We start from the raw sequence: 72,089 nt of genomic DNA on the forward strand, positions 1-72,089 counted from the left end.
CTGTACCCCCATTCTCTGTCCCCTTCTATCTCCCCCTCTCGCTCTCTCCCCCTCTCTTTGTCACCTCCTTTCTTTGACACCCCTTCTCTCTGTCATCTCTCTCTGTCCTCTCTGACTTTGTCACCAATCTCTCTCTCTCCCTCTCTCTGTCCCTCCCTCTGCACCGCCCCTCCCTCTGTTCCCCCGTCCCCCTCTGTCTGACCCCTGTCTCTCTCCCCTCTCTCTCTACCTCTCTCTCGCACACCACACTCTTGTCCCCCTCACACTTTGCCCCCTCTCTCTCTGTCACCCCTCACTCTGTCCCCCCTCTTCTCTGTCTCACCCTCTCTCTCTTTCTTCCACTCTGTCGGTCAACCTCTCTCTCTGTCCCTCCCTCTCTCTGTTCCCCCTCTCTCTGTCCCCCTTTCTCTGTCCCCATTCTCTCGCTGTTCCGCCTCTATCTGTCTCCCCTCTCTCTGTCCCACTCTCTCTGTCCCCCTCTCTCTGTCACCCTCCCTCTGACCCCTCTCTCTGTCCCCCTACCTTTTACCACCCATCGATCTGTCACCCCCCTCTCTCTCTGTCACCCATTCTCTATCCCTCTGTCTCTGTCCCCCTCTCTCTCTGTACCCCTCTCTCTGTCCTCCCTCCCTCTGTCCCTCCTCTCTCTCTGTCCCCCTCTCTCTGCCCCCTCTCTCTATCCCACCTCTGTCCCCCTCTCTCTCTGTGCCTCCTCTCTCTGTCCTCCCTTCTCTGTCCACCCCCTCTGTCCCCCTCTCTATCTGTCCCCCCTTTCTCTGTACCCCTCTCTCTGTCCCCCTCCCTCTGTCGTCCCTCTCACTGTCCCCATCACTCTGTCCCACCGACACCCTATCTCTGTCCCCCTCTGTCTGTCCCACCATCCCGATCCTCCTCTCTGTCCCCTCTCTCTCTCTATCCCCCCTCCCTCTGTCGCCCCTCTCTCTGGTCCCCCATCACTCTCTCCCCCTCTCTCTGACCCCTGAACCCCTCTCTCTGTTCCCCCTCTGTCTCCCCTCTTCTCCGACCCATCACTCTGTCCCCCCTCTCTCTGCCCCGCGTCTCTCTGTACTCCCTTTCTCTCTGTCCCGCTCTCTCTGCCCCTCTCTCTTTCGCCCCCTCTCTCTGGCCGCCCTCTCCCTGTCCCCTCGCCGTCTGTCTCCTTCTCTCTTTCCTCCTCACTATGTACCCCCTTTCTCTGTCCCCATTCTCACTCTGTCCCCCCTCCCTGTCCCACCCTCTCCGTCCCACCCTCTCCGTGCCCCAACATTCTGTCCCCCTGTCTCTCTGTCCCCCTGTCACTCTGTCCCCTGTCTCTCTCTGTCGCGGTTCTCTCCCTGTCCCCCCCTCACTGTCCCCCCTCTCTTTGTCCTCCTCTCTCTCGGTCCCACTCTCTCTGACTCCCCGCTCTCTGTCCACTCTCTCTGTCCCCTCTCACTCTGTTCCCCCCTCTTTCAATCCCCTCTCTCGCTCTCTCTGCTCCCGTCCCCCCTCTCTCTGTTCCACCCTCTCCTAACCACCTCTCTCTGTCCCCCACTCTCAGACCCCACCCCCCCCCCCCGCTCGGCACCTTTCTCTGTCGCCCCATTCTCTTTCCCACAATCTGTACCCACACTCTGTACCCCCATTCTCTGTCCCCTTCTATCTCCCCCTCTCGCTCTCTCCCCCTCTCTTTGTCACCTCCTTTCTTTGTCACCCCTTCTCTCTGTCCTCTCTCTCTGTCCTCTCTGACTTTGTCACCAATCTCTCTCTCCCCCTCTCTCTGTCCCTCCCTCTGCACCGCCCCTCCCTCTGTTCCCCGTCCCCCTCTGTCTGACCCCCTCTCTCTTCCCCCTCTCTCTACCCCCGTCTCTCTCCCCTCTCTCTCTACCTCTCTCTCGCACACCACACTCTTGTCCCCCTCACACTTTGCCCCCCCTCTCTCTGTCACCCCTCTTCTCTGTCTCACCCTGTCTCTCTTTCTTCCACTCTGTCGGTCAACCTCTCTCTCTGTCCCTCCCACTCTCTGTTCCCCCTCTCTCTGTCCGCGCTCTCTGTCCCCCTTCTATCTTTCTGCCCTCTCTCTTTTCCCCTCTCTCTCGCCCCGTCTCTGTTCCCCCTCTGTCCCCCCTCTCTAGCCGCCCTCTCTCTGTCTCCCCTCTAACTGTCCCCCTCTCATTGTCTCCCCCTCTACATCCCCTCTCTCTGTCCCCCCACTCTCTGTCCCCTCACTCTCTCCCCCACCTCTGTGTCCACCCCCTCTCTGCCCTCTCTCTTTGTCCACCCCTCTTTGTCCCCCCTCTCTCTGCACCCCCTCTCTGCACCCACTCTCTGTCCCACTCTCTCTGTCCGCCTCTCTCTGTCTGCCCTCCATCTGTCCCGTTTCTCTGCCCCGTCTCTCTGTCCCCCCTCTCTCTCCCCCACTTCTCTGTCCATCCCCTCTCTGCCCCCTCTCTTTGTCACCCCGCTCTCTCCCCCCTCTGCCCCCCCTATCCCTGCCCCCTCTTTGTCCCCTTATCTCTGTTTCCCCTCTATCCGTCCCTGTCTCTCTGTCCCCGTCTCTCTGTACCCCCGTCCCTCCTCGTTGCCCGCCCTCTCTCTCTGTCCCCCCTCTCTCTCTGTCCCCCCTGTCTCTGTCCCCCTCTCTCTGCAACCCCTCTCTCTCTACACCCCTCTCTGTGCACCCCCCTCCTCCGCTGACCTCCACTCTCTCTGTTCCCCTCTCTCTGGGTCCCCCATTCTCTGTCCCCCCACTCTCTGTCTTCTCCCCTCTCTCTATCCCCTCTCTCACTCTCTCTGGCCCCCGTCCCCTCTCTCTGTCCCCCCTCTCTGTCCCCTTCCCAGCACCCATCTGTGCCCCCCTCTCTCTCTCCACCTCTCTCTGTCCTCTCGCTTTCTGTCCCCAATTCTCTTTCTCCCTCATTATGTACCGCGTCTCTCTGTCGCCCTCTCTCCGTCCACACCTCTTTTTGTCCCCCTATCTCTCTGTACCCAGTCTCTCTCTCTCTGTTACCCCCCTGCCCCCCTCTCGGCCGCCCTCTCTCTGCACCCCCCTCTCTGTCCCACCCTCTCCATCCCACACTCTCTGTCACCATCTCTCTGTCGCCCTGTCTTTCTCTGTCGCCCTTCTCTCTCTTTCCCCCTCTCTCTGTACCCCTGTCTCTCTGTCTGACTCTCTCTGTCCTCCAACTTTGTGTCCCCTCTCTCTATCTCTGTCCCCTCTTTCTCTCTGTCCCCTCTCTCTCTCTGTCTCCCCACACTCTCTATCGCTTCTCTCGCTCCTCTCTGCCCCCGTCCCCTCTCTCTGTCCCCCTCTCTGTCCCCGTCTCTCTCTGTCACCGCCCTCTCTCTGTACCCCTCTCTCTCTATCCTGCCTCTCTGAACCCCCTCTCTCTGTCCCCCTCTCTCTGTCCCCACTCTCTCTCCCCCCTCTCTGTCCCCCTCACTCTTTCCCACACACACTGCCCCCTCTCTGCCCCCTTCTCTCTCCCCCTCTCTCTGTCCCACAGTCTCTGCCCCCCTCTCTCTTTGTCGCCACTCTCTGGCCCCCCTCTCTCTTCCCTCTCTCTCTACCCCCTGTCTCTCTCCCCTCTCTCTCTCCCTCTCTTTCTCACACCACACTCTTGTCCCCCTCACTCTCTGCCCCCTCTCTCTGTCTCACCCTCTCTCTCTCTCCCCCTCTGTCTGTCAACCTCTCTCTCTGTCCCTCGCTCTCTCTGTTCCCCCTCTCTCTGTACATGCCCTCTGTCCCCCTTCTCTCTGTCTCCCCTCTCTCTTTTCCCTATTCCCTCTCCCCCTCCCTGTCGCCCTTTCTGTTCCCCCTCTGACACTCCTCTCTCTGTCCCCCTCTCTCTATTCCCCTCTATCTCTGTACCCCTCTCTCTCTGTCCGCCCTCTCTGTGTCTCCCCTCTCACTGCCCCCTCTCTCTGTCCACCCCCTCTCTGCCCCCTCTCTCTATCCCCATCACTCTGTCTCCCCTCTCTCTGCCTCCTGACCCTCTCTCTCTGTCCCGCGTCTCTCTGTACTCCTTCTCTCTGTCCTCATTACTCTGTCCTCCTCTCTCTGTTCTCCCGCTCTCTGTTCCCCCTCTCTGTCCCCTTCTCTGCCCCCTTTCACTGTCCCCTCTCTCTTTCCACCTCACTCTGTCGCCCCTCTCCCTGTCCCCTCGCAGTCTGTCCCAATCTCTATTTCCCCCTCACTATGTACCCCCTCTCTCTGTACCCCTCTCGCCGTCCAAACCTCTCTTTGTCCCTCTCTCTCTGTTCCCCCATCTGCCCCCTCTCTGCCCCGTCTCTCTGCCCCCTCTCTCTGCCCTCCTCTCTGTCCCACCCTCTCCGTCCCCATCTCTCTGTCTCCCTTTCTCTGCCCCCATCTCTCTGTACCCATGTCTCTCTCTGTCACCTTTCTCTCTCTGTCCCCCCTCTCTGTCGCCCTCTCTCTTCCCCCCTCACTCTGTACCCCTCTCTCTTTGTCCCACTCTCTCTGTCCCCCTCTCTCTCACTGTCCCCACACTCTCTCTGTTCCCCCCACTGTCCCCACTCTCTCGTCCCCCTCTCTCTATCCCTCCCTGTGCACCGCCCCTCCCTCTGTTCCCCCATCCCCACTCTCTCTGACCCTCTCTCTCTGTTCCCCCACTGTGTCCCCCCACTCTCTGTCCCCCCACTCTTTGTCCCCTTCTATCTTCCCCTCTCTCTGTCCCCCTCTCTTTGTCTCCCCCTCTCTTTGTCACCACGTCTCTCTGTCCTCTCTCTCCCCAAACTCGCTGTCCACAATCTCTCTGTCCCCCTCACTCTGTCTCCCATCTCCCTGTCCCCTCTCTCTGTACCCCTCTCTGTCCCCTCTTTCTGTCCCTCCCTCTGCGCTGCCCCTCCTTCTGTTCCCCCCGTACCCCTTTCTCAGACCCCCCTCTCTGTAAACCCTCTATGTCCCCAATCTCTGTCCCCCCATCCTCTGGCCCCTTCTAATGCCCTGCGCTCTCTGCCCCCTCTCTCTGCCCCCACTCTGTGTCCCCCTCTCTCTGTCCCCCTCTCACTGTCCACTTCTCTCTGTCTTCCCTTTCTCTGTTATCGCCTCCCTCTCTTCCGCCCTCACTCTGCATCCCCCTCTCTCTTCGCCCTCTGTCTGCCTCCCCCCGCTGTCCCCCTCTCTCTGTCCCCCTCTCTGTCTGTCCCCCTCTCTCTGTCTCCCCACTCTCTGTCCCCTCTCTCTGTCCATCCCTATTTCTCTGTCTCCCCTCTCTGCCCCCTCTCTCAGTTTCACCTCTCTCCCCCCTCTCTGTCCCCCCACTCTCTGGCCCCCTCTCTGCCCCACCCTCTCTCTCCAACCCTCTCTGCCCCTTCTCTCTGTCGCCACTCTCTGTCCCCCTCACTCTCTTCTCCCCTCTCGATCCCCTATCTCTCTCCCCTCTCTCTCCCTCTTTCTCTCAAAACACACTCTTCTCCCCCTCATTCTCTGTCCCCGCTCTCTCTGCGTCCCCCCCTCTCTCTGTCTCCCCTCTCTCTGTTCCCCCCTCTCTCTCCCTGTCTGTCGCCCTCCCTCTCCCCCTCTGACACACCTCACTCTGTTCCCCCCCTTCCCCTCTGTCTCTGTCCCCCCTCTCTCTGTCCCCCTCTCTCTGTCTCCCCTTTTGCACCGCGTCTCTCTGTCCCCCTCTCTCCCCTACCTCTCTGTTCACCCCTCCTTCCCCCCCCCCTCTGTCTCCCCCTCTGTCGCCCCTCTCTCTGTCCCCATCACTCTGTTCCCCTTCTCTCAGACCCCCCGACCTCCTCTCTCAGTCCCACGTCTCTCTGTACTCCCTCTCTCTATCCTCATCTCTCTGTTCTCCTCCCTCTGTACCCCAGCTCTCTGTCCTCCTCTCTCTGTTCCCCCTCTCTGTCACCTTCTCTGCCCCACTCTGTCCCTCTCTCTCTTCACCACTCTCTGGAACCCCTCTCCCTGTCCCCAGTCCCTCTCTGTCCCCCCTCTCTGTCCCACCCTCTCCATGCCCCATCTCTCTGTCCCAGTGTCTCCAAGTCCCCCGTCTCTCTTACCCCTCTCTTTGTCCCCCTTTGTCCTCCCTCTCTGTGCACCCGTCTCTCTCTCTCTGTCCCCCCTCGCTCTGTCTTCCGTCTCTCTCTGTCCCCCACTCTCTCTGACTGCCTCTCTCTGTCCCCGTCTCTCTGTCCCCCTCTCTCTGTCTCCCGTCGCTCTCTGTCCCCTCTCTCTCTGTCCCCCTCTCCCACTGACCCCCTCTCTCTGTCCCCCTCTCCCTGTCTCACGTCTCTCTCTGTCCCCCTCTCTCTCTGACCCCCTCTATCTGTCCCCCTCCCTTTGTCCACCCATCGCTCTGTCACCCCCTCTCTCTGTCACCCACTCTCTGTCCCCATCTTTCTCTGCCCCCTCTGTTTTCCCCCCACTCTCTGACCCCTTCTCTCTCTCTCTGCGCTCTCTATCCCTCTCTCTCCGTCCTCCCTCTCTCTATCCCCTCCCCTCTCTGTCCCCCACTCTCTCTGTCCCTCTCTCTGTCCCTCTCTCTCTGTCCCCCTCCCTCTATCGTCCCTCTCTCTGTCCCCCTCTCTCTGTCCCACTCCCTTTTACCATCCATCGCTCTGTCACCCCCTCTCTCTGTCCCCCTCTCTGCCCCCCGTACCCCCTCATCCCTCTCTCTCTCTGTTCCAACTCTCTCTGTCCTCCCTCTCTCTGTGCCCCCCTTTATCCCTCTCTCTATCTATCCCCCCTCTCTGTCCCCCTCTCTCTGTCCCCCTCCCTCTGTCGTCCCTCTCACTGTCCCCATCACTCTATCCCACCGACACCCTGTCTCTGCCCCCCTCTATCTGTCACCCCATCCCCGATCCGCCTCTCGGTCCCCTCTGTCTGTCCCCGTCTCTCTGTTCCCCTTTCTCTGTCCTCCTCTCTCTGTTCCCCCATCACTCTGTCCCCCCTCTCTCTCTGACCCCCGACTCCCTCTCTCTGTCCCCCTCTGACACCCCTCTCTCTCCCCTTCTCTCTATTCCCCTCTATCTCTGTCCCTCCTCTGTCCGCACTCTCTCTGTCTCCACTCTCTCTGTCCCACCTCTCTGTCTCCCCCTCTACTCTCTCTCTCTCTCTGTCCTCCTCTCTCAGTCCCCCTCTCTGTCCACCCCCTCTCTGCCCGCCTCTCTCTGTCCCCAGCTCTGTCGCCACTCTCTCTGTCCCCATCACTCTGTCGCCCCTCTGTCAACCCTCTCTCTCTATCCCACCTGTCTCTGTCCTCCCTCTCTGTTCCGCCTCTATCTGGCACCCCTTCTCTGTTCCCCCCTCTCTGTCAACCCTTCTCTCGGCCCCATCTTTCTCTATAGCCCTCTCTCTGTCTCACCTCCCTCTGTCCCCTCTCTCTGTCCTCCCACTCCCTGTCCCTCCCTCTCTGTCCCCCCTCTCTGTCCTCCCTCTATCTGTCCACCCCCTCTCTGACCCCCTCTCTCTGTCCCCCTCTGTCGCCCATCTCTCTGTACCACTTCTCCCACTGTCCCCCTCTCTCTGTACTTCCCTCTCTGTCCGTCCTCTCTCTGCCCCCCGCCCCGCCATCCTCGTCCCCTCACCACTTCTCTCGATCCCATCTTACTCTGTACCCCTCTCTCTGTCCCACCTCTCTCTGTCCACTCTCTCTGTCCTCCCTCTCTCTGCACTCCCTCTCTCTGTCCCACTCTCTCTGTCCCCGTCTCTCTGTCCCCCCTCTCTCTGCCTCCGTCTGTCTCTGCACTCTCTCTGTCCTCCTCTCTCTCTCCCCCTCTCTCTCTTCCCCTCTCTCTGTCCCTCCTCTCTCTGTCCCCCTCTCTCTGTACCTTCCTCTCTCTGTACTTCGCTCTCTGGCCACACACTCTCTGCCCCCCTCTCTCTGTTCCCCCATCTGTCGCCCATCTCTCTCTGTCCCACGTCTCTCTGTCCCTCATCTCTCTGCCCCCGTCCCCCCTCTATTTACTGCATCTCTCTGTACCCCCTCTCTCAGTCCCACTCTCTCTGTCCCATCTCACTCTGTCTCCCTCTCTCTGTCCCCCACTCGTTTCTGTACCCCTTCTCTCTCTGTACGCCTCTCTGTGTCTACAGTCTCTCTGTGACCCTCTCACTGCACCCAGTTCTCTGTCCCTTCTCTCTTTGCACCCCTCTCTCTGTCCCGCCTCTCTCTGCCCCCCCTTTGTCCAACCCTCTCTCTGCCTCTCTCTCTGTCCTTCGCTCTCTGTTGCCCCATTCTGTCCCCATCTCTTTGTCCCCCCTCTCTCTTTGTCCCCCTCTCTCTGTCCACCATCTCTTTGTCACCCCTCTCTCTGTCACCCTCTCTCTCTGTCACCCCCTCTCTCTGTCCCCCCTCTCTCTGCCCCACTCGCTCTGTCTCCACTCTCCCTGTCCCTCCTTTCTCTGTCCTCCTCCCTCTGTCTCCCGTCTCTCTGTCCCCTCTCTCTCTCCCTTCCCTCTCTGTCCGACCCCTCTGTCCCGCCCTCTCGGTTCCCCCTCTCTCTCTGTCTTCCCATCTCTCACTATTCCCCCACCCAGTCCCCTCCCTCACTGCCCTCTTCAAACCACACTATTTTCCCCTCTCTCTCAGTCTCCTCTCTCTCTATCCCCTCTCTGGCTCTCTCTGCCCCACCCCCGCCCCGCTCTCTCTGTCCCCCTCTCTGTGTCCCCAAAAGCTCCACCCCTCTGTCTGTCCCGCCTTCTGTCCCCCCTCTCTCTGTCCTCCCACTCTGACCCTCCTCTGCTACACACTCTCTGTCCTCCTCTCTCTGACCCTCCCACTGCTCCACCCCTCTCTCTGTACGCCCTTCCACTCTCTCTGTCTGTCCCCCCACTCTGTCCCCCAACTCTCTGTACCCACATTCTCTGACCCCCTCTCTCTGTCTCCCTCTCTCTGTCCCCCCCTCTGTCCGCCTCTCTATATCGCCCTCTCACTGTCCTTCCTCTCTCTCTCCACTCTCTCTGCCTCCTCTCTCTTTCCCCTCTCTCTCTGTCCACCCTCTCTTCTGTCCACCCTGTCTCTGTCCGCCTCTGTTTGCAAACCCTTCTCTGCCGCCGTCTCTCTCCACCCATCACTCTATCTCCCCCGTCTCTGTCTCCCATCTGTCTGTCCCCCTCTGTCTGTCCCCCTCTCTCTCTGTCACTGCTCTCTATGTGTACCCATCTCTCTGTCCCCCTTCTCTCTCTGTCCCTTCTCTCTCTGCCCTCCCTCTCTCTAGCCCCCACTGTCCACCCCTATCTCTGTCCCCCATCTCTCTGACCTCCCCTCTCTGTATTCCCCCTCTCTCTCTGCCCCACTGTCTCTGTACCCCTCTCTGTTCCCCTCTCTCTGTCACCCCTTCTCTCGACCCCATCTTACTCTGTAATCCTCTCTCTGTCCCACCTCTCTCTGTCCCACTCTCTCTGTCCCCGTCTCTCTGTCCCCTCTCTCTCTGCCCCCGTCACTCTCTCCACTCTCTCTGTCCTCCTCTCTCTCCCCCCCTCGTTCTCTTCCCCTCTCTCTGTCCCTCCTCTCTCTGTCCCCCTCTCTCGGTACCTTCCTCTCTCTGTACCCCGCTCTCTGGCCACCCACTCTCTGCCCCCCTCTCTCTGTTCCCCCCTCTGTCGCCCATCTCTCTCTGTCCCACATCTCTCTGCCCCCGTCCCCCCTCTCTTTCCTGCATCTCTCTGTACCCCCTCTCTCAGTCCCACTCTCTCTGTCCCCTCTCACGCTGTCTCCCTCTCTCTGTCCCACACTCGCGCTCTTTACCCCTTCTCTCTCTGTACGCCTCTCTGTGCCTACACTCTCTCTGTGCCCCCTCTCTCTTCCCCCACTCCTCTGTCCCCTCTCTCTTTGCACCCCTCTATCTGCCACCCTTCTTCAAACCTCTCTCAGCCCCCTGTTTGTCCGCCTCTCTCTGTCCCTCTCTCTGTCCTTCGCTCTCTGTTGCCCCACTCTCTACCCCTCTCTTTGTCCCTCCTCTCTTTGTCCCCCTCTCTCTGTCCCTCCTCTCTTTGTCACCCCCTCTCTCTGTAACCCTCTCTCTTTGTCACCCCTCTCTCTGTCCCCCCTCTCTCTGCCCCACTCGCTCTGTCTCCCCTCTCCCTGCCCCTCCTTTCTCTGTCCCCCTCCCTCTGTCTCCCCTCTCTCTGTCCCCTCTCTCTCTCCCTTCCCTCTCTGGCCGACCCCTCTGTCCCGCCCTCTCGGTTCCCCCTCTCTCTCTGTCTTCCCATCTCTCACTATTCCCCCTCCCAGTCCCCTCCCTCACTGCCCCCCTTCAACCGCCACTATTTTCCCCGCTCTCTCTGTCGCCCTCTCTGTGTCCCCATCTGCTCCACCCCTCTGTCTGTCCCGCCTTCTGTCCCCCCTCTCTCTGTCCTCCCACTCTGACCCCCCCTCTGACCCACACTCTCTGTCCTCCTCTCTCTGACCCTCCCACTGCTCCGCCCCTCTCTCTGCCCCCCGTCCACACTCTCTCTCTGTCCCCCCACTCTGTCCCCCCACTGTCTGTCCCCACATTCTCTGACCCCCTCTCTCTGTCCCCCTCTCTCTGTCCCCCCTCTCTCTGTGTACTCCTCTCTCTGCCCCCCTCTCTTTCCACCCATGTCTCTGTCACCCCCTCTCTCTGTTCCCCCTCTCTCTGTCCCCCCTCTCTGTCACCCCCTCGCTCGGCCCCATCTCCCTGTTCCCCTCTCTCTGTACTCCTCTCTCTGCCCCATTTCTCCACCCATCTCTCTGTTACCCCCTCTCTCTGTTCCCCGTCTCTCTCTGTCCCCTCTCTTTCTGCCCCGCTCTCTGCCCCACCCTTTGTCCACTCCACTCTCAGTCACGCCTCTCTCTGTTTGCCCTCTCTCTTTGCCCTACTCTCTCTACCCCCTCTCTGTCCTCCCCTTTCTTGATCCCATCTCTCTCTGTCCCACTCTCTCTGTCCACCTGCCTCTGTCCTCCCTGTCTCTGTCCTCCCTCTCTCTGTCCCACTCACTCTGTCCCCGTCTCTCTGTCCCCCTCTCTGTAACCCCCTCTCTTTGTCCCCCCTCTCTGTAACATCTCTCTCTGCCCCCTCCCTCTGACCCCCCCCCTCCCCCTCGACCCCCTCTCTCTGTATCACTCCTCTCTCTACCCCCCTTCTCTTTTCCCCCCCCGTCTGTCCCTCCTTTCTCTGTCCCCCTCTCTCTGTACCTTCCCCTCTCTGCCCCCCTCTCTCTGTTCCCCCCTCTGTTGCCCCTCTCGCTATCTTACGTCTCTCTGTCCCTCATCTCTCTGGCCCCCTTCTCGCTGTCCACTGCTCACTCTCCCCCCTCTCTCAATCCCCGCTCTCTCTGCCCGCACGCTCTCTGTCCGCTGTCTCTGCACCATCCTCTCTGTCCCGCTACTCTCTGTCCACCTTCCGGCTGCCCCCCTCTGTCGACCTTCTATCTGTCCCCGTATCTCTTTCTCCCCTCTCTCTGCCACCCCCATCCCCCCTCTCTCTGTCCCACGTGTCTCTGTACCCCCTCTCTCTTTTCCCCCTCTATTTAGCACCTCTCAGTATGTCCCCCCTCCCTCAGTCCTCTCTCTCTGTCCCCACTCTCTCGGCCCCTATTCTACCTCTGTCCCCCTCTCTGTGTCCCTCCTCTCTGTCCCCCGCTCTCTGTCCCCAATCTCTGTCCCCCCTCTCCCTGCCCCCCGTCTCTCTCTATCCCCACTCTGTCTGCCCCCACGCTCTCTGTCCGCGCTCTCTGCACCACCATCTCTGTCCCCCTCCTCTCTGTCCACTTCCTCTCTGTCCCCTCTGTCGACCATCCATCTGTCCCCGTATCTCTTTTCCCCACTTTCTCTGCCACCCCCATCCCCCCTCTCTCTTTTCCACGTGTCTTTGTACCCCCTCTCTCTGTTCCTCCCTCTCTTTACCACCACTCTCTCTGTCCCCCCTCCCTCAGTCCCCTCTCTCTGTCCTCACTCTCATGACCCCTATTCTCCCTTTGTCCCCCTCTCTGTGTCCCTCCATTCTGTCCCCCACTCTTTGTCCCCCCTATGTCCCCCTCTCTATATCGCCCTCTCACTGTCCTTCCTCTCTCTCTCCACTCTCTCTGCCTCCTCTCTCTTTCCCCTCTCTCTCTGTCCGCCCTCTCTTCTGTCCACCCTCTCTCTGCCCCCCTCTGTTTACAAACCCTTCTCTGCCGCCGTCTCTCTCCACCCGTCACTCTATCTCCCCCGTCTCTGTCTCCCATCTGACTGTCCCCCTCAGTCTGTCCCCCTCTCTCTCTGTCCCTGCTATCTATGTGTACCCATCTCTCTGTCCATCTTCTCTCTCTGTCCCCTCTCTCTCTGCCCTCCCTCTCTCTGGCCCACACTGTCCACCCCTATCTCTGTCCCCCATCTCTCTGTCCTCCCCTCTCTGTATTCCCCCTCTCTCTCTGCCCCACTGTCTCTGTCCCCCTCTCTGTTCCCCTCTTTCTGTCACCCCTTCTCTCGACCCCATCTTACTCTGTAATCCTCTCTCTGTCCCACCTCTCTCTGTCCCACTCTCTCTGCCCCGTCACTCTCTCCACTCTCTCTGTCCTCCTCTCTCTCTCCCCCTCTTTCTCTTCCCCTCTCTCTGTCCCTCCTCTCTCTGTCCCCCTCTCTCTGTACCTTCCTCTCTCTGCCCCCCTCTCTCTGTTCCCCCCTCTGTCGCCCATCTCTCTCTGTCCCACATCTCTCTGCCCCCGTCCCCCCTCTCTTTCCTGCATCTCTCTGTACCCCCTCTCTCAGTCCCACTCTCTCTGTCCCCTCTCACTCTGTCTCCCTCTCTCTGTCCCACACTCGCGCTCTTTACCCCTTCTCTCTCTGTACGCCTCTCTGTGCCTACACTCTCTCTGTGCCCCCTCTCTCTTCCCCCACTCCTCTGTCCCCTCTCTCTTTGCACCCGTCTATCTGCACCCCCCTTGTTCAACACTCTCTCTGCCCCCTGTTTGTCCGCCTCTCTCTGTCTTTCGCTCTCTGTTGCCTCACTCTGTATCCCTCTCTTTGTCCCCCTCTCTTTGTCCCCCTCTCTCTGTCCCCCGTCTCTTTGTCACCCCCCCTCTCTGTCCCCACTCTCTCTGCCCCACTCGCTCTGTCTCCCCATTCCCTGCCCCTCCTTTCTCTGTCCTCCTCCCTCTGTCTCCCCTCTCTCTGTCCCCTCTCTCTCTCCCTTCCCTCTCTGTCCGACACCTCTGTCCCTCCCTCTCGGTTCCCCCTCTCTCTCTGTCTTCCCATCTCTCACTATTCCTCCTCCCAGTCCCCTCCCTCACTGCCCCCTTCAAACCCCACTATTTTCCCATCTCTCTCTGTCTCCTCTCTCTCTATCCCCTCACTGGCTCTCTCTGCCCCCTCCCTGCCCCGCTCTCTCTGTCCCTCTTTCTGTGTCCCCATCTGCTCCACCCCTCTGTCTGTCCCGCCTTCTGTCCCCCCCTCTCTGTCCTCCCACTCTGACCCCCGTCTGCCCCACACACTCTGTCCTCCTCTCTCTGACCGTCCCACTGCTCCGCCCCTCTCTCTGCCTCCCGTCCACACTCTCTCTCTGACCCCCCACTCTGTCCCCCCACTGTCTGTCCCCACATTCTCTGACCCCCTCTCTCTGTCCCACTCTCTCTGTCCCTCTCCCTCTGTTTCCGCTCTCTGTCCCAACCTCTGACCATTCTCTTTGCACCCCCCCTCAATCCCACCTCTTTCTGTCACCCGTCTCTGTCCCGTCCCCTCTGTCTCCCCCCTTCACTGTCCCTTCTCTCTCTGTCCCCCTCTCACTGTCCCCCTCTCTCTACCCCGCTCGCTGTCCACCCTCTCTCTGTCCCCCCCTCTGCAAAGCCTTCTCTGCCGCCCTGTCTCTCCAGCCATCACTCTATCTCCCCGTCTCTGTCCCTCTTCTGTCTGTCCCCCTCTTTCCGTCCCCCCTCTGTCTGTCCCCGTCTCTCTGTCCCCCCTCTCTCTGTGTACTCCTCTCTCTGCCGCCCTCTCTCTCCACCCATCTCTCTGTCACCCCCTCTCTCTGTTCCCCCTCTCTCTGTCCCCCCTCTCTGTCACCCCCTCGCTCGGCCCCATCTCCCTGTTCCCCTCTCTCTGTACTCCTCTCTCTGCCCCATTTCTCCACCCATCTCTCTGTTACCCCCTCTCTCTGTTCCCCGTCTCTCTCTGTCCCCTCTCTTTCTGCCCCGCTCTCTGCCCCACCCTTTGTCCACTCCACTCTCAGTCACCCCTCTCTCTGTTTGCCCTCTCTCTTTGCCCTACTCTCTCTGCCCCCCCTCTCTAACCCTCTCTGTCCTCCCCTTTCTTGATCCCATCTCTCTCTGTCCCCCCTCTCTCTGTCCACCTGCCTCTGTCCTCCCTCTCTCTGTCCTCCCTCTCTCTGTCCCCCTCTCTCTGTACCCCCTCTCTCTGCCCCCTCTCTCTCTCCCCCTCGACCCCCTCTCTCTGTATCCCCCCTCTCTCTACCCCCCTTCTCCGTACACCCTCGGTCTGCCCCCCCTTTCTCTGTCCCCCTCTCTCTGTACCTTCCTCTCTCTATACCCCGCTTTTTGTCCACCCCCTCTCTGCCCCCCTCTCTTTGTTCCCCCCTCTGTCGCCCCTCTCGCTATCTTACCTCTCTCCGTCCCTCATCTCTTTCCCGCGTCTCTCTGTCCCCGCTCACTCTGTCTCCCTCTCTCTGCCACCCACTCGCTCTCTCTACCCTCTCCCTCTGTACGCCTCTCTGTGTCTAGACTCTCTCTGCCCCCCTCTCTGCCACCACTCCTCTGCCCCCTCTCTCTATGCACCCCACTCTCAGTCCCCCCCTCTCTCTGCCCCCCCTTCGTCCAACCCACTCTCTTCCCCCACTGTATGCCCACTCTCTCTGCTACTCTCTCTGTCCTCTCTCTCTATCCCCTCTCTCTGGCCCCCTTCTCGCTGTCCCCCATCTCGCTGTCCCGCTCCTCTCTGTCCACCTTCTCGCTGCCCCCCTCTGTCGACCATCCATCTGTCCTCGTATCTTTTTCCCCCCTCTCTCTGCCACCCCCATCCCCCTCTCTCTGTTCCACGTGTCTTTGTACCCCCTTTCTCTGTTCCTCCCTCTCTTTACCACCTTTTTCTCTGTCCCCCCTCCCTCAGTCCCCTCTCTCTGTCCCCACTCTCTCGGCCCGTATTCTCCCTTTGTCCCCCTCTCTGTGTCCCTCCTTTCTGTCCCCCTCTCTCTGTCCCCCTCTCCATATCCCCCTCTCTCTCTCCTTCCTCTATCTGTCCCCTCTCTCTGTCCCCCTTATCTCTGCCACCCTCAATTTTCCCCCTCTCTCTGTCCCCTCTCTCTGTCCCCTCTGTCTTTCCCCTCTGTCTCTGTCCTTCCTCTCTCTGTCCACTTATCTCTGCCACCCTCAATCTTACCACTCTCTCTCTCCCCTCTCTCTCTGTCGCCATCTCTCTCTCTGTCCCCCTCTCTCTCCCCCTCTCCGCTCCCCTCTCTCTTTGCCCTCCCCTTCTCTGTATCCCCCTCACTCTGTCCCCCCTCTCTCTGTCCCCCTCTCTCTCTGTCCAAGCTCTCGCTGTCCCCCTCTCTCTGATCTCCCTCTCTCTGTCGCCCTCTCTCTGCCACCCCTCTGTCCTCCTCAATCTGTCCCTCTCTCTCTCTGTCCCCTTCTCTCTGTTCTCCCTCTCTCTGTCGCCCTTTCTCTGCCCCCTTCTGTCTGTCCTCCTCAATCTGTCTCTCTCTCTGTGTCCCCTTCTCTCTGTTCTCCCTCTCTCTGTCGCCCTCTCTCTGCCCCCCTCTGTCTGTCCTCCTCAATCTGTCCCCCAACTCTCTGTTCCGGGCTCTCTGTTGTTACCTCTCCCCCTCTCTCTGTCCCCCCTCTCTCTGTCCACCCATCTCTCTCTCTCTCGTCCTCTCTCTGTCCCCCGTCTGTCTGTCCCCCCTCTCTCTCTGTACCTCTCTCTCTGTCCTCCTTCTCTCTGTCCCCCTCTCTCTGAATGCCCCTCTCTGCTGCGCTCTCTCTCCACCCATTTCTCTCTCTCTTCCTCTCTTTGTCACCCTCTGTCTGTCTTCCTCTCTCTGAACCCCTCTCTCTGTCCTCCGATCTCTGTCCCCATCTCTCTCTCCTTACCTCTCTGACCCCCGTCTCTGTCCCCTCTCTCTCTGCCCCCGCTCTTACTATCCCTCTGTCCTCCCACTCTCTGTCCCTGTCTCTGTCCTTATCTGTCTCCCTCTCTCTGGCCCGCATCCTCTGTTTCCTCCTCTCTCTGTCCCCATCTCTCTGTTACCCCTCTGCCCCCCTCTCTCTGTCCCCCCTTTCTGTCCTCCTCCCTCTGTAACCCTCTCTCTCTCTCTCTACCCTCTCTCTATACCCTCTCTCTCTGTCCAGCCTCTCTCTGCAACCCCTCTCTGACCCCCTCTCTGCCCCCTTCTCTGCCTCCCCTCTATCACCCCCTCTCTCTCTTCCTCTCTCTCTGTACCCCTCTCTCTGTCCAAGCTCTCTCTGTTCTTCTCTCTCTGTCCATTCTATCTCTGCCCCTCCCGCCCCCCACCCCCTCTCTCCGTCACCCTCTCTCTCTCTCCCCCCTCTCTCTGTATACCCCTCTCTCTGGCCACCCTCCTTTTTCCCCCTCCCACTCTGTCCCCCTCCTTCTCGGCCCCCTCTCTCTGCCCTCCCTCGCTCTGCCTCCTCTCTCTATCGCCTCTCTCTGTCCCCCTCTTTCTATCCCCATATCTCTGTCCCCCCTCTCTCTCCTCCCTCTCTCTGCCCCCTCTCTCTGTCCCCCCTGTCTCTGTCCCCTGTCTATCTTTCTGTCCCCCTCTCTCTGTCCCCCCGTCCCCCTCTGTTTGTCTTCCTGTCTCTGAAACCCTCTCTCTGTCCTCCTCTCTCTGTCCTCATCCCTCTCTCCCAACTCTCTGTCCCCCATCTCTCTCCCCCTGTCTCTCTATCCCCCCCCTCTCTCTGTACACCTCGCTCTGTCCCCACTCTCTCTGCCTCCCCTCTTTCTATCCCTCTGTCCTCCCACTCTCTGTCCCTGATTGTCCATCCTTATCTGTCTCCCTCTCTCTGACCCGCACCCTGTGTCCCTCCTCTCTCTGTTCCCGCTCTGGCCCCCCTCTCTCTGTCCCACCTCTGTCTCTCCCCCATCTCTCTCCACCCTCTCTCTATACCCCCCAGCCTCTCTCTGTCCTCCTCTCTCTGTCCCTTCTCTCTTTGCACCCCCTCTCTGTCACCCTCTCTGCCCCCTTCTCTGCCTCCCCTCTCTCCGTCACCCACTCGCTCTCTGTCCACCCTCTCTCTGTATACCCCGCTCTCTCTCTCCCCCCCTCCCTCGGTCCCCCTCCCACTCTGTCTCCCCTCCTTCTCTGCCCCCTCTCTCTGTTCCCCCTCTCTCTGCCCCCCACCCTATCCCCTCTCTCTATCCCCCTCTCTGTCCACATCTCTCTGTCCCAGTCTCTCTCTCGTCCCTCTCTCAGCCCCCTCTCTCTGTCCCCCCCTCTCTGTCCCCCTCTCTCTCCCCTTCTCTCCATCGCCTCGCTATCTCTCTGTCCCCTCTCTATCTCTCTGTCCCACCATGATCATATTGAATGGCGGTGCAGGCTCGAAGGGCTGAATGGCCTACTCCTGCATCTATTGTCTATTGTCTCTCTGCCCTGCTCTCTCTGTGTCCCCCTTTATCTCTTTGTTCCCCCTTTCTGTTCCCCCCTCTCTGTCCCTACTTCAATGTCCCCCCCCCGTCCCCCACTCTCTGTCCCCCTCTGGATCTATCTCCCTTTCTCTCTGTCCTCCCCTCTCTGTCCCGCAACCTCTGTCCCCCCACTCTCTCTGTCCCCCCTCTCTCTGTCCCGCACTCTCTGTCCCCCTCTCCCTGTTCCCGTCACTCTGTCCTCCCTGTGTCCCCCCTCTCTCTGTTCCCGTCACTCTGTCCTCCCTCTGTACCCCCTCTCTCTGTCCCCCCTCTGTCTATCCCTCATCTCTGTCCCCCTCTCTCTCTGTACCTCTCTCTCTGTCCAACCTCTCTCTTACATCCTCTCTCTGTCCATTCTCTCTCTGCCACCCTTCTCTGCCCCCCCTGCACCCGCTCTCTGCCTCCCCTCTTTCCGTCATCCTCTCCCTCTCTGTCCACCCTCTCTGTACCCCCACTCTGTCCTCCCAATTTCTGTAACCCCTCTCTCTGACCCCTTCTATCTCCCACTTCTCTCTGTCCCCCGCTCTCTGTCGTCCCCTCTGTTCCCCTCTTTTTGTCCGCACTCTCTCTGTCTCCCCTCTCTCTGACACCCCTCTCTCTCTGTCCCCCCTCTCTTTCTGTCCTCCGCCCGTCTGTCCCCCCTCTCTGTCCCTTCCCTCTCTGCCCCTCTGCCCTCCTCTGCCCCTGTCTGTCCCCCCTCTGTCCTCCGTCTCCCCTCTCTCCATCCCCCACTCTCTGTCCCCCTCTCTCTGACACCCTCTATCTCCCCCTTTTTCTTTCCCCCTCCCTCTGTCCATCTCTCTCTGTCCCCCCTCTCTCTCTGTCCCCCCTCTTTGTCCCCCCACTGTCACCGTCCCCCCTCTCATTATGTCCTCCACTCTTTCTCTCTCTCCCTCTCTCACCTTATCTCTCCCTTGCCCCTCTCTCTCTCTCCCTGCTCCTTCACTCTCTCTCCACCTTCTCTCATCCTCGATCCCCCTACGTCGGTCTCATTCTCCCCACCTCTCTCTGTTTCTCTCTGACTAAATATCTCTTCCTCCTGCCCATCCCGATCTCTCTGACAAACACTGTCTCCCTGACGCATCCCTCTCCCTCTGATCCAGAGAGGGGTGGGGGGTGGGGGAGAGGTGTGGTTGGTGCTGTGGCTGCATGTGTGTGGAGGGGTGGTTGTGAGATGATAGAGTGGTGTGCGAGTTGGGAGGAGAAGGAAAATCGGGTGAGACGGAATTGCGGGAGGGAGACAGATGGCAGGAGAGAGAGAGAGTGCAGGGGAGGGGGGAGAGGAATGAGTGGAGGCAGGTGGAGAAACCAGGTTTGGGGGTGTGTGTGAGAGAGAGGGGGGAAGAGGGGGAGGGAAAGGGAGAGGTGGTGTGAAAGAGAGAGTTTGCAGAGAGAGAGAGAGAGAGAGAGAAATGAGGAGAAAGAGTGGGCGAGATGAAATGGGGTGCCAGGTTAGAGTGGGGGGACAGAGGGAGTTAAACCCAGCTCCTGAGCTCAGGCCGATGTGCCCTCCCCTTCCCTGAGGACCAGGACTTGGGGCTGAGTCTGTCTCTCTCCAACTCAGCTTCTCCAACACAAAGACACACAACAACATCGGTCACTCTGCTGCTCGGCACGCTTTAATCAACATTTTTATTGTTTATAAATGGAAGTGATGGATACAGTCAGTGGGACTGTGCCTTTTCTCACTGGCCCCTGAGTTGTGAAAAACATTGAAATGTTTCCCTGTAACCCCCCTGTGGGATAAGGATGGACAAACCAGCGCTACCCTCAGTCTGTTACCATAGTGACAGGCTGCTCCATCGCTGAAACACTGAACTGAAAGGAGAAAATCCCGGATGGATTGATTAATGAGGGAATTTGATGGATGGCTGCATTTGGGTGAAGGGATATTTCAGCACATTCTTCAGCTGCTGCCTGAACTTAGTCTGGGTCACGGCATAAATTGCGGTGTTTGTGCAGCAACTGAGGAGCTGCAGCATGAAGCCCAATTCCCGCACAAAGTCATCGAGATACAGAAGGATATCCACAATCCACACCATCCGGTACCATATAGAATACAGCATGAACGTTGACCATAACAGGATGAAATTGGCCGAGATCACAAACAGTAAAATGATGGATTTTTTTCGGTTTCTCATTTCAGTGTCAGACTGAGCGTCCCCATCTGTGTGAGTGCGGAGTCTCCTGCGGGCTCTGCTGGTCACTAAAATGTGTCTGACGGTGAGAACATTGAGCAGCAGAATCAGGAGAAATGGGACACACGGGGTTAGAATGTGGTGGAGGAACTCGAATGTGACCCAGACACTGGAGAATCTAACAGCATCTGTTACAACACAAAACCAGGGGGTGTTCATCAGCCAATACCGAGCCGTGAACATAAAATACCAGAAAATGTTCCTTAAACAGCTCAGCACAGTCACTGCTCCCAGAACCACAGCTGCCGTTTTCTCACTGCAATATTTACTTTTCAGCTTCTGGCAACAAATGGCCACAAACCGATCAAAGGTGAAAGTGACGGTGAACCAGACAGAGCAGTCAGTGGCTGCATAAAGCAGGACAGCGTGGATATTACACACGGGGACAGACTCCATCAGGAAATGAAAATGTTCCCAATAAACAATGGGAATGTGTCTCAGGATCAGGTCGAGGATAATGACCAGGAGATCCGCCGCTGCCATGGCCCCCAGGTAACGTCTGACACATGGAGACAATCCACAATCTTTATAAAGCAGGACGTAGATGGTCACTACGTTAACTGTGAGGAAGGAAAACAAACCCATTATCCATCAGCCTGGAGGCAAAGGGACCCGTTTGATCCGGGACCCAGTGAGATTTTCAAATGTGTCCCTGTATTCAGGGATTTATTAAAATAATTGGAGCTGGAATAACAAATGGGAAGGTCGGAAATACTGACAAAAATGTGACATAAACCACAAGAAACCCTCCCTCCCCAAACACACAGAGACACATCCATAAGGACAGATGGTTTCTAGAACATTCCCACACACTCGATCACTCGAGAGCAGACACAGGTCACTCCTTCCCAGTTCCTAATACGGAGGGTGGAAACGTCCTGAAGGATTCTCTCCCAGTTTCCTGAATACAAACGGAGTTTGGGAATTCCTGTAATTTTGTCTAAATTGTGTTCGATCCTGTGTCGTGAAGAAATGTAAACACAGGGAAAACGTATTCACCCCTTTAACTGCCTGAGGGGCCTTCGGAACAGTGTCTCCTTCTCCCTGGAACGGGATCTCTTCCCTCGGGATGTCATCGTTTGTTCAATTCACTGACGTCTGGCTGTTCACAAACAATGTCAGGGACAGAACATTCCGGGGAAAAATGTCAGTTATAGAATGTCAGGGACAGAATGTTCCGGGGAATGTCAGTTATAGAATGTCGGGGACAGAAAGTTCCGGGGAATGTCAATTATAGAATGTCAGGGACAGAATGTTCCGGGGAATGTCAGTTATAGAATGTCGGGGACAGAAAGTTCCGGGGAATGTCAGTTATAGAATGTCAGGGACAGAATGTTCCGGGGAATGTCAGTTATAGAATGTTGGGGACAGAAAGTTCCGGGGAATGTCAGTTATAGAATGCCGGGGACAGAACGTTCCGGGGGACTCCTTGACCTGTCCAACACCTTCCACCCCAATCCACCCCACTAACATGATTTACTGTGCACAGGCTACATATCCATCAGGTATGGGGAGCTGCACTGACCACATCATTGCATTCTCTATAAACCACAGATAATCTGACCAGCACAGCTTAATGTGCAGTGAGCGACCGTGCATTAATCTGTAAACCAGGAGCAGTTACTCTCCCAGCATGTAGGACTGTGTACACCACCCCAGTACATTAATCTGTAACCCAGGAGCAGTTACCCATCAGCATGTATGTCTATGTAAACCACCCCAGTGCATTGATCTGTAACACTGTGTTAGATCCCTGCCCAGTGTGGGGAAACTTGCAGCCCATGCTGGAAGTGACAGGATTGAGGGGGAATCAGTATAAACAGTAACAAATAGAAGGGATATGGGAAATAGGCAGAGTGGGGGAGACTGAGAGACAGTGCTATGGATGGGTGTGTTCCCAGGTTTCAGAATGCTCAAATGAAAACATTTCACCAGCATCCAGTAACATAAGTGTTGCCAGGAATGGTAGGTGAACAGGATATTGGTGGGAGTTCAGATGTTGCAGAGTATTGGATGAGTATTTGTTCGGCAGCTTTGTATCTTGGTGTAGGGTCAGCAGAGTCTTTGACTCATTGAGCTAAATCTAACAATAATTTGTCTCAGTGTAATTTCCATTGACTGTGACAGAGGGATCATCCACAAGAGGCTGAGCCAGTTTCCTGGTGCTATCTTATCGAACTCACCTCATTAACAACCAAACCCTATCCCATGGTGTCCCTCTCATTCAATACCAGCCCGATCCTCCCACCCAATATGGCTGGAGGTACTCACAATCGCCCAGGTGCTGCTGGATATTCCATGATCCATGACACTGGCGCCATCTTTAAAAAGGCCACTGAGCACACGGTTGAGCTTTCTCAGTAAGGAGCTGCCCAGCACAGTTTACCCCGAGCATGGCAGATAAGGGGCAATTACATTACACAGATGTCCTGGTGGGTGGGCTAGTACAGAGGGGGACCATTCTCTTCCCAGAGGGGGAGACATTACCAGACGCACCGAACACGGTCTGAGCTCACCATCCAGCTCAGTGCAGTATCTGTGGTCTGAAGAAATGCCCAGCAAAACAGGACAAGCATCAATAACCTTCCCCGCTCTGTCAGGATAAGGGTCACCGTGTTCTGTCTGCTCCCTCACACTCACTGTATGTCTGTTATAGCATCGACCGCAGAACCGGGCTCATGGTCCACAACACTCACTGCCGCATGCAGTACCTTCTCTCTCTCTCTGTGTCTCTGTCTCTCTCTGTCTCTCTTTCTCTCTCGCTCTCTCTCCCTCCACTTCACCCCCACACTAATAACACTGCATGGATACAACACTGTGGACTGACTCCCTCCGGACACCTCACCATGAACCTGTCCCCCACCTACACCAGCACTTACAGCAGGGCCACCCACCCCCACCCTTCCTCCCTCCCTCGCTTTATCCCATTCCAGGAGAAACAGTCTGGAATAGGACAGAAAGGGCCAAGCCAGGTGGTGGAGTGCCCGATATCCGTTCCCTTACCCCCCTCCCCTCGCCATGTGGGAGGACCTGGTAGGAACCGAAGAGGACAGGGACTCCACGTGTGGAGATTCTGAAACATCCACGTCCCCCGACCGAGTAAGGAGCAATGTTCAGTGAAGGGCAATTCTCACTTTAAACCCACTGGCAGCTCCGTTTCCCCCCGGCACAACTTAGAAGCCGTGGCCCTGATGCCATCTCCCTTTTGTGTCGAGCTGGTACAAATGAAATCCCCACGGTCTCGGTGGGCAGGAGGGTGGGCTCACACCACATCGTCGTCACCACCACTTCCCCAGAAGGGAGCACGGAGACTCCCTCCTACACCTCCTCCTGTAAACAGCTCAGATATTGAAACTAATCTGTGATAGTTACTGCTCTCCCCACTTGTCCTGACACCTTCAACAATCTGTGCTCATATATACCCAAAGCCCTCTGCTCCTGCAGCCCCTTTAAAATGGCACAGCCTGTTTTAAACTGTATTTCATTTTCTTTCCTACCAAAGTGTATCACCTCATACTGCTCTGCATTGATCCCCATCTGCCATTAACCTGAACACTCCACCAACGTGTGATTGTCCCGTTAGAGTTCCACACTCTCCTCCATAGACTTCAGAGTTCTGCCAGGTTCGGTGCCATCTGCGAACATTGAGATTTGTTTCGTGTCACAGTCCCCATGAAACAACTGACATCCTGCCCCACAGACACGAGTGTGAGCAAGTGAAAAACTGATATATTCCCACGGACAGAGTCGACATGCTGTCAATGGAGCAACAAAAGTCCTGAAACACACCAGACGGAGCGAATGAAATATTGACAAACCACAGAGCAAGAGAAATCCGGATAGGTCCCACTTATCGATATTCATCAGGGTTTAATGTGATGGAGTTGAAAGTGTGTACTGTACCTTCAAGAGAGAGGGAATGCTGTTCTGAACTGAGAGCTTACAAGCTCCTGTGATATGAGAGGATGGCAGACCCAGACACAGTATATATTGCTGTAGAGCTGGAGTCGGGTAATAAGCAGTTAAGAGAAAGGGGTTCCCAGAGTTGTGAATAGTTGATGTAAAATGTTCACTTTCAGAGTGAAAAAAATAAATTGATGTTTTTATTTAATCAGTGGAATTTGGCAGATCTGCCCCTCATATTTTCACAGTTTACAAGGCGAATTGAGCATTTCGTTCTGTTTAGTTTAAATTACCAGATGAGCTTCACGCCGTGCCCTAACCATCCCCGTTTGTGTATCTGTGTATCTCTGTGTGGGGCAGGTCTGGCTGTCTCTGTGATGCTTGAAGTGATGAAATGCCACCCTCTGCTGGCCTCCCCACGCCACTGCACAGATATTGACCTCGGGTGAAAACCAACAGCGATTCATTCAGAGAGGGGGAGGGAGAGGGCAGCTGCTCACAGCACCATCCAAACTGATGCCTTATCCATGTACCGAAATAAATGTCCTTTAAACGTTGTAACTGTCCCTGCTTTCACCACATCCTCTGGAAGTTCATTCCACACACAAGCCAGCTTCTGTCTAAAATATTTATCTCTCCTGACTTTTGTAACTCCTTTTCCTCGCACCTTAAAATATCCCTCAGTTTTGAATCCTCAACTCTAGGGAAAATACATCAGCCGTTCTGCTTCTCTGTACCCCTCATTATTTTATAAACCTCTGCAATGTTACCCCTTAATCTCATACTCTCCAGTGAAAAACGTCCCAGCCTATCCAGCCTCTCCTTATAGCTCAATCCCTCCTTTCCCAGCAACATCCAGGTTAATCTCTTCTCAATCCCCTCCAGTTTAATAATATCAAGGTCAGTAATATCAAAGTGAATAGTCATGGTATTTTCTAAGGGTACAGGGAGACCAAAACTAGAGGACAAAGGCTTGAGATGAGAGGGGAAACATTTACAAGTGACCTAAGGGGCAGCTTTTTCACCCAGAGGGTGGTGCACCTATGGAATGAGCGGGCAGAATGACCAGACTGGACACAGTATTCCAGAAGTGGTCTCACCAATATCCTGTACAAGCACAACATGACATCCCAATTCAAATACTCAAAGGTCTGACCAATGAAGACAAGCGTGTTAAATACCTTCTTAACCACACTATCTATATGAGATGCAATTTTCAAAGAATTATACCTGACGGCCTCGGTTCACTGCCAAAGACCCTACTTTTAATTGTATAGATCCTTCTCTTGTTTGATTTACCAAATCCAATACCTTGCATTAATCCAAACTAAACTCCATCTGCCACCTCTCAGCCCAGTGTCTGATATTACTGCCACCTCCCCCTCCCCCTTCAATTTTAAAATGTCCATCCCTCTCCAGGAGGCCTGCACACACCGGCCTTGATTATCACAAAGACCATGAGCTTGGTTTGCCTTGTGTGGTTAGGGGGAGGAGGGACAGATTGCAGACACAGTCAGTGGGGATGAGAGGCTGGACCGTAATCAGCGCCTGGTATCAATTCATGGTTTTAGGAAGAGGGCAATCGCACGTTAGAGGTGGGTAAGAGTGATCGATGTTTGGGACCAGAAATTAAGCTCTTCCTTCGTCTCTAATGTTCAGTAATAAATATCCATTTGAGACCGTTCATTGTGCAGAGTGTGTCTGCAGGATTTCTTTCCCTAATATTGCACAGTACAGATAATAGCAATGAAAGATGTTCATAGTTAATTTCGATAGCATAGCACATACCCTCAATATCCTACAGTTGAGACAAATATCTTGCCTTGGTTTAACAATACAAAGTGTTTTGTGTAGTTCAGTAATGGTAACCTGATTATAATAAATCCACACCGAGCTGAAAGTGGGCACTAAAATATGACCCAAAATCTGGGTATGGTAGTGTAGTGGGTAGTGTCCCTGTCTCTGAGACAGAACTTTGAATTTGATTCCGAATTCCTGAACTTTTTTGGTAATGTTCCTAGCTCGAGACTAGTAGGACTGGAATCAAGTTCTGCCTGTTGCAGAGGTATGTCCCAGCATGTCAGGGCAGTCTGATGAACAAACACACAGGAGAATACTGTTACAGCTTTATGGGTATTGCTGAGTGATGCTAGTGTCCCTACCTCTGGGCTGAAAGGTCTAGGTGTAAATCCCACAGAAGTGTCTCAGGATACATCTGAACAAACTGATTAAAATGAATTTAAAATTGTGAATCGATGGAGAAGGAAGAGGTGTCGCTACGGCATTTCAGAATTTAGGATCAGAATGAGTGAAAGTACAGCCATTCGTGTTGATTGGAGTCACATTTCGCAGCAGTAAAGGTTTATAAAATCAGAACGGTTATGGATAGGGTGAATCGTCATGGTTTTACCCCATATTAGGGGCGTCCAAAACTAGAGGGCATTGGTTGAAACTGAGGGGGGAAAGGTTTTGATGAGGCCTAGAGGGCACCTTTTCACACAGAAGGTGGTGGGCGTATGGAATGACCTGCCAGAGGAAGTGGTGGAGGCTGGTACAACTACAGTATGTAAAAGGCATCTGGATAATGACAGGCCTGCCGAGCTTTTCCAGCATTTTCTGTATTTCTTTTAAAAATACATTCATTTTAACACAGGTATTCTGAATACATTAAACATTTTCTGTTTTAATGACGCAGGGCCATGCAATCATATTTCAAATCGACCGAGACCATTTTCTACTAAGGGTATGGCTCTGTATATGACAGCAGCAATGATGCACCTACATGGAGCAGGGAATGTGATGGAGACATAGTTTGGACAAGGATAAGGAGACCTCCCATTGTCCAGTTTTGGAGAGGATGACATTACTGTGTGATTCAGCTCAAAGAGAGAGGATATGTAAGCTGCCCGAGAAGGAACGGCCTATTGCACTCTCTCTACTTCATTGTTCTTCAACACAGCAATTATTGGGAGCTAGAAAAACTCTACAGTCATCGTTACCATTCTTATTTATATCGAGTCACTGCAGTATGGAAACAGGCCCTTCGGCCCAACAAGTCCATACCAAACTTCCCAACCCATTGCTCTAACTATTGCACGTAACCTAGTAATTGCTGAACATTACAGACATTTTAGCATGAACAATCCACCTAACCTACACAGTTTGTGGCAGGATAACTCATTAGAAGCTCACACGGACAAGGGGAGAACGTGCAAACTCCACACAGACAGTCACCCAAGGCTGGAATCGAATCCAAGTCCCTGGTGCGATGAGGCAGCAGTGCTAACCACTGTGCTACCATTTGGGTGCTCCCCGAACAGAATTCATTGGAATCTACTCACTGCCTAAAGCAAAAGGGGATTCACCCAAATCCAAACTCTCCCAGGATGAAATCCCATTGCTTGCAGCTGTGTGAGTATAATATCTTCAGAAGCAGAATAAAGTTTTGGACAATCTCACAATTTTTCCTTTTGTCATGAGTTCCAACAATATCTGGACAAAGTTCTTTAAAGTTAAAATTGCAGAGATTTCGTTTATTTGTGAGTGTGTGTGTGTGTTCAGAAACCGAAATATTGATTATATAATTGCGATACACAAACAGTTTGCCATTCATCTTTCCACCATAGTTTGAGTAACATTGCTCTGGATCATAAACGTGTTGTTTTAGCAGATTAAAGAAACTAGCCTGACTTGTTCCTAAAACTGACCCTGACCCAGTCTGAGACCGATATCATCGGCCACATCACCAACCTAGTTACATTTAACATTTGTTGTGAGCAGTGGAGGAGTGGGACTAGAAAAGGAAACAGTGACCCAAAAAGCCGGGGAACTATAGAGCGGTGAGCCTGATGTCAGTGGTGGGTAAGTTGTTGGAGGGGATTCTGAGGGATAGCATTTACATACATTTGGGAAGGTAAGGGCTGATCAGGGTGGACAAAGTGGCTTTCTGCATGGGAAATCATGTCTCCTTAATTTGGTTGAGTTTTATGAAGAGGTGACAAAGAAGATTGATGAAGACAGTTTGGTAGATATTGTCTACATGGACTTCAGCAAGGTGTTCATTTAAAGAACAAAGAGCAAAGACAATTTACAGCCCAGGAACAGGCCTTTGGACCTCCAAGCCTGAGCCGGTCCAAATGTACTGTCGAAATCCAGAGGCTTGTGAGCAGCAGTGTGCTGTAAGAATCAGTACTGAGTTCACTGCATTTAATAATTTATGTAAAGGATTTAGATGTGAATATTGGGGCCATAGTTAGTAAGGTTGCAGATTAGTTATAGATTCTGTCAGAGTACAACGAGACCACAATTAGATGGGACAAAGGGACAAGGAGTGACAGGTGAAGTTTAATTTAGATAAATACGAGGTTTTTCATTTTGGGAAGGCAAATCAGTGCAGAAATTATACACTTAATGGTAAGGTCCTGGGGCGCGTTGTGGAACAAAGGGACTAAGGGCTGCAGGTGCATTGTTCCTTGAAAGTGGAGTCGCAGGGAGACAGAGTGGTGCTGAATACATTTGGCACATTTGCCTTAATCAGTCAGAGCATTGAATATAGGAGTTGTGGTGGCATGTTGTATCTAGACAGGATGTTGGTGAGGCCACATTATGAATACTGCGTGCAACTCGGTTTTCTGCAGAAATGTCTTAGCTGGATGACTGAAGGTTTGAGCTGTAGGGAGAGGCTGATTAGGTTGAGGTGTTTATCCCTGGAGTGTCAGAGGTTGAGGGGTAACATTATAGAGGTTTATAAATTCATCAGGGGCATGGATATTCTGAACAGCCACGTTCTGCTCCCAAGGATAGGGGAGTCCAGAACAAGACAGCATAGGTTGGAGGGGAGAGGGCGAATGATTTAGAAGGGATCTGAAGGTAAATATTTCACACAGAGAGTGGTGTGTGTACAGAAAGTGCAGTCAGAGGAAGTGGTCAAGGCGGGTACAATCACAGGAGAAGTATTGGCCAAATGCTGGCAAATGGGACTAAATCAGATTTGAAATCTGATCGGAGTGAACAGATTGGACTAATGGGTCTGTTTCCATTCTGCGTGACTCTCTGATTCTATAAGAGGGATGACGAATAATTCTGAAAGGATCTTTCAAGTCGGAATTTTCTTCACTGGAAGGTTATCATGTCTCTGTCTTCACATTGATTGAAAGCTGCATTAGTTAAATACTTGACAGAGAAGTGAGTCATGCACAATGGGACGCAGACAGGAAAGTGGGGCTGAGACCACAACCTGATCAGCCACGAACTTAGTGCCTGGTGGAGAAGGCTCAAACTATCTAATGACCCACTCCTGCTCCTCAGTCCCATGTTCCTGTGTTCCATTCAGCCCCTCAAACCTACTACACAGGAGCAGTTGGAGACTACTTACTCCTATAACCTGGTGCACAGAAACAGAGGAGACCTTTTGGCCCTTCAGGACTGTCCCACACGGTTTGAATTGATTTGTGAAATGTATTTGGAAAACCCAGGCTGGGTATGAAAGAGGCAGAGATTGATAGATTCTTGTTGTCTCGGGGAATTAAGGGCTACGGGGAGAATGCGGGTAAGTGGAGATGAAGTGCCCAGCAGCCATGATTGAATGGCGGAGTGGACTCGATGGGCCAAATGACTTTACTTCCACTCCTATGTCTTATGGTCTTATGGTCTTAGGCCCCTTTATCTCTTTACAGAGATTCACCTATCTGCAACTTGTGCTCCATTTGTTGGTCATGTTGTAGACCCAAATTCACTGTGAATACAGCCCTCATACTTCACCAAGAGATGGCTCACAAAATGCTCTGGTCTCCATGAACGCAACATTCAATAACAGGACATTCATGAAAGTAACACACACTAACTTTCCAATAACAGAATGGAGAACATCAGAAACGGGGTCAGAACATTTTCTCCCCAAGCTTGCCCTGCCCTTCACTAAGATCATGATTGATCTGCTCTTGATCTCAAATCCTCTTTAATGCCCAATTCTTCATAGCCATCAACTCTCTGACAGGTCAATGTCCATCTACCTCCTCTTCAAACACTTTCCGTCATCTTTCTCCCCAACACTCTTGAGGAGAGAAATCCTGACATTTAATACCACTTGTTTGAAGAAAACACGTGTTGTTCCTATACCATGGCCTGTTAATATGAACAAAAGAGGTTGAGACAAGGATTCAGGTAAAAATGACCGGCCCTGATATCAAGGCAGTGGTAACTTCTGTTGACATCAAGGAGCTGAATAAAACTGGACTTAATAGGAATCAGAGTAACCTCTCCAGTGTTTGGAGTCAAACATGGCACAAAGGAAGATGTTCATCATCTCAGTCCTGGGTCACCTCTGTGCGAGATCCTCAGGGTAGCTTCCTCTTCACAAACATCTTCAGCTGCTTCATCAATGTCTCCCCGCCCCCACCCTCCCCACCATAAGATCAGAAGTGGGGATGGTCACTGAAGATTCCACAATGTTCAGATCGTTTTATCCCCCGTCAGTTCTTGAACTGGTCTGTGTGCATGTGCAGCAAGACCCAGACTCCATTGAGACTTGTGCTGTTAAGGGGTCCGTAACATTCGTGTAACAGCACTGCCTGACACTGAACAATGCCACAACAAAATAAGAGTTCATTCATCACCGAACGCTGGTTTCACAGGAATATGAGGAAGTCATTCAGCCCATTGACATTATTGGAGAAGAACAGGGACAGCCCATTCAGTGCCTTCAGCCTATTACTCAGGAAGAGAAGGAGGCTAGTGTGATGGACCACACCAGAGCCCCTCGAAAATATTTGAAGGCGGTAGCCTAGATTCTAATGTTTTCTTATTTTAAAGGAAATGTCAAGTGTCTGTTCCAGATGCAATGTGACTGGTCAGACTACTCGGTATGAAGCAAAACACCATCTATTTAAACACGAACGATAAAATGAAACCAAAGAAAGAGGAATTTAGAATAACGTAATTCTGTTGGACAAGTTAATAGAATTATAGATCTAGGACCTATTACTAATGAACTGTTCCAATATAGGAAAATCCCATAAACAAAGCCCCTGGCAAAAAGAAATATTCAGACACAGATTATCACAAACATTTCTCCAATCCAGGAATTAAAAACAGCATCAAGCTAAATTTCAGAGAGGGTAGCAACCAGGAGACATTCACTGAAGTTTCCAACTCTGTGGAGACCCGAATAGTTTCTGATGTTACTGAGAAACCAAAACCCAGAGATCCTAATCTGTGAGAGCTGGTCACACCCATTCAGGCTGCATTAAAATAAACACAAGGCCTCCCTCGCTGTTACTCAAGTGTCTTAACTAGCCAGCTTGGTAACGATCATTCAATCTCTCTCTTAAAAGAAACCAGGACAAATTAACCTTTTAAAGCTACAACATCAGGACACTTGTCAGTACATCGAGCTGTTAAACAGGAACCAGGGGTAACCAGTAAGGCCCTTGGCCGTATCCAATCGGGCGAGGAAGAAGCCATTCAGTCCCTTCAGTCACTTACACGGCAACAGGATGAGGCCATTCAGCCCCTTGTCTCACTCAAACAGGATCAAGGGGAGGACATTTATCTACTTGAACCACTTTGGCAGGAACAGTACGAGGTCATTCCCCCCACTCAATGCACTTACACAGGGATAGAATAAGGTAGTTGACGCTGATTCCTGATGAACTGCTTCTCTGATGTTGCCTGACCCGCTGTGCTTTTCCAGCAATCGACTCTCTATTCTGATGTCAAGCGTCGGCAGTCCTCACTGTCTCCTAATTGATGTTCTAACATGATGACCAAGTGGAGCAGAGGCTGCACAGACAGACTGATCCATGTTGTTCCTCCTGGCTCCGTTGCTCATGATACACACGTGGGACGCTAACGTGGTTTTCTAGTGGTGAGGATGGAAGCCATATGTCTTGTGTGAAGTCTCAAGAAGGCGCCTTCCATCTCAGAGAAGGCAGCCTGGTGTTCTCTGTGCAGGGCGGAAGCTGGTGGGAATGGCTACCTGTTTCAGATGGAAGGTATTGTGGTTGGTGTTGGGGATTGTGAGCAACCTGACGTTCAGTACAGGGTTCACTCGCCGACTGCACAATAACATGAGGAGAGTTAGTAAAGGCATATAAACTATTCGGAAGGTCACGTTAGACTGATGAATGGACTCTCTAAGTTCAAATAATGATAATCTTGTTCATGTTGATCTTGTCTAGTGCATGTCCTGTTCAGTGTAACCTGTATACCTTACTCTGTCCAAGTCTATTTCCACCCTATGATCTGTCTGGCCATGCTTACGATGATCTTCCTCCACTGCTCATAAATAACTTGTTTCCCTGTACTGAGGGACAAGTGGCAATAAATGAAACCAATCAATCCTGGGTCAAGTATGGAATTCCTCTTCCTGTCAATGTTTGTTTTGGAAATAAGTAGACGTTGCCATTCCTTGAGTTTCAGCGTCACCATTTCTTCGTCTCTCACAGCTGTACAGATTATACACTCAGTTTATTCACTCTGTCCCCATGTTACCATCACCCGTGTCTGTGGTAAGGAGATCATTCCTTACAAAGGAGATCAAATCTGTACAGAGTGCCCCAAATACTCCCTCAGCAAGGATCTGCAACAGCAGGAAGATGGCTTTGCTAATGTACTCGGATCATCTTACAATGAAGGACGGCATACCATTGTCTGAACCCATTACTTACACAGGATTTGATTCGGAGCAGTCAGCATAGACGTGTGAGTGGGAGATCATGCTTCCCAAATTTGTTAGAGTTCTTTGATGAAGTTACGAGGAAGGTTGACGAGGACAGAGCGGTAGACGTAGTCTCCAATAATTTCAGTAAGGCCTTTGATAAGGTCCCACATGGCAGGCTGCTCTGGAAGGTTACATCGCGTGAAATGCTGGGGGAACAGGCCAATTGGATACACAATTGGCTTGATGGTTGGAAACAGAGGGTTTAGTGGAAGGATGATGGTCAGACTGGAGGCTGGGTCCATTGCTGTTTGTAATCTATGATTATCTATGATTATCTATGACTGTAGACACATAGACATGTGGTAAAACGTTTCAATGATTTCTGAATCAGCCAAGCAAGACACTCTATTGTATCAAACTGCTCCGAGGTCTTAAACAATAAACCCGGACTGAACACCCGGCCCCAGCCTCAGTATCGGAAAAAGGGAACGGGAAACACAGTCCTGTTGACCCTGCAGAGACCTCCTTCCTAACATCTGAGAGCTTGTGACAACATTTACAGAGCTTTCCCAAAGACTGCACAGACACATCAGGAATGGAGTGGGCTATACAACACATTGAGACTTGCTCATTGTCGTTCATTTTCAAACACCTCCACAATGCACTTATCCCACACAATGAATATATCCGTTAATGTGATTAACCTTGGCAAGCTATAAAATAGGAAGTGCAGTATTCCATTTGGCCCAATTCAATATAATGATGGCTTGCCCTTTATTTCCACACCTCACCCCTGCTCTCCCATCATCCATTTACTGTATCTAAATCCTTATTTATATTCAGTGCGTTGGCTTCCAGTTTCGAGTGCATTGCCCAGGTTCACCAGTCTCTGAGAACAGACATTTATTGCCATCTCAATGCATAATGGCCTGTCTGTACCTAATACTGTTGACCCTTGTTTTAGACGTCCCAGCCAGTGGGATTATCATCCCTGCGTCAATTCTGTCTCACCCTGTCAGAGTTTGATATATCTCACTGAGATCTCCACCCAATTTCCTAAAGCCCATGGAATATAGGCCCAGTCGCTCCAAACTCTGCTTCCACAACAAGCTTGTCATCACAAAGATCGGTCTGTCATCCTTCACTGCTTTCTCTCTTTGTCAGGTTTGTCCTTTGTTAGGTACAGAGACCAAAACTGCACACAATATTGCACAATGTTCGAGATGATGTCTCACCAAGGCCCTGTCCAGCTGCAGTAAGACGCCCTTACTCCTGGACTCAAATCCTCCTCAAATGAAGGTCAACACCCCATTAACCTTCCTCACTGCTTTCTGTTCCTGCAATATTGCTTTCAGTGACTGGTCTACAGGGAGATGCAGATCCTTCGCAATGTTACAGCTCCCCACTTGGTGGGTCTGTGTACACTGGGCAGCATGCCAATGCCATTCCCAGTATTGCCTTCTGGGTTCAGACCTCACTGTGCTGCAGGGACCTCGGAGGCTGCGCAGAAGGAAACAACAAAAAGGAGCATGCGTCCATTTGTCGATCAACATGTTTCAAACAATCCCCTTGCAAACGATAGGCTTCCTGTCTATTGTTCCCATCAAAGGGCACACCGTCACCTCTACCCACCTTGCTCTCCATCTGCCATGTATTTGCCCATTCACTCCACTTGTCTTAGTCACCTTGAAGCTTTTTTACAACCTCCTCACCCACACACAATCCAACACCCTTTAGTTCTATCAGCAGGTTGGGATATATTGTGTTTTATTCCCACAACCAAATGTTTAATGGTATTGTGAACAGTTGGGACCTGAGCATCGATCTCCGTGATACCTCAGCAACCTTGCTCCGTTATTTTTGTAAAAATAATATTTATTTCCTGAAGCTGGGTGTGACTGGCTGGGTCAGCATTTATTGCCTGTCCCTAGCTGCCCTTGAAAACGTGGTGGTGAGCTGTCTTGTTGAACTGCTGCCGTCCACTGTGGATTCAGTTTTGGGAACACCATTGAATACCATGGGGCCATGTTTAAATTGAATTTTCGTGGTGATGGTCAGGGTCTGGCATTTATGTGGCATCAATATTACTTGCCACTTGTCAGCCTGAATACTGTCCAGATCTTGTCGCATATGGACATGGACTGCTTCAGTATCTGAGGACCCACAAATGTTGCTAAACATGGTGCAATCATTGGCGACCATCCCCACTTCTGACATTATAATAGAGGGAAGGTCATTGATCAAGCAGCCCTGAAGATGTTTGGGCCTAGGCCACTGCCTGAGGGACTCCGACAGACTTGTCCTGGAGCTGAGTTGACTGACCTTTATCAACCATGACTATCTTCCTACGTGTTAGGTCTGATTCTAACCAGCGGGGAGTTTGTCCCTGATACCCATTGATTCCAGTGTTGCTAAGGCCCCTTGATGCCACACTTTGTCAAAGGCAGTCTTGTTTTAAAGGACTGTCACTCTCACCCCCACCTCTGGAATTCAGCCCTTTTGTCCATGTTTGAACCAAGGTAATGAGGTCAGGAGCTGAGTGGACCTGGTGGAGCCCAAACTGGGCGTCATTGACCAGGGTTTTGCTGGGCAGGTGCTGCTTGAATGCACTAACACCTTCCTTCACTTTACTGATGATCGAAAGTAGACTGATGGGGTGGTAATTGGCCGGATTGGATATGTTCTGCTTTTTATGTAAAGGGGATTTTTGGGTAATTTTCCATGTAATCGGGGAAATGTTGTTGTAACGATGCTGGAACAGTTTAGCTAGGTCAGTGACAAGTTCTGCAGTACACGTTTTCAGTATAGCCAGAACGTTGTCAGGGTATGTACTCTTTGGAGTATCCATTGTCTCCAACTGTTTCTGGATATCGCGTGGACTGAATCGAATTGACTGATGACTGGTGACTGAATTGCTGAGGACCACTGGAGAAGGTCGAGATAGATCATCCACTCAGCACTTTTGACTGAAGAATTCATCAACATTATCTTTTGCACTGACGTGCTGAACTATTCCATCATTAAGTTTGGGGATACCTGTGGAATCTTCTCCTCCAATGCCTTATTTAATTGTCCACTTCTCGACTCGAAGTGGATGGACTGCAGAGCTTAGGGGATCACGAAACTCTGTCTATCACTTCCTGTTTATGCTGTTTAGCACACACATAGTCCTGTTTGGTGGCTTCACCAGGCTGATACCTCAGTGGTACCTCATTGTCAGGTATGGCTGATGCTGCTCCTGCCCTCCTGCACACTCCATTGAACCAAGGTTGATTCTCTGGCTTGATTGTAATTGTTGTGAGGGGGATATGCCAAGCCATGAGGTTGCACTGGAGTACAATTCTGCTGCTATCGATGACCAGCAGCACCTTATAGAAACCCAGACTTGAGCTCCTAGATGTGTTTGAAGTTGGTCTTATTTAGCATGGTGATAGTAACACTCAAAATGATGGAGGTTGTTCTCAATGTGAAGATGGGACTTTGTCTTCACAATGACTATGCAGTGGTCACTCTTACCAATACTGTCATGGGCAGATACTTCTGCACATGGCAGATTAGTAAGGATGTGGTCACGTATGTATTTTCCTCTTGTTGGTTCCTTCATGACCTGCTGTAGACCCAGCCTAGCGCTTATATCCTTTCGGACCCGACCAGCTCAATCAGTAATGCTGCAGCGGAGCTACTATTGGTGGTGGGCATTTATTCCCCCACCAAGAGTACATTTTGCATGCTAGCCACCCTCAGTGCTTCGTCCAAGTGTTGGTCAGCATGGAGGAGTACTGATTCATCAGCTGAGAGAGGCTGGTACATGGTAACCAGCAGGAGGTTTCCTTTCGGGTGTGTAAACTAACACTGTGAGACTTCGTGGGATACGGAGTCACTGTTGAGGATTCCCAGAGCAATTCTTTTCCAACTGCATCCCATTGTGTAGCCACATCTGCGGTGTCTGTCCTGCTGGTGAGACAGGAGGTATATGGGCAAGGAGATGGGGTGTCTGGGACATACTCATACTCACATTATCATACCTTAAATACAATGTCAGGCTGTTACTTGACGAGTCTGTTTATTTCTATTCACTGTTTCCTGCCAGCTATCCCATTCTAGAAACATGGCCATATATTAGCCTCCAATCCACTCAGGTTTGATTTAGCAAACTGGGCTTGGAGGTTTACCAACATTTTTCTGAAAACCAACATGTTTTACATCCATTGCTTCTCTTTCATTTGTCTCCCAGTCTGTTTCTCAAACATAATTCCCATTTCATAAATCTATGTTAGTTGTCTATGACCATTACTTTCAGTCCCAATAATTTATCCTAAACCATTCAGTTGCTATGTTCTATGTTCCATGTACTATATCGTTTCCCCACACCAGACTTGGTTTTCAGAAACTCATCAATTCCTGCCTTAAAATGCTCAATAATTGACCTTCCACACCATTTACTCACAGGAGCATAGACTCTGTGCCAAGAGAAATACAGCACGATTTATATTAGTCACACTTTCCTACACCAGGCCCATAGCCGGGAATGCTATGCCACTTCCAAGTGCTCGTCCAAGTACTTTTTAACGCTCGTGAGGTTACTTGTGATAATTCCCCTCTCAGGAAGTAATCCCAAAACCCAACACCCTTTTGGTGAAAAAAAAGTTTAAATCCGGTCTGAACCTCAAACTCTTCACTTTAAAAGTGTGCTCCTTTGTTTTTGACCCACTGACTAAAAGGAACAGCGGCTGTCTATCTACCCTGTCTGTGTCGCTCATAATCTTATCCTTCTGAATCACGGACCCCTCAGCTTTCTCTGCTTCAACGTAAAAAATTCGAGCTTATCCAGCCTCCCTCCATAGCTGATATATTCCATTCCAGGGAACATCATGGGGGGCGAATCTCCTCTGTACCATCTGCAGTCCAATCACATCCTTCCTGGAATGTGATTCCCAGAGCTACATACAGTACTCCATTTTGGCCGAACCAAAGCCCGGTATTGCTCTTATAATCTACACCCTGACTAGGAAACACTGCACCCAAGGTCCAATTCTTAACTAGTGCATTAACCTGTCCAGTCACATTCAATGATGTGTGGAGAAGCACACTCTGAGGTTCCCAGTGTGCTGAGATTCACTGAGTCTGCTTCCTTCTCCCAAAGTGCATCACCTCATATTTATCAGGGTTACAATCTATCTGCCATTGATCTGCCCATCTGACCATTCCATCTGCATCTTCCTGTAACTTAAGGCCTTCCTCCTCACTGCTAACCACCAAGTTAATCTTTATGTCAAACATACACTTACTTACCACATCTCCCCCACTCTCCACCTAGCCCTCTCCACATTCACATCTTTTTTTTATGAATATCACAAACAATAAGGGACACAGCACTGATCCCTGTGGTAGACCAGGGGACACACAAACAGCCTTCTCTCACCACACTCTGCGTCCTGAAACTAAGACAATTTTCGTTGTAACTTGTCAAGTTATCCTTCATATTGTGAGATTTTACTTTATTTTTCAGTTTCCCAGGTGGAATTTTTTTCAAAGGCCTTCCTACAAAACAAACTAATTGACCTCCTCAAACTAATGCAATCAAATCCATTGGATGGGACTTCCTCCTGATAAAGTCATGATAATTATCCGTGATCAAACATTTCGACTCTGATTGGAGTTCAATTTTCTCCTTCCCTATTTTCTCCAGTAGTTTCCTTAACACTAATTTAATACTCACTCGTCTATAGTTCCCTGGTCTATCTCTCCCACCTTTACTGTGAAGTGGAATCTTATTAGCTGTTCTCAAGTCCTCTGGCACCTCCCCTATGGTCAGATTCTAATTAAAATATTCAGTCAGGGTCTTTCCTCCCTTGACCCCAACAGCCGCCTGTGACAGTACTCATTCAGACATGGAGATTGGTCCAAATTTATACAGAACAAAACCTCAAATCCCTGCTCAGATTTTACATCAATCTGTTCAAGATTTTTCCAGTCCATCTTCTTGAATTCTGTACCTGTATCGTCCTGCACACAAATAAAAGTGATGTGAAGGTCTCATATAACAATCCATCAATGTTCTCCAGCTTGACACACAGATTGCCCCTTTGGTTTCTAATGTACACTAACTGTTTGCTGATTATTCTGTTCTACTTATCCGTGTACCATATCATGGGTTGTCCCAGATCTCGCCTACTCGTACTTCTCCATGTCCCTTTGTAATTCAGTCCCCCCATGTTTCTAAGTTTCACTGCAATCGCCTCTCATGTTTTGAAACTCGATATCACAGGTTGAGTTTTCACATCAAACAATCTTGCTATTTTAGGGATTAATCTGGATAATCATTTTAGGGATTAATCTGGATGATACCATTTGCAATTCCTCTAAAGTCAGCATATTCTTTCTGAGATTCGGAGTCCGAACAATACACAATACTCTAAATTTAGTCTCGATGCAACTGGTTCACTACATCCTTTATATTCCAATTACATTCACAAGAATGGAAACCTAATTTTTAATTTCTCATTTGCATATGTTCTTCCCAATACCTCTCGCTTAAATTTTTCTTAGGAGCTTACTGTGTGAGTTCTTAAAAATGACCTCATGAATATTCAACCTCATGTTATCCATTGGTTCTTCATTGTCTATGTCTCCAAGAATCATCTACAAACCATTCCAAAAAATGTTTGCCACTTCTGGTTTTTCTTTCATCGGTACATTCTCACACTCCCCAGTTATGTTATGACCTTCTATATATCTAGTAGCATGTTCTTTGTAATCAAGTCCAACAGATACTCGACTGCGGATGACAAGATAACTGGTCTATAGTTCACCACTCTCCAAATTCATCCTTCCATAAACTATTGGATAATATTTATAACCTTTTCCTTATCCAGTTTGGCTAAATGCCTTTCGGGCATGTGTTGCAAAATAAAGTGAAAATCCGCGATGCAATCAACATGTCTATTGCTGCTTCCTCTAAAATTCTTGTATGAAGTACATCTAGTCTGTCAGATTTATAAATACTCAATCCAGCTTTCTTTTCAAAGATAAACTCAACACTGATAAGAATGATGTTAAACTTTACTTACACAAGTCCCATGGTCACTTGGTATTTCTGGGAGAATTTCTGGACATTCTACCATGAAGATAGACACAAAGAAACTGTTTCTTTTCCCTGCAATTTCTCTGTTCTCTGCAATAAGTTATCCTGAACGCACACCAGCTGTTCCACATTTGACCTTGTTTTTAGATTTTTTTCATACATTGATAGACACTTTTTAGCAGTCTTTATGTGTTTCTTTCGTTTGCATGCTTTTTCGCTTTTTAATTTTCTTCTCAGTTTCTTGGTCATCCTTTGCTGCGTCCTACATTTCTCTGAATCCACTGGCTCACTGCAACACTTGGCATTTTTCTAAGCTGCCTCCTTTCATCTATTAGGTAGATGAAGGTGGGTTTGAAAGTGATAGTCGGAGAGGAGGGTGGACCAGATTGATAGGAAGGAAGGTGGACACATCGGAACATTCAAAAGGGAGGTGCTGACTTGGAAGGTTGGAGTGGGATAAAGTGGGATTAGGGGAAATGGGGAAATGGGGAAATCCAATATGATCCCCTGTGGTTGGAGCGTCCCAAGGCAGATGAGGAGGCTTTCTTACTCCAGGATTCTGGTGGTTCTGGTTTGGCGATGGAGCAGTTCTAGGACCCTCATGACCTTGGCAGAGTGGCAAAGGAAGTTAAAGTGCTCAGCCACAAGGCGATGGAATTGTTCAATGTGGTTGTCCCAGAGATGTTCTCTGAAATGATCCACAAGTTGACCTCCTGCCGAGCCAATGTAGAGAAGACCACATTGGGTTTAATGGATGCAGTAGATGAGGCGTTCTGTCTCCCTTCATCACCTATCACTTTCAACCCCATTTTCATCGAGCTATCGCAATCCCAGCTACCTCCTCCCTGCCGCACCCACTTCCCATTTATCACTCAGCCCCCTCGGCCAATAAGCTTCATTCCTGATGAAAGGCTTACGCCTGAAACATCGATTTATTTGCTCTTAGTATGCTGCCTGTCTGTGCTTTTGTAGTACCACACTCTTCGACTCTGATCTCCAGCATCTGTTGTCCCCACTTTCTCCTCACACCTTCATGGCTGGCATGAATCAGATTTGTAACGGTTACTTCAAATACAACAAAAACTGTCGTGTACTCAAACAGCATAAAAGAAAACCAATACATTGTGGTCACTGTTCCCAAAAGGTCCTTTACAGCAAAATTTTCAATTAGTTCTTCTGATCACTCAACACCAATTCCTAAATAACCTGATCTCCAGCTCAATACTCGACATAATGTTCACGTAAACTATCTCACACGTGGTCATCAAATCCATTTTCCCAGCATTAGCATTCAATTGGGGTAACACGCTTTAGATATACTTTAAACAGTAGATTATTACTGCAGTACCCACAAGTGTGTAAATCTCATTTCCGATTTTATAACATGTTCAGCATTTGTATTGCAGCTTTAACTTTGATATATAACTCCCATCAATGTTCGCTCCACCTTACTAGATTCTGTGGAATCTGAGCAATGTGGGCTCTGGGGAGATTAATAGTAGAGATCATCTCGCCACATCATTTATGATCTTCTCCAACTTTAATTTCTCCAGATCTCCCGTGATGCTGATTGAGTAGAGAAGGACAATGATCTTCCAATAATGCTCTGTATTCCCCCAGAGAGCTGAGACAGCTCTAACCAGGATGGGAACTTTACAGAAGGTGGGTAATGTGTTGCTGCTGCTGTACAGGATCTTAGTGAGATTACATCTGGAGTAGTGTGTACCGATTTAATCTCTTCAATGAAGAAAGGATGTTGTTATATTGGAAGCAACTCAGAGATGGTTCCTTCAACTGATTCCTGCAAAGAAGGTGCGAGCTTACAACGAAAAGATGATCAGGTTGACCCAGTAGCCATTGGAGTTTACAAAAATTAAAGATGATGTTATTTGAAGATAAATGACAGAAGGAGTCAACAAATGAAGCGAATTACACAGATAGTGGAGGAATCCATTCCGTTCTCCAGCCTGTTACACAGGAACAACAGGAGGATATTCAGGCCTTCGTACCTGTTACATCAACGCAGGATAAGGCTATTCAGCCCCTGGAGCCTGATATACATTTACAAAAGGAGGTCAATCAGCCACTCGAGCCTATAACAGTAGGCCATGCTGCACCAGTATCCTGTTAAACAGCAACAGGATCAGTCCATTCAGACTCCTCAAGTCTGTAACATAGGAACTGGAAGAGGTCACACAGTGACTGGACATTGTTACACAGAGAGAACAGGAGGCCATTCAGACCAACCGAGCCTATTGCAAGGGAATTGGATAAGGATAAAACAAACTATCTGAGAATTTTCTCATGAGAAAAGAAGAGGTAATTTAGACACGTGTCTGTTGTATGGGAACAAGAGAAGACCAATCAATCCCTCGGTCCCATCTCTGGGATACATGAGGAGACCGTTCAGTATATCCACCGGTTATGGAGAAGTATGAGAAGACCCATCAGCCTCTCAAAATGTTACACAGCAACAGGAAGATTCCATAGTCTCCCAATATTCTAAAGCAGCAACTTAAGGAGATGATTCTGGCCTTGGAGATGACAAAATGGGAACTCCAGAAAGATGTCAGCCCATCGCATTTGTACACCAGCAGGATGTTGCGTCCATTCAGCCACACATGGCTCTTTCACAGCAATTGGAGCAGACCCTTGAAAGCCTTGTGCCTGTTAAACAGGAATTCAAAGAAAACGTAAAGGCTGTCGAAACGGAAGAACTTAGAATAATGGTATACATTAGGGAATAAAGTGTAACAATAAACTATTATAATTTAAGGCTAATTGTTAGAGTCCATTGTTCAGGACATTTGCAAAGTTAAACTACAACCCGTCAGAGTCAACATGGTTTTACAAAGGACAAATCAAGTTTGAATTGTTTGGTTGAGTTATTTGAAGATGTCACAAACAATGTGGATCCTGGGAGATGGAACATATCTGGTCTTCCGGAAGGCATCACATATGTCACTTCTCCAAAGAGTAAATGGTAAGATCAGACAACATGGGTTTAGGAGTAATTTATTAGCTCAGATGGAGGATTGGTTAACCAACAAAATGCAGTCACATGGAATAAATGTGTCATTTTATTTTGCCAAATACACTTTGTGGGGTGCCATTGATTTCAGTACTCATGCCTCAACCATTTGCGATCGATTGTATTACTGTACTCGGTTGATGGGATAGAAAATACGATGCCACATTTTCAGATGACACTAACATCGTGGGAAATTACTTCGGAATGATGATGCAAGAGATTTTAAGACCATATGGATAGGTTGGGTGAATGGGCCAACATTTGGCAAGGAAACTTTAACTGAATAAATATGGGGCTATTCAAGTTGGCCAGTATAATAGAAAGCCAAATTATTATCTAAATGGAGAGAAAGTTCAAAGTGCTTCGGTGCAGAGGGATCTGGCTATCTGCTTTTATATCACAGAAAACCTGCCTGCGGGTACTGCAAGTAATGAGAAATGCAAGCATAGTTTCAGTGTTTATTTATAAAAGGATAGAGTAGAAAGGTAGGGAGTGTTGCTGTAACTATGCAAGGCATTAGTGAGGCTGCAACTGGAGTACAGTTTGGGTGCCCTGCAGAATGAGGTATTTCCATTGGAGGCAATTCAGAAGAGCTTCATTAGATTGATTCCTTATTTGAAGTGTTTGTCTTATGAAGAGAAATTGAGCAGTTTAGGCCTATACTCTCGAGTTTATAAGAATGAAAGGAGATCTCATTGAGGTCTGTGAAATGCTAAAAATAATTTAATGTGTAGATATGGAGTGGGTTTTTTATTCATGTGGCGCAATCTACAACTAGAGACTAGGGTTTAGGATGGAGAGATAGCAGGAAAGTCGAACAGAGGGCGCGTTGACATCAGCCTCATCGAGGGGTTGGATTCCTCACAGATGCTCCTTGTTCTTTTTCAACCCTTCGACTGTGTTGCACAGGAATGGTGGAGGAGAGGGTATCATACAGGACCAGGCACTCAGGATAAATCAGTCTCAATCAGTTAGACAGAACATAACCAGTAGGGTCACAGAGTAACCAGTACTTGGTTCTCAACTATTTACAGTCTATATTAAGGATCAGGACGATGGAACAGATATACAGATGCTGTGTTTGGTGATGTCGCTGTGGTAAGCAAGAGATTAAATTATCAAGAGAGAGTGGAGAGTCTGCAAATAGATTCAGAGAGGTAAAGGCAATAGATAATAGTTTGGCAGGTGGAATTCAACATGATATAACCTGTCATTTCATTTACAGGAATAACGGAAAGCAATATGTTACTGAAATGGAGAGGGATTTTAGGACTTATTGATACTGTGTACTAGGGGGTTCACTGAAACCCGTTCAAACATGGGAGGTTTTGCTCCATACCTGATCGTCTGCTCCCAGACACTCCAAGTGACTCAATTGCTCTCCGTACGCATGGAATACTTTAATGTGGTTGATTAGTGGTGGGGATGGTGTTTTGAAACGTGTATCAATGGTATGGCCTTTATCCAAGATATATTCATTTTTTTTAACGTGGAGACCCAATGACGATGGGAATGGCTGACTGTTTCTGAATGAAGGGACCATGACTGCTGCCAGGACAGTGGGGATTCACCAACATGATGTACTGTGCATGGGCATACTGTAACATTAATGGAGAGAGAGCTCCGTCAGTTCCTCTACCTCTCACCATTGACATGGGTATTCTGCAGATGCCATGCACACCAACGGGAATACCACTATACTGAATACAACCGGCAGCTCCCTCCTGTGGGAGAAACAATGTATTTACCTCATCCACCATATATACCCTGTATCACCGAATGGTGACATCAATGTTGAGATACTGGGAAATGATAGATATGTCACCTAGTTCGGCCTAGAAAGTTATGGATCATAGAAGCTGAACAGTGACCCTAACAGCCACTGGCAGCACCACCCGCTCCCTGGTGTGAAGCTGCAGGTCGCGTTGAAGGAGGTGACACCACTCTGTGACCAGCTCCTTGTTCAGTCAGGGTCCCCTCACTATCTGCTCCTGGGTTAAGTGGAGCTTGGGAAGCTGTTCATGGAATACTTGGGGTGGATGCAGCAGATTCTTTTCCCCACACACACTCACTCCGTGGTTTCAGATTTTCCCTTCTCTGCAGCCTCTGCTTCATTTGTTGTTCATGTTGCAGGCTCAGATCCTGTAACTACAGTCCCCATGCTCCATCCAGAGTTGAGTCACCAAATCCTCAGGTCTACCTGAATGTGTGAAGCAGCTCACAGCACAACCTCCAGCAAACCATCTCCAGCCGCTCCACTAACTTTTCAATTACAGGAGTCAGTCAGAAACCCCTCGGCTACAAGTGTTGTGGACCAGACCAGATCCCCGCAAAATATTTTAAGAAGGCCGCTTAGACCCAAACCTATTCTTATTTTAAACATAGATGTGAAGTTATGCGTTTCAGATATGTTGTGACTGGTCAAACCTCTCGACGTTAAGCAAAATATAATCTATTCAAATGTTTTGTTAAAATCGAATCGAAGAAAAGAACATTTTGGGATAGCTTATATGTTGGAACACTTACACAAACAATAGATACTGTACCTTCTTGGTATACACCGCTTGGCACAAAGATATATTCAAATACAGATTCTTACATGCAATTTTCTGATCCAGGACGAAACAACATGAATAGAGATCTCAGACAGAAAAGCAGCTGGGGATCATGTATTGATACTTCCAACCCTTCGAGGATCCCCAACAGCTTCTGAATGCTGCAGATAAAAACAAAACGAGAAGACCTGGTCTGGGAGAGCTGGCAACTGCCCTTCGATTGTTACCACCATTTAATAAAACCTAAAGGCCTCCTCAGTTATTTACTTAAACTGTGTTCCGACAGCAGTTCTGCACCACTGCCTTTATAACCTCTCTTCAAAAACAACCTAAGAGAACATAACCTCTTTACAGTGATAGTAAACTCACAACTCACCTTGAATAAAATGATCTATCAAGATACAAAATGGATTAATTTTAGCAGGTATTTGCCATCCCTATCGATGCTAATCGTCCTCTATTAGTAGACTGAAATGCATATATATTACATTGACTCTGAGCATACAAATCTTCACAACTCGATTCGATTTCAGTCATTTTACTCCTGCCACAGAATGCCTTTGTCTTTCTTCATCCAAGTCTCCACAACGTGTCAAATCTTAGGTTTCTTGCCCTATCAACGGTATAATTTCAAATTGAATAGCAGCAATAATAAGCTCAATCGAAACAGACTGGCATTCGTCGCCCTAAACTTCTTCAATAACTTTAAGGGGTCACGATCAGTGAGAAAGATTTGACTCAGGTATGTTATTTGCAATTGAAATGCTGAAATGTTGTAACGCCAACACCAAGCTCAAGGCCTCCTTCCTCATTGTGGAATAAATCTGTTGATGTTTCCACTGGACACTCCAACCACACATTATGTAATGGAGCAAATCTCATCTCTCCAATAGTCCCTCTGAATGACATAGCTCCTCATGTCTCAGCATAAAAGAATTTCATGCTTCTGTGTCTCTTAATGCTGTAACCCCTTTACCTGCTACTCCTGGCCTATGCCAATAAACCTTACTCTCACAGGTATATGTTTTAAGAAGATCTCGCACATGCTTCTCAATCCCTCACAGAAAACAGCCTTTGATATCTGAACCAAATCATTATCATCAGCCGTTTCAGCTTCTAATCTTGCCATTTTAACTCTCTGCTCTTCCACACGTGTTCTCACGACTGCAGGAAGTGAATTGTTGAACTTCTCCAAAATAAGAGTCTCTCGGAGAGTGCTATAGCTTTGTTCTGTTTTTAATACCCTTCCCCACTTTTCAAAATTACTTTGTTTGATTCTTTCAAACTCAATGTGCGTTTAACCAGGGACACTATTTTAGATTCCTGAAACACTGTCTGTCGGCTTCTGGCCCAAGCTCTTATGCACTTCAGATGGCTTTCTTCACCCCCTCCTCCTCCTCCTCCTCCTCCTCAGGTACCTCCCCCGATAGGGATGGCAAATACCGATCAGCTTTGTTTGAATCAACAAAATCCACATGGTCACTGGGCACGGCATTTGTTTCGCCAATTTCTCAAATTAAGTTAAAAAGGCTCCCCCATTCTTCTCATCAAATTTAGATAATGCCTGGGTTTATTTAAACAGATATCCATCAGGCCTTTGACTACTATGGGGTTGCTCATCCTCACTATCCTCCTTATCCAGCCGACCATCTACATTCATCTCGACCCTATATGTCAACTTTCCTCTCTAATTACTAACTTTTGAAGTTGAAACGCTCTGCTTTTCTTCTCTTTTTTCATTCTTTCTACTTCATTTCCTTTTCTTTTATTTCTACTTTTCATCATAATTCAAACAGTTTCAATTCCTTCTCATGTTCAAGGCGCCTCATTTGAAATTGAATTCTAGCCATTCCCAAAGACTCTGATGGTGTTTCCACCAAATGTAATTGACAAGCTCTAGCTGTAATTTTCTCTCATTTTCTCACAGACAACAATTACCCAACTCCAGCTTGTCTGCCAATTCCTAACAGCTTTGCCTTCATTACCTTTTGTAAAACCCCCAAATTCATTTCTTCCACACCCAGAGAGCTCTTATTGACTGAACAATTCTTCATACATAAAACTCTGTTTAAACCATCCTAATTCAACATCCGGAACCAAAGACACGAACAACTATCATACACGACCTTTGAACCCAATAGCCTCCCGGCGCATACTCTCCAGTGTCTGCATGAGCTTATTCTGGATGCTCTGGTTTCCTCCCACAACCCAAAGATGTGCATGTCAGTTGAATTGGTCATGGTTAGTTGTTCAAAGTTTTCAGGAATGTGTGCGTTAGGTGCCTTAGTTGAGGTAAATGTGTCATAATAGGGTAGAGGAATGGGTCTGAGTAGGTTACTCCTCAGAGGATCGGTGTGGATTGTTGGGTCACATGGCTTGTTTGCACACTGTAGGGATTATAATTCTAAACCCAATTTGGTATTATTGATTTAGACCCAGACAAGAGACTCCAGTTTGCTATAGACTAACCAGACTGACTCAAACTATTTTAAGAAGGTAGGTTGGATGCCAACCTCTCCTTATTTTAAAGGTAGGTGTGAAGTGGGAGTTCCAGATGTGATGCTACTTGTCAAACCACTCACCATTAAACAAAACACAACATACTTAAAGACTCTAATGAAAATCCATACAAAATGAAGAGGAATTTAGAATAATTTAACTATTGGAAACCATAACCGAATAATGGATACAGTACCTTCTACAAATGAACTGTTCCAATATACTAACATCCCATAAACACATCTCTTGAAAAAATGGAACATTCAAACATACATTCTCACATACAGTTCTCCAATTCAGGAGGAAACAGCATCAAGTCAGATTTCAGAGAGAGTAGCAGCTGGGGATAAGTTACTAGGCCGTTGTTACTGCTATTTATTATAAAACCTAAACGTGTCGTAAGTTATTTACTTGAGCTGTTTTCAGTAGGCAGTTTGGCCTTTAAGACCTCTTATTTAAAGAAAGGAGAAAGTAATCTTTTTTTAAAAAAGTGACAGCATTGCCACACACTTTAGATCCCTGGCCCTTTACTTGAGGGGCTTCCTCAATCGGATGATCACCTGAGAGGGACAAATACAGGTGCAGACCAAGTTACAAGGCTGTGTCTCATAACTTCTGAAACACCACTGTCCATGGACCATCACATGGGACATACCGGGAAGTGCACAACAGCCTGACACACACCATTTCACTGTTTCTGAGCTTCACAATGCCAGCACTCGATACACTAGAGAGCCATAAACAAAGGCCAGGGAAAGATACAGACGGACAGAAAGATTCACATTAAAGACAGAAAGAGACAGTTAATTCACTGAAACGATGTTGTGGAAATATGGGGAAAAAGACAGGGCAGTGGGACTAACTGGAGAAGTGAGGATCTTCGAGAGTAAACTTAAAAGAATGAGAAAATTGAATAAAGGCATTGTCAGATCAGCTGGAATGGTTTGTTACATCCAATTCTGAATCTGCTTCACAGAACACCACAAGCAACATAAACTGGGACAAGATGGCAGCCCAGCATGGAGATCTGTGCAGACCATGCTAGTGTGTTGCTCAGTAAACTGCACTATCTGATCAGTACAGGGAGTATTGCAAACTTTACTGTCATATGGTAACTATACTCGCATCAAATTACTGCAATGTCTACAATGAGAAGGTTTGCTGTGTGTGTGTTCATCAGAGACTGAGAGAGAGTGTGTGTGTGCGGGATTGGCGTGGTTGAATGCGAAACTCATTGTTTGAGAAGGAACGCACATGGAGGAAAGTATTTTAAATAAGAACAACTGGCAGGCTTTTGTTAATCAACAGAGACAGAATGAGAGAAGTTTCATGGACAGATACGGTAAATTTTTTGAGAATGTCAAAATAAAGGTATTTCCATAAAAAACACAGCAATATACATCGGTGTGCACATGAATGACAGATGGATGGGAGTTTGGTGTGAGTTCGAATCAGATTTGCTTTGGTAGGTTTGAAGCCGGGAGTGTCAGCAGCAGATTATTGGCTTCGTTAAGACTGTATTTCATAGCTCAAGGTTCAAACAGCAGATGGACTAAACCAGTGAGATATATTCTGGGGTGGTGAGCATTTCAAGTTAGAAATGGTCAGGATATGGTGTCATGAATCAGCTCATGGTCAAAGGGATCTCCCACAGTTGTGACTTGTCTGCTTCAGTCGCAGATATTGGCCAGGGATGGAATGGAAACAGTGGCAGGGAGTGGAGTTTGTAACCAGAACAGTAGAGAGTGACCTCCCTGCTCTTAATATTTAAATAACAAAGGCAATGATACAGTAAATTATAGTTCTCCGCTGGAACTGAGTAGGTCAACATAGAGACTAACACTGCCAAGAGCAAAGAGAGAGACAGTCATTGAATACATGCTTTGATGGAGTTTGTAGTGGTCTGTAGAGTAACGATCTGGAATGAGAGTTTCAACAGTAAAATAATAGTGACAAGAAGTGTAGACGATATAAAAGAACAGTAATACCGTCATAACCGGTTTATAGAGCAAAACAATCTGGACGTTGACACTTACCAGGAACACCAACGATAGCCAGGAAAGGATAATAAAAATATTGAATAAGGAGAAGAGCGTAATAGATCTGCAATGATAATGACCACCAATAAAATGCAGAAAGATACCAAACATAATTGGATAAACTCCTGTCTATTGTTGGAACATTCCAGTCTAATATTCCCAGATTCTGATCTCTCCTCCCCCTCTCTCTAGGTCTGCTATTTCCTGTCATTGCTGTTGGTGATACTCCCGCTCATGTTATGGGATAACACATTGAACGGAGCCCATTTATCATTAAAAGATGGAAACCCTCCACTGAGATAATTAGAATCCATGGAGATTGGCATTAAGCACAGTTCCTGAACAAACATTGGGAAAATTAGCAAAGGCTACGACAACGGATGAATGGCCGCTGCAAAACAAACAACAGACAGGAGGGTTCCCTCCCAGTTGGGGAACACTTCAGTGGTCCTGGACATTCAACCGCGGACCTTCTGGTGACCATCCTTCAAGGCGGACTTCAGGACAGGCAGCAGCGAAAAGTGGCCGAGCAGAAGCTGATTACAAATTTCGGTTCCCATAGGGAGGGCCTCAACTGGGGCCTTAGGTTCATGTCACATTGCAGGTGATCACCATTGTACGACACACACACACACACACACACACACACACACACACGCGCGCACTCCTATACACACACATACATATGGACATAGATGTACACAGCCATGCACACAGACACACACACACCCTTACAAACATACACACACTTACAGGCATCCCCTCAGAGACTTAGACCACTCTACACTCATGCACACACATATACTCTCTCTCTCACTGATACACAAAACTCCCACCCCAGACACGCACACGCACTCCCACACTCACACATGCACCCCCTCACAATCTTAGGACACTCTATATCACTACACGCACATATACAACCACCTCTCACACTCACAACCCCTACCCCAGACAGACAGACAGACAGACACACACACACACACACGCACACACAAACGGACAAAGACCCACATGCACACATATATTTTGTGGGGTGAATTTGTACTTGCAGAGTTACATTGTACTTTGCTCAAAAACTGCATGCATTCATGTAGAACTCTGACCTCAAAAACTGCATGAATTCATGTAAAACTCTGTTATCTCACTTTTCAGATCAGAATCAATCTAAACATTATGGTATAGACAGAGAACACAGGGGCTAACACCTTCAACAAATTGTCTAACCAACACTCGTTGTTACTGCTAACCTGTCAATGCAACTTTAAAAGAAAAAGGGTTTTTAATTTACACATAAAAGAAATGAAACTATCATGATATTCGACCAGATGAAAGACTCAACAGACAATCAAGGTATTTTTCAATGGATAATTTCAGTTACATCACACTGTAAATTTTTGCCATAAATTCTGTGCCTTAGAAGTTTGTCTTGCACTATCACCTGATGAAGGAGCGGCGCTATGAAAGCTAGTGTGCTTCCAATTAAACTTGTTGGATGAAAACCAGTTGTGTGATTTTTAACTTTGTACACCCCAGGCCAACACCGGCATCTCCAAATCATGACTAAACAAACAGGCTCAGTTAACCAGTTCCACACATCATTTTTCATTTCACTATAAAAGGGACCATTTACCGGGTTTGGAAGGAATGGATGAGGGTTGCTGAGGGATGGACCAAAAATCTTTAAATCTTTTGAATCTTTTTTAAAACTAGTATATGAGAGTAATAAAAGGCACTGCAGTGATCTATATGTGTTCCACTCTGTTTATGAAATGAGGCAGTTATAAAATAACAGATTGGTTGCATAAAAAAAGTCGGATGGGAAAGTTTCTAGATACCTTAACCCAAAGTATAATACTTATTGACCAGTGTGAGGCTACTCCTGGTTTTATCAAATCCTTTCATAACCTTGAGACAAAGCATTGAGACTGCTGATCAGCAACAGGCCGAAGCAATTCTGTCCCTATGGGCCTCTTACATAGGGATAAGAGAAGGCCATTCAGCCCATATTAGCCTGTTGCTACTTGAAAAGGTGGAAATCTAAAATATTGGCACATTTTGCCAAGAGAATCATTCAAAATGAAGAGATATGTCGCTGTAGCTGTATGAAGTGTTACTGAGAGGGCACCTGGAGTACATTGTGTTGATTGTGTTACTGTAACTGAGAAGGGATGGACCTCCAGCAGATACAGTTTAACGGATGCTCGTAATCCACGGGTTGCTGTCTCATTAATATCTCGGGTCTGTTACATAAGGACAGGACGAGGCCATTCATGCTGTCCAGTCTATTACAGAGGGACAGGAGGAGCCTATTCAGCTTCTAGAGCTTGTTACAGAGGGGCAGGAAGTGTTTATTTAACATTCAAGTCTGTTACGCATAAATATTAGTTTAAAATTAGTTTCGGAATAGGAAAGACCTGATGTAAACATTAAAGTTCTAACATTGACTAAGGCCAATTTTGAAAGTGTTAGGCGAGCCCTGTGAAAGGCTGATTGGAATACCCCATTCACAGGTGAAGGGATGGTTGGAAAATGCAAGGCCATCAAAACTTGGTTTCAGAGAGTCCAGAGCCAACGTATTCCTATTAGTGAGAGGGGCAAGGCTGGTGGGTGCAGGGAGTGCTGGATGGCTAGATATATTGATGGTCTGGTCAAGGTAAGGACGGAGGCATATGTCAGGGAAACAGAGCTGAGATCAAGTGAATCCTGAGAGGTGTGTAAGGGCAGCAAGTGGACAGTCAATGGAGAAATCTGGCCAGAAAAATCTGGACAAGAGATGGCTTTTTAAATATGATTACCGAGGCATTGAAGAAATTATGCAAATCATTTAATGGCAAAATATTTACTAGGGAGAGAATAGGGCCCCTTAAAGATCAGTAAGGTTATCTCTGTGTGGAACCACAGGAGATTGGAGGGATACGAAACATGTATTTCTTCTCAGTATGTAATGTGGAGGAGGTTACAAGAGCAAGAGAATGAAGAAATATATAGTGAAACCTTGAAATTGTCTACATTACGAGGAGATGTTGAACATTTTAAAACACATAAAGGTGAACTAATCCCTGGGAACTGAGCAGTTGTATCTCAGATGTTTGTGGGAAGCTTGGAAAGAGATTGCTCAGCATTTTGCTGATAGAACATAGAACATAGAACATAGAACAATACAGCACAGAACAGGCCCTTCGGCCCATGATGTTGTGCCGAAGTTCTAACCTAGATTAAGCACCCATCCATGTACCTATCCAAATGCCGCTTAAAGGTCGCCAATGATTCTGACTCTACCACTCCCACGGGCAGCGCATTCCATGCCCCCACCACTGTCTGGGTAAAGAACCCACCCCTGACATCTCCCCTGTACCTTCCACCCTTCACCTTAAATTTATGTCCCCTTGTAACACTGTGTTGTACCCGGGGAAAAAGGTTCTGACTGTCTACTCTATCTATTCCTCTGATCATCTTATAAACCTCTATCAAGTCACCCCTCATCCTTCGCCGTTCCAACGAGAAAAGGACGAGAACTCTCAACCTATCCTCGTACGACCTACTCTCCATTCCAGGCAACATGCTGGTAAATCTTCTCTGCACCCTCTCCAAAGCTTCCACATCTTTCCTAAAGTGAGGCGACCAGAACTGCACACAGTACTCCAACTGTGGCCTAACCAAAGTCCTGTACAGCTGCAACATCACTTCACGACTCTTGAATTCAATCCCTCTGCTAATGAACGATAATACTCCATAGGCCTTCTTACAAACTCTATCCACCTGAGTGGCAACCTTCAAAGATCTATGTACATAGACCCCAAGATCCCTCTGTTCCTCCACCTGACTAAGAACCCTACCATTAACCCTGTATTCCGCATTCTTATTTGTTCTTCCAAAATGGACAACCTCATACTTGGCAGGGTTGAACTCCATCTGCCACTCCTCAGCCCAGCTCTGCATCATATCTAAGTTCCTCTGCAGCCGACAACAGCCCTCCGCACTGTCGACAACTCCACCTATCTTCGTATCATCTGCAAATTTACTGACCCACCCTTCGACTCCCTCATCTAAGTCATTAATAAAAATTACAAACAGCAGAGGACCCAGAACTGACCCCTGCGGAACTCCACTTGTAACTGGGCTCCAGGCTGAATATTTACCATCTACCACCACTCTCTGCCTTCGACCGGTTAGCCAGTTTTCTATCCAATTGGCCAAATTTCCCTCTATCCCATGCCTCCTGACTTTCCGCATAAGCCTACCATGGGGAACCTTATCAAATGCCTTACTAAAATCCATGTACACTACATCCACTGCTCTACCCTCATCCACATGCTTGGTCACCTCCTCGAAGAATTCAATAAGACTTGTAAGGCAAGACCTACCCTTCACAAATCCGTGCTGGCTGTCCCTAATCAAGCAGTGTCTTTCCAGATACTCGTAAATCCTATCCCTCAGTACCCTTTCCATTACTTTGCCTACCACAGAAGTAAGACTAAGTGGCCTGTAATTCCCGGGGTTATCCCTATTCCCTTTTTTGAACAGGGGCACAACATTCGCTACTCTCCAGTCCCCTGGTACCACCCCCGTTGACAGTGAAGACGAGAAGATCATTTCCAACGGTACTGCAATTTCCTCTCTTGCTTCCCACATAATCCTAGGATATATCCCGTCAGGCCCGGGGGCCTGTCTATCCTCAAGTTGTTCAAAATGTCCAACACATCTTCCTTCCTAACAGGTATCTCTTCTAGCTTATCACTCCGTTTCACACTCTCCTCTTCAACAATACGGTCCCAATCGTTCGTAAATACTGAAGAGAAGTACTTGTTCAAGACCTCTCCTATCTCTTCCGACTCAATACACATTCTCCCACTACTGTCCTTGATCGGACCTACCCTCGTTCTCGTCATTCTCAGGTTTCTCACATACGCAGAGAATGCCTTGGGGTTATCCTTGATCCTATCCGCCAAGGATTTTTCATGCCCTCTCTTAGCTCTCCTAATCCCTTTCTTCAGGTCCCTTCTGGCTATCCTGTATCCCTCCACTGCTCTGTCTGAACCCTGTTTCCTCAACCTTATGTTCGCCTCCTTCTTCCTCTTTACTAGACATTCAACCTCCCTTGTCAACCAAGGCTCCTTCACACGACCATTTCTTTCCTGCCTGATCGGTACATACATATCAAGGACACGTCGTATCTGCTCCTTGAAAAAGTTCCACATTTCCACCACATTCTTCCCTGACAGCCTATGCTCCCAACGTATGCTCCTCAAATCCTGTCTTACAGCATCGTAATTTCCCTTCCCCCAGTTGTAAAATCTTCCTTGTTGTGCGCAACTATCTCTCTCCATAACCAAGGTGAACGTCACAGATTGTGGTCACCATCACCAAAATGTTCATCCACTAACAAGCCCACCACTTGTCCCGGTTCATTACCGAGTACCAAATCCAATATGGCCTCCCGTCTGGTTGGACACTCTACATACTGTTACAATGTTACATATATTTGTAACATTGATTTCCACGGGTGAAGTGTCAAAAGACTGGAGGGCTGTTAACATAGTGCCATTATTTAAGAAATTAAGGAAAAATCAGGTAACCATAGATCGGGTGAGTCTGACGTCAATGGTGACTATATTGTTGGAGGGGATTTCGAGGAAAAAGATCGATATGCATTCGGAAAGACAAGGACTGAAGAGAGCTTTGTACATTGGAGATCACATCCCACTGACTTGGTGGAATGTTTTGAGGAAGTGATGAAGATGATTGATGATGGCAGGACAGTGGATGTTGTCTTTATGGAATTCAGTAAGAAACCAAAATGGTCTACATGGTAGACTGGTTAACAAGGTTAGATTGCCTGGGATGCAGGGAGAGTTCGTCATTTTGGTCCAAAATTTTCTTGAATATTGGAGACAGGGCGTGACAGTGACATTTGTTCATTACACTTGGAGCCCTGTGGCCAGTGGCGTGCCACAAAGATCAATAGTGTGTCCACTGCCTTTTGTCACTTATACAACTCATTTACATTTGAGTATATGAAGTATGGTCAGTAAGTTTGTAGATAATAACAAATTTGGTGGTGCAGTCGACAGTGAAGAATGATCTCTCAGACTATAATGGGACTTTGTTTAGGTGAGCCGAGGAGTGGCAGATGGAGTTTATTTTAGTTAAATGTGAGGTGTTGCATTTTGGCAAGACAAATCAAGGCAAGACATATGGGTTGGATCCTGCTGAAAGCTGCCATTCAAGGAGAACTCCACGGAAAGTATCAATTCCCTACAGTGAGGAAACAGGCTATTCGGCCCATCGAGGCCACACCGACCCTCTAAGCAGTATCCCACTGGACAAACCTCCACTCTATCACTCGGAGCCTGCATTTCCCATAACTAATCCACCTCGCCGACACATCCCTGGGTACTTTACGCAATTTAGCATGGCCAACCTACCCTTATTTGTATATCTTTATACTGTCGGAGGAAAACATAACATCCGGAGGAAACTCATGCAGTCACAGGGAGAATGTGCAAACTCCACACAGGCCGTCATTCAAGAATGGAATTAAACCCAGATCGCTGCGCTCTCAAGCAGCAATTCTAGTCACTGAGCTACTGTGTCACCTGGTGGTGCAGGTTCTCCGTTCCTTGAAAGTGCTGTCACAGGTAGACAGCGCAGTGAAGAAGGCACTTGGTGATCTTCCCTTTATTGGTCCGTGCTTTGAGTCTAAACATTTTCATGACATGTTGCATCTGTACAGGACATTGGGTTTGGCCACTTTTGTAATACTGTCTTCAATTCTGTTCTCCCTGCTGTCGGAAAGACGTTGTCAAACTTGAAAGTGTGCAGAAGAGACTTAAAATAATGTTGCAGATGTTGGATGGTTAGAGTCACAGGGAGAGTTTGAACAGGCTGGGACTATTTTCAAGTGTTGAGGCTGAGGGGTGACCTTAAAGGGGTTTATAAAATCATGAGGGGAATATTTAAGATAAACAGTCAACGTCTTTTCCCCAGGATAGGCGAGTCCAAAATTAGAAGACAAAGGTTTAAAGTGAGAGGGGAAAGATTTAAAAAGGAACATGAGGGACAACATTTTCACACAAAGACCGCTGTGTGTATGGACTGAACAGCCAAAAGAGGTGGTGGAGGCAGGTACAGTTACACCATTTAAAAGGCATTTGGATGGATACATGCATGGGAAGTGTGTAGAGGGAGATGGGCCAAGTGCTGGCAAAGGGTTCCAGATTTATTTAGGATGTTTGGTCGGTCTGGGCGATCAGACTGAAAGGTCTTTTTCCGTGCTGTACATCTCTGAAACTCTATTCCCTCTTGAGTGTATCACACAGGAACAGGAAGAGGCAATTCAGCTTCTGAATTCTGTCAGTCAGCTTGTTTGTTCAATTACTGAGAGTAAAATACAAAATACATCATTCAGATTTTGTTGGTGTTTTACAGAAACAGGGGAAAGGCTTTTAGTCAAGAGAAGCTGTAAGGAATGTGAAGAGGCCATTCAGGCCCTCGACTCCATTCCACAGGAGCAGCAGGTGAGCACAGAGCTATTGGAACCTGTCAGTCAGTAGCAGGAGGAGGACATTTACTTTCACAAACCTTGGATCAGGAGGCAGTCACTCAGCTGCTCGAGACTGGGACACAGGGACAGGAGCGAGTCACTCAGAGCTCGAGACTGGGACACAAGAACAGGAGGCAGTCATTGAACTGCTTGAGACTGGGACACAGGGACAGGAGGGAGTCACTCAGAGCTCGAAACTGGGGCACAGGGAAATCTGGAGGTTAGTGAGGCCCCAGCATCCTGTTATGCAAGGACAGGAGGAGGTGACTCACTCCCCACCAGTATGGGACACTGGGAGAGAAGGGGAGTTTGCTTGGAACAAACTGAAATATATGAATAGGTTGCATTAGTGGTCCGTTCACTCCTGCCCCACCATTCACTAAGACCACGTCTGATCTGATTGTGATTCCCTCATTCCATTTTACGGAGACTCCGCTCTCTGCAGCCTCTGCTCCATTTGTTGGTCATGTTGCAGACTCAGATGCTGCAACAACACTCACCATGACTCATCCAGAAGGATTGGTCTAACAGGATACGTCAGGATTTGAGGGGCCCAATGACAAGAATGAAAACACAAAATAAAGGTATTGTCAGACGTTTCGTACTCTCACATTCGCAATCCAACTCACATAACCAGCCCATCCATTACATATTCAGGATAGAGCTCTGTGTAGATCGGGCTAGTGTACAGCTGTATGCAACCCAGCAATGTGCAGAGTGAAACTCTATGCAGCCCACACCAATGCTGGATCTATAATCCTGGACTAAATGTCCAGTGTGGGGAGCTGTGCAGACCGCACTGGGTCATTCATGTACAAACCCAGGCTGCTGCATTGTTCGGTAACACTGTATTAGATCACTGCCCAGTGTGGAGAAACATGTAAACATACTGGAAGTGACATAATGTGCAGTTCCCATTCATTTACAGCTCCATATCTGTACTGTACCTTGACAAGGGGTGCTGAGTATATAAAAATCATTATGAGGAAGAGATATGAATGGAAACAATTTAAATACCAATGGTTCTGATTAAGGCGCATATCACTCTAGTATTTAAAGTTGAAATAACTGAGAAAATATCCAATGAGGTTTTGTGAACGGTACAAAGAATTAAGAGGGGGATGGTGATGGTGGCCTCCAAATAATCAATGGGAATTATAGGAACAAAATTTCAGGGACACTGGCGAGACTTGAAGGAGCAATAGGGTTGTCATAATAGGTGATTTTAATTTTCCGAACATAGACTGGGACTTCCAGATGGGTTAAGAACTTAGATGGAATGTAATTTGTTAAGTGTGTTCAGGAAAGCTTCCACAAGCAATACTGAGAGGTTCCTATTGGGAAAGGGACAAACTCGACCTACTGTTGGGAAATAAGTTCGGATAGGTGACGGAGGTAAAGTGGGCAAGCATTTTGGGAATAGTGACTAGAGGTGTACTAGTTTTAAAATAGTAATGGTAGGGACAAAATTGGTCCACAATTTCAAGTTCTAAATTGGGGCAACGCGTATTTTGTTGTAATTAGACAGGGGATTGCAAGGGGATGTTTGGAGTAATTTGTTTGGAGGTAAAATGTCCCGGGCAAGTGGGAGGGCTACAAAAGTGAGATAGCTCGAGTTCAAGGTCTATATGTTCCTGTGAGGTTGAAGGGAAAGTAAGACTGGAAGAGAGAACCCTGGATAACAAGAGATAATCAGGCTCTGACCAGAAAAAAAATGAGGCGTGACTCAGGTACAGGCAGCTGGGCCCAAGGGAATCCCTGGAGGTACACAGGGGATAGATGAGTTTACTGAAGAAGGAAATCAGCAAGGCGAAAAGGGGGTATGAGATAGCCATGGCTGAGCAGATTAGGGTGAATCCAAATTCAGTATAGAAAAGAAAAAGAACAACCAAAGAGAGAATAGGACGCCTTAAAATCCAAAATGGGCATATATTTCTAAAACCTCAAGAGATGGGTGAGGTCCTCAGTTTCCCCTCTGTGTTTTTCATGAAGAAAAACATGAAGACCTGTGAACTTTGGGAGGTTAGTTGTGATACCTTGGTACAATCCATATCACAGTAGAGGTGCTGATGTACATATTAAAAATCATAAAGTCAGATAAATCTCTTGGTCCTGACTAGATATATCCAAGAGCACTGCAGGTGGTGAGAGAAGACAGTTCAGGGGCCAAGGACCCGGAAGACTGGGCGGTAACAAATGGAGTGCCCTTCTTCAAGGGGGGTTGCAAAGAAAAGCCTGCGAAATATAGACCAGGAAACTTCACATCTGTTTTTGGTAAACCGCTTGGGAAGGTTCTGAGATATAAGATATGCATGTATTTGGAAAAACAGAGTTTCACTTGGAGCAGTCAGCATAGCTTTGTGCGTGGCAGATCATGCCTTAGAATTGTTGTTAGAGTTTTTCAGGAAGTGACCATAAATGTTGACATGGGCAGAGTGGTGGACACAGTCTATATGGACTTCAGTAAGGCCTTTGATAAGGTTACACATGGTAGGCCGTTCTGGAAGGTTAGATTACATGGACTCCAATGTAAATTGGCAAATTGGTGACACAATTGTCTTGACGTTATGAAGCAAATGGCTATGGTGGAGGTATGCTTGTCGGACTGGAGGCCTGCGACTAGTGGAGTGCCTCAGTGTTCGGTCCTGGGCCCATTGCTGTTTGTTGTCTTATACCAATGATTTGGACCAGAATGCACAACGCAAGGTTAGTAAGTTTGCACATGACTCGAAATTAGGAGGCATCATTTACAATGAGAAACATTATCAGAAATTGCAGCAGTACCTTGGTCAGCTGAGGAAGTGGGCTCAGAAATAGCAATTTGAGTTTAATACAGATAAGTGTGACGTCTTACATTTTGGAAAGTCAAATCCAGGTAGGAGTTTAATGATGAATGAGAGGGCCTTAAGGTGTGTAGTGGAACAAAAGGACGTTGGCGATCAGGTGCACGGTTATCTGAAATTTGAGTCACAGATACACAGGACAGTGAAGAAGGCTGTTGGCACACTGGCCTTCATCAGCACATTGAGTATAGACGTTGGGACGTTATATTGCAGTTGTCCAGGATGTTGGTAAGGCTGCAGTTGGAGTATTGTGTTCATTTTTGTTCATCTTGCCCACTCAACCCAATCAAATGCCGTCTCTCATCTAAAGAGATCAATAGTCCCTGGACAGATTGTTGTTGACACTCTTGGATCATATTGAGTAAACTCTCCACATTGTAGGAAGATCTGTGGCCCTTTATAAAGCCTGTCTGGTCGCCTTTGGCAACGGAAGGCAGCAATGTTTCCAGCCTGAATGCACGAGTCTCAGACAGGATGTTGAAACCAACATTTTAAAGTGAGATTGGAGGGTAAGAAGCACAATCTACCAGGGTCTTCCTTTCTGCAGCATCAGAGAGATATGAGCCTCTCTTAAGGATGGAGGGAGGGGTTACTGACTGTATGAGAGAGAGAACATGTTAAACATCAGCCCTGACAATAGGTTTATAAATTATTTATAAGATTCACGAGGAAATCTGTCAGGAACGAGCACCTTTACATTCTGAAGCTGCTTCGCACCCTCCTGCGCAGTCAATTGTGCATTAAGGCACACCACTTATTCAGGGGCTACTCCTGTAAAATGAAAAATGACTCCATCTTAATCCATCTATCCACATAATGCTCAGTCTGAAATAATTTGGAGAAAAATCTTGGACAGGAGACACTAATCTTTTTGGAATTGAAGGTAAGGATCCCAGTACCTTCCCTAATTGAGGTTATTGCTTAGGGGGGGCTCTCGTTTTCCTGGCAAGATAGAATAAATACCTGCCTGGCTTATCACCATGTTCAAACAGCCTTTGTTTTGCAAAAGTAAGTTCCTTCTTGGCTGTCTGCGTGAGCGTGGAATTCACTGTAGACTGATCCTCTGCAGCTTAGCCACTGAGGGTCTATTACAGTATGCCCTCTCGGCTGCCCTCAGCTGTGCCTTAAACCAGCGTTCCTGCTCCCCCTTCTGCTGCATCCTAAGGGATAATTATTCCATTGGCATAAGCCTTAACAATTTCCCATAGAATGGATGGGTTACTGGTTGAATCTGAATTAGTGACTAAGAAAGATCTGAATTCATTACAGAAATACTCAATGAACTAACTAGTCTTAATAATACAGGGATACATTCGCCAGTGTTTCGAATTTGCTATATTTCCCTAAATCTTTCTCAATAAGTATGGTCAGAAATGGTAATATTCCCAATTGTGCAGGATGCCACCGAATCTAAGATTTTTGCAGGGATGGGGAAGAAATCAAACCTGGTATGACATTTCTGCGGGTAAAAGAAGATATTAAAAGCCCTACTTGTGAGGTAGGTGTGTCTCCAGACATCCACCAGCTCTAGTTCTGCACACAAATCCACCAATTACTTACATTATAACGAGGGTATTGAGGGACCTTTGGACATTCTGTCCACTGTGGGTTCCATAAGACAGTTGAAATCTCCTTCTACGATAATGTGCCATGACGCAAGGTAACTGAATTTGGAAAATGCATCGACCAGGATTTCAAGAGGGTGTGCCGGGGTGGGGGTGGAGGGTCGCAATTACTATTCAAAATATTGGATTATTTACCATAGGTCAAGGCTTGGGGGATTCTGATCCTTCCGTGAGTATCAAATACAATCTAGTAATTTAAATGGAACATTCTTCTTATTTAGTACGGCTTCTCCCCTACTCCAATGTTAAAAGACAAAAATAAAAACCCATTCAAACCAGCCATGCTGTAACGTCAGATGTTCCTTGTCATTGAGGTGCATCTTCTGCAATAGGATAAAATCCCCCCCCCCCTCTTTTTTAAGACTAGAAAGTAAGTTTTTCCTCTTGACTGGGCAATGGCTCCCCTGAATGTTCCAGGTGCACTATTTAAGCTATTCCAGAACAGACTGTAGCAACATTTGAACTCGAGAGAGGAAGAACTCGAATTACTGATCATTAATAAACAAAGTCTCATAAAGCTTAAAAACTACACAATCTAAAACTATTACAACTGACAAGTTCTCAAAACTTTTCAAAACTAAACATATAAAAAAACAAAACACTAAAAAAAATCGAGAGGGGAATTTAAAATTTCCACAAAGTTTCGCTTTCTCTGCAGAGTCAGACGAGTTCATGGATCCATTAAATGCAATACGGAGAATTGTTAGGTACCAGAGGGAATACTGATTCCCGAGTTCCCTTACTCTTATCTTGAGAGATGTTAGACTTGGAAGCAGGTGAGCACTTTGGTGATAGCGATCACAATGCTGTTATGTTTACTTTAGTTATATCAAGGGATAGGTGTATACCACTGGGCAAGAGTTACAGCTGGGGGAAAGGCAATTACGATGCGATTAGGCACGATTTAGGAAGCATAGGAGGGAGAAGGAAACTGAAGGGGATAGGCACATAAGAAATGTGGAGCTTATTCAAGGAAAAGTTACCGTGTGTCCTAGATAGGTATGTACCTGTCAGGCAGGGAGGAAGCTGTAGAGTGCGGGAACCGTGGTTTACGAAGGAAATGGAATCTCTGGTCAAGAGGAAGAAGAAGGCTTATTTTAGGATGAGATGTGAAGGCTCAGTTAGGGCGCTTGAGGGTTACAAGGTAGCCAGGAAAGACCTAAAGGGAGAGCTCAGAAGAGCCAGGAGAAGACATGAGAAGTTGTTGGCGGATAGAATCAAGATAAACCCTAAGGCTTTCTATAGGAATTTAAGGAATAAAAGCATGACGAGAGTAAGATTAGGGCCAATCAAGGATAGTAGTGGGAAGTTGTGTGTGGAGTCAGAGGGGATAGGGAAGCACTAAATGAATATTTTTCAACAATATTCACTCTAGAAAATGACAATGTTGTCGAGGAGATTACTGAGATACAGGCTATTCGACTAGTTGGGATTGAGGTTCACAAGGAGGAAGTATTAGAAATCCTGCAGAGTCCCCTGGGTCGGATGGGATTTATCCTAGGATCCTCTGGGAAGCCAGGGAGGAGATTGCCGAGCCTTTGGCATTGATCTTTAAATTGTCACTGTCTACTGGAATAGTGCCAGAAGACTGGAGGATAGCAAATGTGGTTCCCCTGTTCAAGAAGGGGAGTAGAGACAACCCTGGTAATTATAGACCAGTGAGCCTTACTTTAGTTGTTTGTAAAGTGTTGGAAAAGAGTATAAGAGATAGGATTTATAATCATCTAGGAAAGAATAAAGTTATTAGGGATAGGCAGCACGGTTTTGTGAAGGGTAGGTCGTGCCTCACGAACCTTACTGAGTTCTTTGTGAAGGTGACCAAACATGTAGATGAGAGTAAACGGGTTGATGTGGTGTATATGGATTTCAGCACTGCGTTCGATAAGGTTCCCCAGAGAAGGCTATTGTACAAAATGCGGAGTAATCGGATTGTGGGAGATATAGCAGTTCGGATCAGTAAATAGCTGGCTGAAAGGAGACAGAGGGTCGTGGTTGATGATAAATGTTCATCCTGGAGTAAAGTTAGTCGTGGGTCGGTGTTGGGTCCACTGCTGTTCGTCATTTTCATAAACGATCTGGATGTGTGTAGAAGGGTGGGTTAGTAAATTTGCAGATGGCACTAAGTTCGGTGGAGTAGTGGATAGAGATGAAGATGTTATAGGTTACAGAGAGACATAGATAAACTGCAGAGCTGGGCTGAGAGGTGGCATATGGAGTTTAATGTGGACAAGTGTGTGGTGATTCACCTTGGTCGGAGTAACCAAAATGCAAAGTACTGGGCTAATGGTAAGATCCTTGGTATTGTAGATGAGCAGAGAGATCTCGGTGTCCAGGTACACCGATGCTTGAATATTGCCACCCAGGTTGACAGGGTTGTTAAGAAGGCATACAGGTTTTATTAATAGAGGGGACAAGTTCAGGAACCATGAAGTTATTCTATAGCTGTACAAAACTCTAGTGCGGCCGCACTTGGAGTATTATGTACAGTTCTGGTCACTGCACTGTAAGAAGGATGTGGAAGCTTTGGAAAGGGTGCAGAGATTTACGAGGATGTTGCCTGATATGGAGGGAAGGTTTTACGAGGAAAGGCTGAGGGACTTGAGGCTGTTTACGTTAGAGAGCAGAAGGTTGGTAGGTGACTTTATAGAGACATATAAGATAATCAGAGGGTTAGATAGGGTGAGCCTTTGTCCAAGAATGGTGACGGCGAGCATGAGGGGGCATAGCTTTAAATTGAGGGGTGATAGATGTCAGAGGTAGTTTCTTTACTCAGAGAGTAGTAAGGGTATGGAACGCTTTGCCTGCAACGGTAGTAGATTCACCAACTTTAAGTACAATAAAGTCGTCATTGGACAAGCATATGGATATACATGGAATAGTGTAGGTTAGATGGGTTTCAGATTGGGACGACAGGTTGGCGCAACATCGAGGGCCGAAGGGCCTGTAATGTTCTATGTTCTATATCATCAAAAAATTTTTTTCTGAATCATCGCCGCCGAAACGTTCTGAAAGGATATAATCCTAGAGCCCGTGAATTAAAGGCATTGGATCTTTCTGCTGGGTTCTGGAAGCTTCCATTCGTCTTTGTTTATCCCCATAACTATGTAACTGCACGGGGACAAGGCGAGAGCGCTGGTCTGAGCCTGACCTGTGCACCGTAACCCGATGAACTGTCTCAGTCTTCACCCGTCCCTCTTCAGTTTCGAAGTGAAGGAATCGCTGCAGCCAGTTCTCGAAAAATACTCACTGGCTGACCACGTGCTGTCTGGGCCAGCAGACCAACGATGTGAACATTCTTCATCCTGTCCCAGTTCTCAAGGTCGTCATCATGTTCAATTAAGATACGGATGTGTTTTTCAATGATGAGGATCATCTCTTGTAAGGAATTTATCGCACACTCTGTCATGCAGTTCGGCGTTTGACATCCTCCATTTTGTTTCTAAGGCTGCCAAGTTGCTGCTCAAGATTTTGGAGTGAGTCCGAGAGTGATAGTGGTTCTAGCGTCTGCTGAACCCTTCTTCCAATCATGGCTTCAATCCTTTCACAGAACTTGATGAACTCAGTGACGAAGGCCTGGTGAGTAACTGGGTCCATCGAACGAGCAGAGTAGGTTGCAGCTACAGCCTCAGGCATGCTCGATGCTTCTGATGGGTGCACTGTGTGTTGGGACTGACTCAATCCCTTCCCATGTTTTGCCATTTCCACTTGACAAAATGGGATCAGTAAAGATTCTATCACTCTTTTAGGGTTTAATTTTAAGTAAGTTGCTGGGATGGAGTGAGTTAGGGAACCACTTTGCCCGTGCTGTCATGCAGAGCCCAACAAAGCAGACTTTCTGGATCGCCACTATCTTGGATTCCCCCTTAACATTTTATCAATATTATCATTTCGGTTTGCATTATATTCCTGGATGTTCTGGAACAGTATGACTTTGTATCACTGTCTACATTTACCCCTACACTGCAAATTGCTGCCCATTCCTCGATAATCCTTGACTCTGTTGTTATTTATGAACCTTCTGTTGTGCCTCAAAAATATTCAATATCTCTTCCTCCAAAGCTCTGTGGGGAAGAGAGTTCCAAATACTCCCACCACTGAGAAAACAGAAGTTAACCTCAACTGGGTGTGAGATCATTTTTGTCTCCTTACCTGAGAAAGGATATAATTAATTTGGAAGCAGCTCGGAGATGTTTCACTTCATGTATTCCAAGGATGAGGGTCTTATATTATGAAGGCTTTAACAGGTTATTCTTGGAATGAGAGGTGATCTTATTGAAACATACAAAACCTAGAGGAGAGTGGATCAGATAGATACCCACTGGGTGTTTGTATCATCCAAACTTCTTGTTGTTTTTATACAATCTCTACAGTGTGGAAGCAGGACATTCCATCCATCATGCCCACATTGACCCTCAGAACTGTATCCCCCCCAGACCTGCCCCCCTACTCTATCCATGTAACCCTGCATTTCCCATCACTGACCTATCTAACCTACACACCACTGGGCAGTGTGGACAATTTAGCATGGCTAATCCACTCTAAGTTGCATATCTTTGGACTGTGGGAGGAAACTGGAACACTGGTAGGAAACCCACACAGACATGGGGAGAATGTTCAAAATCCAAATAGATGGTTGCCCGAGGTAGGAATTGAACGCAGCTCCTTGGCAATGAGAGGTAGCAGTGCTAACCACAGATCCACTATGTGCATCCATTAGTTATATTAGTTACTTGTGGCTGACTAAAGAAATCTGCCTGACTTGTTCCTGTCACTGAACCTAACCCAGTCTGAGACCTTTATCATCGGCCATATCACCAACCTGGTTACATTTAAAATTTGTTGTGAGCAGTGGAAGAGTGGGACTAGGAAAGGAAAGAGTGACACCCTCCATCCTCAGTCACAACTGGAGTGAGAGAAAAATCACAAAGTGGTATTTCATTCCAGTGGGAATTCTCTTTCCCAGAAGTTTGGGATGGCCAGATATTTATATTATACCGAGGCTGGCTTTGTCTGATTGTCTATGGACAGGTGAATCAGAGATAATGGTGCATGGAGAGCAAAGTGCAACTGAGACCACAATGAGATGAGCCACGACCTTATTTACTGGTGAAGTAGTGTCAAAGGGCCGAATGGCCCCCTCGTGTTCCTCAGCCCTGTGTTCTGATGTTCCATTCAGCCCTTCGGACCTGCTACACAGGAACAGATCGAGGCCACTCCGAAGGTGAGGTGCAGTTGCGGAAATTTACTTGTAAAATGCAGGCTTGGCCAGAAAGTGCCCCCCACTACGCCGCAATCCCTGTTTCCAGGCTTCCCCTCACTGGAACTTCTGATCCAGACGAGGAACATATTGCAGCCCCATACCCCACGCAAGGTTAAAACAACAAATCCTCTGCCCTCCCTGAATGCAACATTTTACAACACGATTTCCATGAAAATAACCCGTTACTTTCCAAAAGCATAGCATGTGAAATGAATAAATAGGAACAGGAGTAGGTCAATCGGCCCCTCAAGCTAACCCTGTCATTTCATAAGAACATGGCTGATCTACTCCAGTGCTCAACTCCACTCTCTACCCGACTCCTTGTATCCCTCAACACATCTCTGAGTTAGGGAAGTCCAGACATTCACTACCTTCGGAGAGAAGACATTACTCTGCATCTCAGATTGAAATCGATGTTCCTTATTCGGTATCTATATCCTCGAGTCGGACACTTTGACCAAGAATTGAAACAACTTCTCAACATCGAATGTCTCAAGCTCCTGCCGTGTCTTGTGTGTTTCAGCAGTATCACTCATCATTCATTTAAACCTAATGAATGATCATGTCACCTTTTTTAGAGATTCTCAATAACTAAACCCAATAACTAACATCGCAGGAAAATGCCTAATGTACCAACATAGTTACTTGTTGCATCAACATGCTGACTTTATGTTTCATGCTCAAGAAGACTTCAAACCCTTTGTACTACTCTTTTTCCAGAAGTCCTCTCCATTAAATAACAGCCTGCCTTTTGATTCTCGGTGTCATCCTCAAACTCGGATGTATATTGCACTCAGCTCCCTCCTTCAGGCGATCAGTATAGAGTGTAAATAACTGATGCCATTAGACTGATATTTGTAGTACTCCAGCAGATACACCCTTATCATAAAGATCCATTAATCCTGACTCTTCGATTTCTGTGTTAACCAATCATCATCCTATGTTAATACAGTATCGACGTCCTGGAGCTTCTATTTTGTGTAAGAACTTTTATTTTGTAATAACTTGTGGAGAATCCCTGGAAAGTTTTGTGTCTACCAGATCCTCTTTATCAAGTCCGCTTGTTACATTTTCAGGCATCTCCAGAAATACTTTGCATGATTTTACGGGCAAAATATAATTTCCCTTTCACAAACCCACTCGGACCCCGCGTGAAGCTTTTCTAAATGTCCATGCTGGCCAGGTTTTCGAAACTCTACTAGTCCTATCTGCTTTCATTTGGCCCATATGCCTCTAAGTGCTTCCCAGTCATTTATTTGTCCAAATGATGTTAAATGTTGCAGCTGTACACGCAACTACCACTCTTCCTCTAGCAGCCCATTCCATACCCACACCGCACTCTGTATAGAAACATTGTCCCTTCGTCCCTTTTAAATATTCCCTATAACACCTTAAACTCATTCCCTCTATGCTTGAACTCCCCCAGCCCATGGAAAAGATCTTGGCTATTCACCCTATCCATTCCTCTCCTGATTTTATAAGCTTCTACAATGTCAGCCCGCAACCATCTACACTTTGTCTGATATTAACTTCAAGAACAAGCATTTAAAGATAAGCACTGCAAATGTGAAACGATATTAAACATCACAGGTAACCAATACTCAGCCCAATCTTCATACTGTTATTTGTTTTTTTCCATGTTACAACACTAAGGCGACATGAAACGCTTACTAGTGCCAATAAGAAGTTAAGCATCTGAATTCCTTTGTCTCAAGGGAAGGATGATGACTACAGTGAAAACGTATCTGTGGCCATATCTATATAATACCATATGGTCAACATTCTCCCTCCTGGCCTCCCTGTGACTGTGTGTGATTGCGTCTTCTTTATCTTGCAATCAATAGAGAGAACCCCTTTCCCCCATTTACACCTTAATTCAAACCCCTTTTACAGAATGTTCTCATTCACCACTGCTAAAAGCCCGTTTATCTTTTGCCACACCCGCCTTTCCCTGCCACCCATCCCCCAATTCTGGCAAGGGATTAAAATACCATTTTGCAATTGTATTCGGTTTTGAAGAAGTGTCATACTGGACTTAAGCGTTAACTCTGATTCTCTCTGCAGATGCTGACAGACCTGCTGAGTTTCACCAGAAATGAATAGACACAGAAAACATTTTCAATTAAACAAGTAACTATGGATACGGGAAATAAAAGTACAAAAAATGCTGGAGATACTGGGAGCTTTATAGATGAATCACTGGGCCTGAATGTTTAACTCTGCATTCACTCCAGAAAATGCTGCAACATCTTGAGCAAATTCTTCAGCAATTTCTGTTTTTGAACAATTTCCAATGACGTATGTCAAAGATGCCCAAACATCTTGTCCAACATGGAGCGCCGTACACTGGGAAGTGAACAGTAATGCATGGTGCAGAAGTTCGTTAACTCTGAAATTGCATAAGGTTGGCATCACTGACAGTACAGAGCTCTGAATCATGGTCTGGGAGAAAAACAGGGAAACACATTCACTTCAAATACAGAAGATGGCATTATTGAAAGGAGATGATTCAGATTAGTACCTTAAATGGATTGAGTTTATGCAACAAATTGGAGGCGTGACAACAATGAGAGACTTCCAGCAGAGTGAGAATATGCAAATGGAAGTATTACCGCATCAGAAACCAAAGTAGGTCACTGAATCCAGGGCTGATGGGTGAATGGGTCTCGGTGTGAAATGAATTGTTAATAATGCAGCTAAAACTGGGTTATCATCTGCTGCTGTAGATCTCAAGAGCAGAAGAAGCAGAATTGTTTTCAATGACAACCTGTAACATTTTCCCGACGATAACCCATCAGTCCACCATTACCATCAAGCCGGTCCACGGTTCAGTGATGAGTGTGGGTGAACATGCCAGGGTCGGAATCACGTGCACCTAAACCTGATGACAACCCATTAATGCGACCACAGTTGACTGGTTACACTCCAAACAGCAGGACTAACATCTGATACAGAGGGTGAAATGATGCCAAGACTAACAAATCAGATCTAAGCTCTGTCAGCCTGTCAAATCCATGCATAAATGTCGATAGACCATTAAACAACTTACTGGAAGAGAGGACTCCACAAATATCCGCACCCTAAATAATGGAACAGCCCTGTACGTCAGTGTAAAAGATGTAGTATCTGCACCATCCCTAGCCAAAAGTGTTGAGTCGATTATCCACCTCACCCTTACCATGATGCCCACAGAATCACAGATGGCAGTCTTCAACCAATTCAATTCATTGCACGTGATATGAAAAAAACAGCTGGACACTATAGGTAAGGCAGTGGGCCCTGACCCCATTCCTGTAAGAGGACTGAAGACTTGTGCTGCACAACAAGCCGTGCTCCTGGGGAAGCTGTTTCATTCCAGCTCCAACTCTGACATCTCCCTGGCAATGTGGAAAATTATTCAACCATGTCCAATCCGCTAAGAGGAGGATTACCGCAATCTGACTCTTTATTAGTCCTTCAGTCCCATCACGACAGTTAAATTGGTGGGAGTTCTATTTGACAGAGATGCCAAGCAACACAGAAATAATCTGCTCAGTGTGGTTTCCGATAAGTCCCCATGTAGAGATGGTGCTGTTGTGGAAATGTCACTGGATTACTAACCTCGACCAGGCTAATGCTCTGGCAGCTGGTGCAAATTAAAAACAAATAATAAAATATCAAGATCTAAAATCTGGTGTCAGTAACAGTGATCTTGTGTCCAATGTGGATTGTAAACTTCGAGTTCCTTCCCCAATGTACTTTCAGGAAGTGAATCTCCCGTGCTTTCATGGTCTGGCCTAAAAGTGACTCCAGACACAGAGACATGTGATAAACTCTTCAATGATCTCTGAATTGGCCAAACAAGACACTCAATTATATCAAACTGCACTGAAGTCTTAAATGATAAACCGTACCGAACACCAGGCCCCAGCCTCATTAGTAGAAAAGGGAATGGGAAACACAATCCTGTCGACCCTGCAGAGACCTCTTTCCTTACAGTTGAGAGCTTGTGACAATATTTGCAGAGCTTTCCCACACACTTTCCCACAGAAACATTGTGACAGGAGCAGGTCATATAACACATTGAGCTTTCCCTGTGCTCGTTAATGGCCGAACATCTCCTCAGTGCAGTTTTCCCCATACAATAATCATATCCCTTAATATGTTTCAACATTATGAAATATAAAATGTGATCTGCTGTAGTCCCTTCAGCCCATCAGTTTTGCTCCTCCATTCAATATACAGGCAGGTCTCCGATAACACGTGTTGATTAAATACAATTTGGCTGCAATGTGATTCGTGAATCTTTTATCTATAAAGTGAATTCCCGTTCACTGTGACGCGATTCCTTGCCGGGAACCAGCTGAACAGCAAAACCCTGCCTCAGGATCCTCTCTCTGCAAAATGTACAAACAATGTGGTCGTCGAAAACAGGAATGCAATGCGCTCAGGAAGCCTTGAAACTTAGGCTGCAACTGGAAATTGTAGACTACATTTAGAAAGAACATTTTTTCAAACTGTGGAGAGAATCTTGAGGATAGCTGGAATTCCCCATCGGCATCACGTGGTTATTCAGCCCCCACGTGCTTTCTGGTGAAAGGTACAGTGCTCCAGTGAGTGACTGTCGTGTGAAAGTGTTACATTTACGGCACTGTTCCATTACAACATGTGATTTAACGATTTATTTAGACTGAACTAGTGTGTGTGTTAGATTAAAATTATTTTTTGGTTTTTACTGATATTTTTTGGGGTTCGCCCCTTACCCTCTTTTTCCCATAGACCCCATTATTAATATTGCACGATTTTCGACAACGCAGTGTTGCACAGAAACACAGTTACCGTGTTATTGGAGAACAACCTGGACTGATAGCTGATCTTCTATCTTCACACCGTACTCCTGCTCTATCAATATCCCTTTAATTTCCAGAAATCCTTATTTATATTCAGCGCCGTGACTTCCACAGCCTGATTCCACGTCCCTGCTGATTACACTTGCAGGAAGTGCACCCATCTCCAGCTCCTCCAAGACCGTGTTAGGGAACTGGAGCTGGAGTTGGATAAACTTCGGATCATTCGGGAGGCAGAGGGGGTCATAGATCGGAGCTATAGGGAAGTAGTAACTCCAAAGATGGCAGATAGATGGGTGACAGTGAGGGGGACTGGGAGGAAGCAGCCAGTGCAGGGACCCCCTGTGGTCGTTCCCCTCAAGAACAAGTATACCGTTTTGGATACTTGTGGGGGGGGGGGACTTACCAGGGGTAAGGAACGGGGCTCAGGCCTCTGGCACGGAGCCTGTCCCCGCTACTCAGAAGTGAAGGGTGG

This window comes from Chiloscyllium punctatum, chromosome 28 (genome assembly GCF_047496795.1).
Source record: "Chiloscyllium punctatum isolate Juve2018m chromosome 28, sChiPun1.3, whole genome shotgun sequence".
NCBI lineage: Eukaryota > Metazoa > Chordata > Chondrichthyes > Orectolobiformes > Hemiscylliidae > Chiloscyllium > Chiloscyllium punctatum.